We start from the raw sequence: 72089 nt of genomic DNA, 5'->3' as shown, positions 1-72089 counted from the left end.
GTCATGTCCAGCAAAAAGAGCTTGGATGGGCCAACGTGCCATCACAAGTCCATAAATATCCGCGTGTTAACACGCGCCCGGGTGGTCGGTTGGATGCCCTTTGCTCGGGCGGGGGTCAATTTGACCCCTTGAGAGCTCCGGAATCAAGAAGGCTAGAAATACCGAATTCACAGGGTGTGTTGGTCTGTACGTGAGCTCACTTAGAACTTAGTTTGAGGTTCGTAGGTAACGGCCTTCGGGTTAAATAAGGTCAAACAAGGTCAAACTCCAAGTTGGCATCCAAAGTGTTCTCAGAACCTAGACACCTGTTCTAAGCAAAGTATCCCATGCTCATTTAAGGTCAATGACCTTGTTTGACCCTTTGAAGGTCATGAAGACCATAATAATACAAATCTGTTTCGAGTTATGCGTTTGAATAGGCGACAAAGATTACTCTAGGCAGTATGCTCCTAAAAACGAAATGCTGACCTGGGCTATTTTAGGCCATTGCCATTTAAGAAGTTCTTAAAGGATGCCTAACGCGTTTCCTGCTAACAAGAATCGAAATGAGCATTAGAAACTACCTCATACTGCACGCCCCAGAGAAATAAAACAGGTTGGTTTTGGCCTTGGTCTGACTTTCATACCTGACCCTAGGCCAATGCAATTTCGTCATTCCCTTGTTATGTTGCATAAGAAAATATCTCAGAGATGCATGACTTTGTCTAACACCTCATTCTTCCATCAGATTGAACGATTCCCTAGAAATTGACTTCCCTCGATCCGTGGCCTGACTTTGACCTGCCGTAGGTCAGCAGCCTTACAAGGTACATCTAAATTTGTGATACCAAACGATCCGCCATTTAATTGTCTACAGTTATGGAAAATTTGTCGCGGCTATGCCACGCCGTTCGGAACCAGTCTGGAAAAGCTTTTTAGGTGGTCAATTTGACCCCCACCCGAGCGAGCGTTAATAGGCGCGTCGTGTGCACGCAGTACTATGTGGTGCAACGTTCACCCTTGCTTAAAACGCACAACGGTGGTGCAGTTTGTGCAATGTTGTTGAGGTGTGGCGCTCGTGATAAGTAGATGTCGAACCTTATAAAACTCTTGCACATTCAAACCATCCACCTTACACTTAACGCTGTCGTCTATTTTTTGTCTCGATCCTTGGCGTTATCTAGTGATAAATCTGCCATTGTTTTTGCGGGCCGGCTTAACATATAAAGAAGTTTGGATCCTACAAACACGTTAGATACCTACAGGATACTATGCGGTGCAAGATTAACATAAACATATTTCGATGTCTTCAGGTACGAAGCGCACTAGCATTCAAAGGAAATATCCTGTATTTCCTCGGTAAAGTATACCTTTTGGCCTATATTCATGGAGGAGGGGTTCAAAGGAGCATTGGGCGGACCGAGAGAGCGTGATGAGTGTATGACCTCGAAGGTATGTAAAGAGACGGCTTTGGGGTGCCATTGCCTTTACCCTGACGCCTTTGCCGTCACGTTTGCACGGCCCAGACCTGGGACATGCAAACGTCCGGACAAGGTCCTGCAAAACACACTACGATTTGAGAGACTCTGAAGACGAAGATGGTACTGCGGTCAGATTGTTGAAGGGATTGCGCGTCCGGTCAGCACTTGAGCAAGGACTCGTTTTCCGCTGCTGTGGCAGGATCAGGAGATGCGTCATCACTTACCGACAGATCGACGTGTTGAGATGGACAAGTGTGATACAACCACACGGATTTTGAGTCGGATCTGGTGTACCACGGGCCTCTGTGTCGCAGTTGGTTAGCGCGTTCGGCTGTTAACCGAAAGGTTCGTGGTTCGAGCCCACAAGGGGCGACCCATGCTGGTCAATTGTGAGGAACAGACCTGCATGCTGCATTGCTGGCCAACGGAAATATCGTCACCAATCGGTATCGTGATCGCTAACGCTGAAAATCAACATCGCGTGGAATCCCTGACACGCCCGCTGCCATGATATTTTGATTGACACGGTGAGCACCAATAACTGTTTTCGACTGATTTCTACTAAAGGGAGTGCTCCACATTTTTACCGGGCTTTGAACTGAAATAGCCGTCTCGAAGACCTTTCGGTGCAGTTCACAGCCTTGCCCTTCTTAATAGATAAACTTCTCTTTTTCTGAGCTACACAGCCGAGAAAATGAAAACAATATTTTTGGGAGAGTATTTCAAGTTTTACCTGGGACTCATGACGTAATAGTAACGTCATTCAAATCCTTTCGTTCCATAAGGTATGCGGCCATTAAGGCCGAAATAAGAATGTAATGGTAGAGTCGTTCATATCTGGTTCTCGTGAGCACGATTTCCAGACAAAACGGCCGTCAACTGGCTCTCAGTCAATGTTGTGCAAGGTACGATGACGTAATAAAACAACGAAGAATCGAGAAGCACATTTATAAACGGAGAAATTGTGGTGTCTTGAGCAGTCTTCTCTACTAAAATTACATCAATAGCTCTGGGTGAGCTTGTTTCATCATATCTGATGCCTACTTCAATGTTTTAAAATATGAAACATTCCCTTTAACATGCTTTTCCATTTAAATAAAGTCAGTGTCCGACTTTCACCATAGATTTTCGGCACAACTGGACTAAACAGGTTAGGTGCAATGCAATATAAAAACGATGGACATGATGCGGTCAAAGAAAGAAATATGATAATCGGAAAAGTGATTATTATAATATAGGGCCCAACGTTTGAGACTGCATTTCCATTGAAGTAAAATGATCGGCAAAATGCACGTAGTAGTATCGGCTGCACACCTCACAAACTGAAAAACAAAGAGACTAAGCAAAGGGACTAAGCGTCGAGCGGAGACGCAGCTGACAGGCATCAGAGTGCATGGCTTCCATGTGACATGGCAGATATACCTCCGCCATGACTATACGGACCTGCAGGCCGCGACCAAGCTGACTCCTGGTGGCGGCGGCCTGGACCGCGTGGCTCCTGGCGTGCCCCTGGCGGTGATTTAGTGAACCTGGCGTCCGCTGCTGAGCCGCCGCCGACGCCCCCTTCCCGCCGGCTCAGCGGATGCGACGGAGTGGCTGCGTCTCCCTGCCTCGCGCCGCCCGACGGCGCTTATGCCTCTGCTGCCGCCGCTGCAACCGCGTCAGCGGATACTGCCGCACTGCACGGAGATCGTGTCCAGGATAATGTCAAGCACCAAAACCGGTTATCACGCTTCACCAACACATCCCTGCATATCCCGACGAGGCACGCACCCACACCAAACCTCGTGGACCCCATTCTGCATCACTAGTAACATATCGCTGCCCGCGGCATGCTGATGAGGAAAGGCTGGCACTCTAGGTGAAGTGCGCGTTCTTTGCTTATCAAAATGCTGGTTGTTTTACCCTAGTCCTTTCGACCTTCACCATACGCAAGACTGATTTGTATGCTCATGTCCACCTTTTTCCATGTTCGCACTGCACATGTTCATCAACATTACTGCACGAGGCATCATTGCACGATGTTATTTTACGAGCGCTGCGAGACGATCCAAGGCCAGCTGGGGCGGTGGGTGGCAGGCGACGATTCTGCGGACCGCTGGCGTGGGGCTGTGTGTTATTGCCATTTGCCATTGCCAGCCCCGCTGGCGTGGGGCTGGCAATGTTACATTAAAGAGCCCCTACATCATAACCGTAGGTTCGAAACAAATAAAACTGTGTACCAATGCGCTCAAAGTCAAACAAGAAACACGTCTCCTTCATGTGCCATGTCTCTACGCTGCATAGCCTCGTACATGTGTACATGCAAAGCTGAAATAGGTTGATTTTCAGGAAAATTTGACCTAAGACTTCCTATAGTGTGGCCAGTCAACACCAAGAAACTTTCTACCAAGCGCGAGATCTCGTTAATGACAGCTCATTGTTTTTCTGCGAGGTTCTACATTTCTTAATTTGCAAACGGCAAGACATGCCCGCCGCCCTATAAGTTCGCGTTATGAAAATCGGCGAAGCAGGGTAAATGTTAAAGTTTTTGGCTACCATAGTTTGTTATTTTTAATACGCTGGTGTAAAAATATGCATTTCATCTGACAAAACATGAGCTAGTACAGCAGAATGACACATTTCGTTGCCAGCATCCAAACATGAGTGGAAATTCATTCAGCGAGCCAAAATTTCCCTTGGCTTGCTAAGTAGCATGCCAGTCCAAGGTTACCCGTGATCCTTGCCATGTATAATGCATGAGCGTCAATTCAGATCGATTTCTGGTGTTCCAGCCAGCTTCCATGTTGGCTTCCATGGACATGTTGGTAAGAAAAGTGTCTATTCTGTCACCGACGAAATTTTGAACCGTCTAAATTGTCACCTGGAGCCAAATCCTTCAGAAACCGTTGCAACGTAACTCTAAATGCCATAGACCACAAAACAAAGACAAATGTAATGCAATGGAGCATAACCATCAAACATTTTTGTTTCGGGAACTCATTTGCAGTCAAGTATCATTTGCCAGCCATCAAGCACCGAATGATGGTTGAGACTTAACTAACGGATTCATCAGATACAGGCATTATCAACATAACCAGCTTGGAGGCGTGCAGTTTCCTATTCAGATAGAGGGATGGGATTGTACCTCCTAACCACGGGTGTAGTTTCCAATTTTGAAATGTCATTTTAAGGCATTATTTTTCATTCATCATGACTTTTAGGGTTTAGCCCCCCAAACTAATTTCGAGAAACTACACTCTCGCTCCTACCTGTGAAAAGAAAGTGCGTCAAATCTATGGAGAAAGCTGTTTTGAGTGCATTTTGGAGGCACAGTCATTTTGTCTTGCCTCTCACCCTCCATCCCTAAACCGCACGTACTTTGCAAAACGGCATCCTAGTAGCTCCATATGTACCGACAACATGGTTCCACAAGCACCTGGCAATAATATCACCTTTGGATTTGTGATATCATCGCACAATCAGCTGAGCGCGCAAGTGATCTACACTATTTTCGCATAATCTAGACAAGTGCAGAACTTACACTTCCTAACATGGTCCCAACCATTTAGAGCAAAAACCCATACAATATTGGTATCAACACATGCAAACGAAATTTTTGAGCACATGTACCACATTCACCCAGCTTTACATGCAATATGATGAAAATAACAGGCGCTTTATCTCACGCCTGTCCACCGACAAGTACGTAAAGCCAGGGGTCCAACGGGCAATGTGATAGAACTTCAACAGTGGTGCACAGCCTCTTACCTCAAAGAGGCTGCTACTTTCAACAGCAAAAGCCTCGGATGAATCTTTGACATGTATCGCTCCAACGTCTTCTGTTGACCTCTGCAACTACAGCTCACGTATCCAGACAACAATCCTCCTAGATCGGCGGGACTTTTTAACACTAACGTTAACACCTGCATGCTCACGCTGCAAGTGTTAACGAGCACAGACCAATACTAAGCTTTGAGTTTCGTTTAGCTGTGGTAGCTGAGGTGCTGGTAAGACAGGTACGACATGAAAGGTGCTTTAACACACGCCCGGGTGGCCGGCTAGATACCCTTCGCTCGGGCTGGGGGTCAACCTGACCCCCCTGAGATCTCGGAAAACTAAGAAAACTAGAGACACCAAATTTACAGGGTGTATTGACCTATATGTAAACTCACTTAGGTCAAAGTTTTAGCTTCCTAGGTCGTGATCTTCATGTCAAGCAAGGCCAATCAATGTCAAATTCCAGGTTGAACTCCAAAGTGCCCCCAGAACCTAGGCAACTGTTTCTTAGCAAAAGGTCACAAGCCCATTGGAGGTCAGTGACCTTGTTTGACATTTTCAAGGTCATGGTAACCCAATTCATACAAGACTGCTCTGAGTTTTGCATTTGAATAAGCGACAGAGATTACGCTAGGTAGTATGTTCCTAAAACAATATGTCGACCCGGGTCATCCTAGATCAATGACCTATTATGACCTCTAAGAAGTCAATTTAAGATGTATGATACGGTTCCTGCCATCAATGAATTCAAAATGAGCACCGGAAAATACTCCATACAGCATTCCCTATAGCAATAAAACAGGTTGGTTTTGACCTTGGTCTGACCTTCATACCTGACCTTAGGTCAACGTAATTTGCTTATTCAATATTTGTGGTGCCTGAGAAGGCATCTCGGAGACGTATGGCTTCGTCAAGCACTTCGTTGTTGCATCAGATTGAACGATTCCCTTGAAATTGCCTTCGCTGAAATCATGGCCCGATTTTGACCTGCCATAGGTCAACGATCTTACAAGGTACATCTAAATTTGTTATGTCAAGCGATCCGCTATTCAATTTTCTACGGCTATGCAAAATTTGGCGCGGCTACGCCTCGTCGTTCGGAACCCGTTCTGGAAAAACCTTTGGGGGGGGGGCGGAATTTGACTCCTCTCCACCTGAGCGCGTGTTAATGACCGACGAAAATCTCGTCACCAACCGTACCGTGCTCGCTTGTACTTAAAACATAAACTGATTTGAGCCTCTGATGTGAAATTGTCGCAGGGGCAGACCCTCCTGTTGGGGTCATCTTTGTGATGGTAAGGATGACCACAAGCAGACCCACTCAACACACAGTTCCCACACATTCAGTGCAGTTCACAACCCTGCCCTTCTTAAGACATAAATCCCTCTAGCTTCTGAGTAACGCGCCCGTGAGGATGTGCGGACTTATTCGTACAGACTAATTCAAGGTCACTCATACATCTATGGCGTCATGATAGCGTTATTCAAATCTTTCCATTTCATTGGCCATGTGACGATCAAGGCAAAAAAGTGTTCAGTCGTTCACATCGAGCGTTCGTTAGCACGATTTCTGACTATTGTATTAGAGATTAAGACATTATCGAATATTTGAGAAACTGTGTCGCCCCGAGCAATATTTTTCACTTAAAAGCTTACCAACAGTTATCTTTTTCCTCTTCTGCTGTACTAAAGGAGCAATGTGTGCGTACGTGTGTGGCCCCCATCGATTTATTGGAATTACGTGCAGGCTAAACGGTAAGGAATTTTGTAATTATATTTTTATGCGATCAAGGGCTGATGCCCGAATGCGTCTGTGTCACGTCAAAATTCTGCAAATCACAAAAATAAGTGCGTGATGAGAGGAAAAAGGCGAAAAATCCCTCACAGGCTTAACACGGGCAAGGCCAATTTTGCGAAAGCCGGCTGACGGCCCGACAGGCGTTCACTCCCCAAGCCATATTTCGATAACCAAGCGTCGCAGCGACATGGAACGTGCACAGCCAGATAGACTATCAAATGGGCTGTTGGATGGCATCAGATTGGTGGGCCCACGTCACACATCACACTTGAACACCTGGTGAAAACATAAAACGAGGTGTTTTAACCTCTTTTTACGTTTTTGATCACATCTCGACGCCTAGTGCACGTGCAGGCGTGAATTTGGTTTCTCAACATTTTAAGTTAAAACGACTACAGTTGCATTACTCAAGCAACCGAGTTTTAAAACTCGGCGCCAAATACAAGCCTCTACCGTTAAAGCTGTTCATAACCTAGCGTTAACAACTACATCAGCATGTTGGCCGATTCCTTTTGTCTCTTAACCACCCTTTTGCTACTTGCATTTTGACATCTGTCGTTCGTAAATGAACCTAGGTGAATGGACTCCACGACGGGTCTTTGTGCCGCGACAAAACGGTGTTGTTCCCGGCGTCCCGCGGCTTCCTCCTGCGTTGAAGGCCAAAATGGCCATCTGCACACGTGACTTTCAGATCTGTTGATTTCTTCGTGACTCCCCATTAACTGATCGCCAAAAATAGCTTCAAAATAGCCGAAATAGACACATCTACCAAATTGGGTGAATTACAACCAACATGGACATTTCACCACTGCTTAAATTATTACCACCAATAAAGACGTTCTCACCAGCAGTTTCACAAGTCACGAGTGGCAAGGAGTGGCACGAAAAGATGTGCCACGCAAAATGGTACATTCCCACGTATTACGTGGTACGCGCTTAAATGTGGATTTTGCTGTCTTCCACGGATTCACACGTTCTGTGTCAAATCTCGGCATCCAGGACACGCACGCACTCTGGAGCGACACGCCTCGGTAGGGAATGATGGCAGTGAGATGGCAATGGTTGGTCACACGTGTCACGTGTCATGGCGCCCACGTGTTGAAATGTGAATTGGGCTGTTTGGACGATGTTATACTTGTTTGCGACATCGCGGCACCCAGGGCACAAAGCGACTCGAGAGTGTCGTGCTTCGATAAGCAAGCTTACGGGCGATCGCGTGGTGTAAAATATAATGTCGCAAGTACCACGTTCCATGCGCACACTGGCTGTGAGGATCCGCCTCGCGGATTTCGTCGGTTTTTGCGTTTAGCGCCACATTTCCGCACTCAGAGCATGCAGCCATACGGGACTGGTATGCCACGATCAACAATTAAACGGCCAGTCGCGTGTTTCCCCGTGTGCCCACGCACAGGTTACGTGTCACATCCACACGCTCCGGAAAGACTTAATTTCGCATTTTGACAGGTTAAAAAGTTTTGGGACACATCGCAGCACCCAGGGCACGCAGCCATTGGAGAGAGGTATGCATTGATGGGCATTCGAACAGACAATCACGCTGCATGAATTGCCATGCCTCACGCGCTGCGTGTCATGCGTGCACGTGCCAACGAGATAGATTGGCCGTTACCGGCCGTTTCTCACATTTTGCGCGATATCTCGGCAACCAGGGCACCTACAACCGCGATTTAAACTGCAATAAATAGAGATTTAGAATGTCTCCGTTTTTGGTTTGCGCAGGTGAGCAGACGTGCAAACGTGTAACGTTGCACCAATTTCATCCTATCTGATGCTTACTTTAATACTTTAAATGTGGAACATTCCTTTGAGAGTTTATATAAGGAAGGAAGGCCTTCAGCTTGCAATATTTCGGCATTATGAGTTAGGAACAGAGACATCCTTTTATATACTTTCGGAGGGGCCTGAGGCCCCCATTCTGACTTGAGCCCCCCCCCCCCCCCCCCCAATGTCCCTCTGAACCCCTCCATGCATCTGTCAAAAAAGGGGCACTAGGACAAACAAATACAGAATAATTATCTTAACTATTGGTATGCCAAGCAGCAAGTACCTAAATACATCCCCACTAGCATAATTTATGCTTTGTACAACAGCACTAGGCATCTGCAGGGTACGAAAAATACCCTGCAGGTACCCCATGCCTTTGTCATGCTAACTCCTTCACATGCTAAGCCAGGCTGCAAGTGCGTAACATGTTTTTCAAATGATAGCGCCTGGATTGGGATAAAGAGCAATTAACTGCGAGATGTGATATCTTCAGGGTAAGCCTGATCCAAGCTGATGCATATTTTTCCAGACAGTGGCAAGTGTGTTTGTTGTATAATCGTGGCTGTGGTGGCTATACAACACAATGAGCCACAGCAGTAGTCTTCATTGATCCCTCACAAAGGTTTACAACGAGGTTTTCTTTTTGAATTCGTCTGACTAATCTTTTCACAAGGCAGTTCTCATTAATTTGAAAAAAAATGTTATCATTTCTTCCCTAGAAAACGTTTGGAATCCACGAAATATTCAAAAGTTTTAAAACAAGCTTACGTTGACATCGAGGAAGCGAGTTCGAGTGGCCAAGGTGCGGGGAAAAATCAAGTATTGGGGAGGTGAGGTCAGCTTTTTTGGCTGAGCCACCCAACTAATTTTAGAAAGTAACACCCCTGGTTGGGAATCCGCCAAAAATAATCGACATTGAGTTTGCGAAGAGGCACTGATTAAAGGATATTATGAAACAAGCAATAGTCACATAGAGCGACATTTTGAAGGTGTGTTCATGGGTAGATTTCTTCACAAAAATCAATTAACGGCACGTTAATACTTCTTTCACTCTGGAATAAAACATGTAAAATGTGTCAATTCCACTCTACGGAACTTTTCTGTGATGCAAGCAGGTGAAAAATTTGTTGGACTGTACTTTAAACTAACTGCTGCAACCACACTGCATTATCAGTCACCCCACGCTTATGAATACTAAAAAAGCAGTCCTTATACCACAAACGTGGGAAGCGGTGTGCGCACCTTCCCATCCTGAGCCGTGCAAGTGTAGTCGTGAGCGCAGCAGTTCTTTTTCCGTGCGAGCAGATGCCTGGCACACCGAGTGAGGTCTGCCGCTTGTAAAGCACAGTTACGATTAAACACTAAAGAAAGAGAAATTTAAGTACACAAAGGAAGCAATGGCAACAGGTTTCTGCTTTCTGGGACCAATGGAGGGCCAGAAGACCGACATCTGCAACTTGCCCCGAAGAAGATTGATGTCCAGCAAACAGAACAGACATTTCTTTGGACAAGTTTTACTTCATCTATGCTGACATTCAACCACCGGAAATTAAGGGTTTACACACCTGCCTGAAGAGATGACCTCCTCGATGTAAAATTCACACAGGTTGCAAGCGCCGACGCAACCTGCTGAGGTGGCTCGCCAACAGCTCGTATGGATGACGGTGATGATGGTTGCTATGTGGACGGTCCCCTAGCCGGAGATCGTGTCCAGCAAAAAGGATGTGGATGGGACAGGATGCTGCCAGAAGTACATGAAGGCCCACCCGTTAAAGGGAACCGGCCTATGCTTACTCGAACCCCCGAAAGTGCATAAAGTTACGCCTCGGGACGTGGGACACGCAAACAAGCAGACAAGGTGCTGCGTGAAACATCACGATTTGAGAGATTCCAAACAGGAAGACGGTACTGCGGTCAGATTGTTAGAGGGATTGCGCGCCCGGTCAGCGCTTGAGCAAGGACTCGTTGCCGGCTGGCAGGATCAGGAGATGCGCCATCACTTGCCGGAGGATCGACGTGTAGAGATGAACAGGTCCGATACAACCGCACGAAGTTGAGTCGGATTTGGCACACCACGGGCCTCCGTGGCGCAATTGGTTAGCGCGTTCGGCTGTTAACCGAAAGGTTGGTGGTTCGAGCCCACCCGGGGGCGACCAGCGCCGGTCAGTTTTGAAGAACTGACATGCAAATTGCATTGCTGGTCGACGGGAGTATCGCCACCAATCGCTATCGTGATCGCCAGCGCTGAAAATCAACATCGCGCCAAATCTCTGACGCACGCGCCGCCACAGTATTTTGCTTGACACTATCAGGGCCCATAACTCTTTTCGACTGGCTGACCATTCCCATAACTATGCTTGTTCATATAAACGAGGTCAATGCCCGACTTTCATGGCAGATTATCGGCACAGCCGTACTTGAGAGCTCAGCTGCAACGCAACACGAAGACGATGGACATGACGAAGTCAACAGTTATGTAGTAAGCGATTGGAAAAGTGGTATCTGTCGGACGCGATGCACCATTTTAGACTGCATTTCCATTAGAGCCAAATCGTGGGAAGCTGATGGCAGGAGTATCAGCAGCATTCCTCACAAACTTTGAATGATAAAGAGACTAAGCAGAGGGACCGGTCGTCGAGGGGACACGCAGCTGACAGGCCTCGCAGTGCACACACCCCACGTGACGTGCCAGCCATACTTCCGCCACGACCATGCGGATCTGCAGGTTGCGACCAAGCTGCCTGCCGTATAACTCCAGGCGTGTCCCTGGCGGTGACATAGTGAACCTGGAAGTGGTGACATAGTGAACCTCGTGGAAGCCGTTCTGCACCACCACGAACATGTCGCTGCCCGCGGCAAGCTGATCAAGGTAAGGGAGCATTTTAAGTAAAAGGCGTGTTTTTTATGTTAAAACATTCCGAGTTGTTGGCTCGAGCCCTTTTGCCCCCCGCCACACGCAGATCTGATTGGCATGTTCACGGTCACTTTTTTGCATGCGTGCACTGCACATAATGATGATCATCGCTACATGAGGGCACATGCCACACCTTCTTTTGGACCGATTTGCATTGATCGACACATACACGGATAGGTTCGCGAGCTGCGCCGTTTTGTTACACAAAATACATCGCATTGCTTATACAGCGACAGATTGCGTATCGATTGCGTAGATGTAGTAGGCATCCATGCATACAGCAACAGGGGCGAATTTTATAGGGCGAATTTCGCAATAAGGTCTCGTGGATGCAGGGCCGGACGTAAATCATCGTCCAGCTTGCACTATGTTCAAAGATAGTACACCTGCCAGCAACTGGCAGCCCGGATCCATGCGGTTTATTTCACGTCCGTAAGTTAGCAATTCATTTGGCGATCTGTTTCAAACGAGTCCCTATTTCACTGAAGAAATCTTATTTTTATTGAAATCTGATAGCAAATTACAGCAAACCAACACCGAACCTGATGTGCATTGTTGATCACGCGACCTTCAAGGTCAAGTTGAGGTAAAATGTTGGGAACTCCATTTCATCAAAATATCACCGGCTTTTCATATTTCAAGGGGCATAACTTTCTTCAGTGCGTAAATAACGCCCACTATGACACTCTAAGCCCTCGAGGCTGCCCTTAAAGTGGACATTAAGGTGGTAACGCAATATTCCCAAAGGACACGGGCGGACTTAAGGTTTTTAAGCATCACAATCTTCTTCAGCACATAAACTAGCGTTCAGCAAGAAGTGCTCTGCCTTTCAAGGCCACCAAACTCACCACAAGGTCTCAAATGCCTCTCAAAAAGTGCTGACTCTTCAAGGTCAGCATTCTTTCGAAGCTAGGAGACTTTTTGACCTCTCAAGATGACCTCTCTTGAAATGAGACCCTTTTAGCGGACGCCAGCTCATGCTCCAAAGAAAATTCTGAGGCTTAACACGCGCTCGGGCGGGGGTCAAATTGACCCCCGAAGGTTTTTCCAGAATGGTTTCGAACGGCGCGGTGTAGCCGAGTCAAATTTTCCATAGCTATAGGCAATTGAATAGCAGATTGTTTGACATAACAAATTTAGATGTACTTTGTAAGGTTGCTGACCTATGGCGGGTCAAAGTCAGACCATGGTTTCAGGTAGGGCAATTTCTAGGGAATCGTATCATCTGGTAAAACAACGGAGTGTTTGACGAAACCATACATCTTTGAGATGCTTTCTTAGCCAGCAAAAATATTGAATAAGCAAATTACGTTGACCCAAGGTCAGGTATGAGAGTTAGACCAAGGTCAAAACCAGCCCGACTCATTACTCTAGAGCGGCTTGCTGTATGGGATAGTTTTTAGTGCTCATTTCGAATTTATTGATAGTAGGAACCGCATTATACATCTTCAATTGGCTTCTTAGAGGTCAGAACAGGTCATTGACCTAAGATGAACGTCGACGACATTTTGATTTCGGAACATACTGTCTAACGTAATCTTTGTCGCTTATTCAAATTCAAAACCTAGAGCAGTCTTGCATGATTTTGGTCACCATGACCTAGAAAAGGTCAAAAAAGGTCACTGACCTCAAATAGGCTTGTGACATTTTGCTTGGAAACAGTTGCATAGGTTCCGGGGGCACTTCGGAGACTAACCTGAAATATTACCTTGTTTGACTTTGTTTGACCTCAAGGTCATAACATAGGAACCTCAAACTTTGGTCTAAGTGAATTCACGCACAGATCAATACACCCTGCAAATTTGGTGTCCCTAGCTTTCTTAGTTCCCGAAATCTCAGGGGGTGAAATTGACCCCCACCCGAGCGAAGATATCTAGCCGGCCACCCGGGCGCGTGTTAAAATCGGGAGTCGGTCGTATGGAGCAAGACTGTTGGCAACATCGAGCTTGCACGAGGATAGAGGTAGTTTGGAAGCGAAGCCTGCATGACGTGAAGTACACCATATTTGATGACGTCAGTGACACGGAGGCCTCTCAGTTAGCCAGCTGACTGCTACACAACCCATTAGTTTGAATAGTATGTTTTAGTGGCGTGCGGCTTGCGGTTCCCGGTTGGAATGAGAAGAAATCTTCTGTCATTTCGCTATTTGCACAATTTCTGGAATGGACAGCGAGTCGTGAAACAGTTAAGCCTCATCAGAATGTACAATTTTTGCACGCATGATTATATAACACGGGATTATATGTCATGCGGCAGTTGTGGTGTATCGCATTCCATGATCAGGCTTGTCCAGGGCTGGCTTGTCGTTAGAGCCTTAGAATTGCCTATGCTTTTTGTGCCTGGTGGCAGAGTTGAACAGCTCAACTTGCAGAACTTGCCCTGTCTATAGCGTGATTACATGAGCATTTGTATTATTGATTTGTAACAGCTCCCACTCTTATTATCACAGTGATGGTGTAAGGTGTGTACAGTAAAACTGTATGATATGGGCCTCATGATGCCACAGTCAACAGTGTTTTTACTTCAGGGCTTGTATAGTTTTGCCTATATGCATTTGCATATATTTTTACCATTGCTAACACCCGATCGGATAAATAATCAATATGGTGTGCTATCATCAAGTGTGTGTGTGTTCATCAAGCATGTGTGTTATAATCATTATGTGTATCTACGAGCATGCACACATATGCATAATAAAACACTCACAGGTCGAGCATGTTAAATGCTACCAGTCGTTCAAAACAAACTACACAGGAATCCCTCGGACAAGCCGCGATCATGGCAACTGATCCCAGCCCACGGATGTGAAACGCCAAGCAAGCGCGATACGCGATGCGCTACAGACGCCGCATGACGTTTAACCCCTATTTATGTATACCCTACGGAAAAATATAAAATTATGATGAGGTTAACTGTTCCAAGATTCCATCACCCTTCCAGAATAGAGTTTGCATGACAAAACCGCAGACCATTCATTCAGAGTCCAATCGGGAAGCGCCAGCCGCACGCCGCCAAAACATACTCACCATTCAAACTAATGGGTTGTGTAACACTCAGCTGGCTAATTGAGAGGCTTCCGTGCCGTTGACGTCATCAAATATGGTGTACAGAACGATTCAGGCTTTGTGTCCAGACTACCTCTTTTCCCACACAGCTCCATGTTGCCACTTTTAGATAGTGTTAAACGATACGGATGACACTCCCCTGGTATGGAGATCCCGGTCATTTGATCTTGAGTTTCACCTCGAAAGATGACCTTTAGACGTCGGGGACTTCATGACAGACGTCAGCTTGTATGATGAAAAAGATTTTTATGCTCGAAAATCTGAAATCGGCCAGTACAATTGATGTGATATTGAGTGTCCCACCAGTTGGCCTTGAACCTGGCGTTGAAGGTCACGCGACATTGATAAACAACCGTTAGATTTAGTGTTCTCAGGCCGCGATTGACTGCTTGGAGTGCTTTCATTAAAATTGGAGTTCGTCACCAAGCGAATTGTTAAAAAGATAATTAACTTTACCGTCGTGTGCGTTTCAGCGTCTCACGACTAAACAGCAGATGTAGCGAGGGATGCACAGGATCCGCTCCTCACCTCGCCCCAGATTACATATCTCTTCGATGAGTTCTGCCACTGCCATACCTTTGCGACCCGGGGCATGCAGCCAACCGGTCACGGCCCAGCACACCACGCCGAGGCCTTTCGGGGCGGCGTAGGGGAAGACGGGACGGCAATCACTTGCGCTTTAAGTAGGCCTCGTTTTCCGCCAATAGTGGCAAGATTGGGACAGGACAGCCGGCTTGGTTGTGAGCCAGTGTCCGGCGGTGTGACAGGGCCAGGCGTTGTGCCATCACCTCCCGACCATATCACGGGCCTCCGTGGCGTGATGCACTAGCCATTCGGCCATTACGCCATTGTGCAGCAGGTCCTAAACGCATCACTATCTATACAATCAACTTCATACACGACCGTTATAACTGACAAGTCGGCATTGAGAGGGAAGTTCCTGAACATGAAAGCAACAGGAACTCAAATGAATCAAGCCGACATCCGGGAAAAAATCAGGATCTGAGAGGGGGCTAGATCAATTTGACTGCATCACTCCCCCCCCCCCCCCCCCCCCACAATCCTAGCCCATCTCAGAAAGTTCCCTGCGTCCATCCTTGTTCCGCAGCAACATGTGAGGCAACCTAGATATACAGCTTTGAGCCTGTGTGCTCACTGTCCCAGAAGCAAGAACACCGATGGCTATGGTTGCGGGTTCCATCAAATCGAGCGGCGTTGGCGGGTCAACACCGGGCGGCGGACGTTTGACTCACGAGGAAAGCCGTTGTGAAATAACGTCTACGAAATTCTTTCTGAATTAATTCACAAGGTTCAAAAATAAGCCTTGGGCGTCACTTTTGCACGTACAATTTTGAAAATGTCCCCTGAATAGATCAAAAGCGCCAGCAACAAGAAAATGGAGATTTTGTGTTCGCTTGCCTAGTTCCACTACCAAATTCCGGCCCCGGTTCGCAGTGCTGTGAATGGTAATCCATTCCTATTATATATATATATATACATATATATATATATATATATATATATATATATATATATATATAAATTGCTCAGCTGAAACATGCTTTCGACTGCCTTTTAAACATGCCAATTGACATCCTCAAACGTTCAAACATTTTTTATAAGATATGTTTTGTAGCACATAATGCAAGAAGTTGTGCATTATTCCTAGTTATTACGGAATTACGATTTGCAGTGAAATAAGTTGACAATAACGCTATAACGTAGAAAACGGGCACATGCAAACATCTTAAGCTAACGGATAGATACGCAAGAACAACACGAGAAAGGGCCAAAACACGATGTTTGGCCCAGCGAGTACTTCCAACCCGTGGGGCGTCTATCGGGAGGTTGAAGAACTACAAGTGAGTGTTGTCATGCGGACGTTCTACGACGTAATCAAACAGTGACGTAATGAGGACAGTATTTACTTAAAAGAGAATTTGTGTTGTCTAGCGCAGCCTTTCCACTTAGAAGTCAATCAGCAGTCATGTGAGCTCATTTCACCATATCTGATGCTTGCTTCAATATCTTTAAATGCGGAACATTCCCATCAGAGGAAAAGGGACACCGAGAACATATGCCACCTTATCATATTCTCACATGCAGCATCTCTAGGTAAATAAACGTCGACAATTAAACAAATCCAGAATGACAGGCGTCCAAATATTCAGGAAATGGTCTTGCTTATTTAAAACAGGGCTTCCTGTTCCAGAAAACGGCTACTTGACGCATAAATGGGGCTCCTTATCCTGAACAGGCTGCTTCCGATTCACAAATGGGACCTCCAAATCTCGCCAGGGGGTCTCATTATCCCAAAATAGGGCACCCTGATCCGGAACCGCGGTGATCTGATGCCCGCTTTTCAGAAATGCATCCTCCTGAATGTAGAGGGTGTGTCCTAACCGAGAGCAGCCGGCTCATAGTCCATAACCGGGATCACCAGGGCCAGCGAAGGGGCCTCCTGCAGACGACATTGGGCCTCGTCATCTAGAGTATGGGCTACCGTATTCATACCTTATTCCTCATGATCCAGATCCAGATCCAGGGTCTCGGTGAAGAAAATGGTCTTCTGAGCTCGATTAAGTACTCTCTAGCCTTTACGTGAATTCTGGCACACTACGGGTAGTCACCATATCTTAATTTGGGGAAATGCGGCTTCCCAAAAGGAACTAAATGCCAGTTTTGAGCAACCCATCGAGCTGAAACGCTTCTGGTCTAACTACCAATGGCGGATATAGGAAGCGGCATGCTCAAGTGGCTGTTGAAGCAGCAGTTAGCTGGGGCTGGCTGGGCCGGGCGCCCGTGCTGGTGAGAATCGGAGGAGGATGGCCGATGGCCGTGGGACCTATTAGAGGTACGGCAGCCGGATGGCGGGCACCGATGAACCAACCAACATCCGTCAGAAGAATACTCCGAGAAGGGTGAGAGCCCAACGCATCTGGCCTAAGCAAAAGGTCACATACTCATTTAAGGCCAGTGACTTTTTGGAGGTCATGGTGACCAAAATAATGCAAGACTGCTTTGAGTACTGCATTTGGTTAGGCGACAAAGAGTACGCTAGGCAGTACGTTCCTTAAAAAACAAAATGTTGACCTGGTTCATTTTAAGTCAGTAACCTATAGTGACCTTAACACGCGCTCGGGTGGGGAGTCAAATTTACCTCCCGAAGGTTTTTCCAAAATAATTTCCGAACTACTCGACCTACAATCAAAATTTTCACCCTCAAATTTCGATCAAACATATCGATCTACAATCTACTCTCGGGATGTCTTCAATGTTTGTAGAACGCAGATAAAACATTCTGAGAAAGCCCTTGAATTATATCGGCTTAGAAAGAGTCCGCTAAGCCATGGCAAATTAAGGACACCGGTGATTTATTCCATGCGGTCGTTAAACGCCTGATTTCCGCGGTTTATTTACCTTAACACGCACTCAGGTAAGGGGTCAAATTGACTCGCCCCTCGAAGGTTTTTCCAAAATGGTTTCCGAGAGGTGTGGCATAGTCGCGCCAAATGTTGCATAGCTGTAGATAATTGAATAGCGGATCGTTTGACATAAGAAATTCAGATGTAACTTGTAAGGTCGCTGACCTATGACAGGTCAAAGTTAGGCCATGGTTTCGGCAAAGTAAATTTCTAGGGAATCGTTCAATCTGATGCAACAACGGAGTGTTCGACGAAAAAATACACCTATGAGATGCTTTCTTCGACAACACAGATATTGGCTGAGCAAATTACATTGACCTAAAGTCAGGTATGAAAGTCAGCCTAACGTCAAAACCAACCTGTTTTGTTACTCAAGAGCTTGCTGTATGGGATAGTTTCTGGTGCTCATTTGGAGTTTGTTGATAGCGGGAGCCGCATCATACATCTTCCATGGACTGCTTAGAGGCCAGAATAGGTCATTGATCTCAAACAACCCACGACAACATTTTGCCTTTAGAAACATACTGCTTAGCGTAATCTTTGTCGCTTATCCAAATGCAAAAGTTAGGGCTGTCTTGTATGATTTTGGTCACCATGACCTTTAAAAGGTCAAACAAGGTCACTGACCTAAATGTGCATATGACCTTTCGCTTAAAAACTGTTATCTAGGTTCTGGGGGCACTTTGGAGACAAACCTGGAATCTCACCTTGTTTGACCTCCTTTGACCCGGAGGTTATGACCTAGGAACCTCAAACTTTGACCTAAATGATTTTACGAATGATTTTACGTACAGGTCATCAAACCCTGTAAATTTGGTGTCCCTAGCTTTCTTAGTTCCCGAGATCTCAGGGAAGTCGGGGATCAAATTGAATCCTCGCCCGAACGAGGGGTATCCAGCCGGCCATCCGGACGCGTGTTAAAGAAGTCCAATGAAGATGTATAATGCGGCTCCTGTTCTCAATAGCTTTGAAATGAGCACCAGAAACTACACCATACAGCGAGCCCTAGAGTAATAAAACAGGTTGGTTTTGACATTGGTCTTACCCTCATACCTGGCCCTAGGTCAACAGAATTTGTTCAGTCAATTGCTATGTTGCCTAGGAAAGCACCTCGGAGATGTATGGCTTCGTCGAGCACTCGTCTTGGATCTTGGATTTTTTTTGGATCTTGGATTTTTTTCACTTCGTCATTGGATCAGATCGAACGATTCCCAAGAAATTGCATTCGCTGCAACCATGGCCTGACTATGACCTGCCATAGGTCGTTGATCTATAGCAGGTCAACCATAATATGGTTGAAAACCACTTTTCTTTATGATAAGTTCCGGTCACGGAACGGCAATGCGCCCCAATGTTTGCTAGCTACCGTAATTTCTATATAAATTGTACAAATTTGAGAGTGTTATGTGGTTGCGGGCCCGTCACCCTCCCGGTGTTGACCCGCCATCTGCTGCAAAGTTTGGCGGTGTCCATGTGAGGGTTGTTTTGCAATCCTCTCTGTGATTGGTGTCGTGAACTGCCATGACCTAAAATACATGTTCCCTGTTTAACGATTGCCACCGACTTTTTGTCAGGTGACCCAAGAGCAATTAAAATGAACATCTTTGCTGCAGATCAATGAACATTTTCGTTCGGCACATGCAGAAGGGAACCAAAAGCAGTGTTTACGATTTGGAGTACCAAGGTACGAATGCATCGAAAGATCATACAGCTTGCTGGCATTCGCTGCTGACGACTGTATACATCCGAGTCACGGCAAAGGTCATGGACTGACGTGCGTAGCCAGTGAATGTCCGGGTCGGAATGCTCAGCAGTACTGTGTGCGTGGCCAGTGTATGCCCGGGCCGGAATGCTCAGCAGTACTGTGTGCGTAGCCAGTGAATGTCCGGGTCGGAATGCTCAGCAGTACTGTGTGCGTAGCCAGTGAATGTCCGGGTCGGAATGCTCAGCAGTACTGTGTGCGTAGCCAGTGAGTGCCCGGGCCGGAATGCTCAGCAGTACTGTGTGCGTAGCCAGTGAATGTCCGGGTCGGAATGCTCAGCAGTACTGTGTGCGTAGCCAGTGAGTGTCCGGGTCGCAATAATCAGCAGTACTGTGTGCGTAGCCAGTGAATGTCCGGGTCGCAATACTCAGCAGTACTGTGTGCGTAGCCAGTGAATGTCCGGGTCGCAATACTCAGCAGTACTGTGTGCGTGGCCAGTGAGTGCCCGGGCCGGAATGCTCAGCAGTACTGTGTGCGTAGCCAGTGAATGTCCGGGTCGCAATACTCAGCAGTACTGTGTGCGTAGCCAGTGAATGTCCGGGTCGCAATACTCAGCAGTACTGTGTGCGTGGCCAGTGAGTGCCCGGGCCGGAATGCTCAGCAGTACTGTGTGCGTAACCAGTGAATGTCCGGGTCGCAATACTCAGCAGTACTGTGTGCGTGGCCAGTGTATGTCCGGGTCGCAATACTCAGCAGTACTGTGTGCGTAGCCAGTGAATGTCCGGGTCGGAATGCTCAGCAGTGCTGTGTGCGTGGCCAGTGAATGTCCGGGTCGCAATACTCAGCAGTACTGTGTGCGTGGCCAGTGAGTGCCCGGGCCGGAATGCTCAGCAGTACTGTGTGCGTAACCAGTGAATGTCCGGGTCGCAATACTCAGCAGTACTGTGTGCGTGGCCAGTGTATGTCCGGGTCGCAATACTCAGCAGTACTGTGTGCGTAGCCAGTGAATGTCCGGGTCGGAATGCTCAGCAGTGCTGTGTGCGTGGCCAGTGAATGTCCGGGTCGCAATACTCAGCAGTACTGTGTGCGTGGCCAGTGAGTGCCCGGGCCGGAATGCTCAGCAGTACTGTGTGCGTAACCAGTGAATGTCCGGGTCGCAATACTCAGCAGTACTGTGTGCGTGGCCAGTGTATGTCCGGGTCGCAATACTCAGCAGTACTGTGTGCGTGGCCAGTGAATGTCCGGGTCGGAATGCTCAGCAGTACTGTGTGCGTGGCCAGTGAATGTCCGGGTCGCAATACTCAGCAGTACTGTGTGCGTGGCCAGTGAATGTCCGGGTCGCAATACTCAGCAGTACTGTGTGCGTAGCCAGTGAATGTCCAGGTCGCAATACTCAGCAGTGCTGTGTGCGTGGCCAGTGAATGTCCGGGCCGCAATACTCAGCAGTACTGTGTGCGTGGCCCATTCTGAAAGCAGCTTGCCATTACACCGATTCTTCGTATTGTTTGTAGCAATTGAACAAATTGCAAAGCTCCACACGTTTCCTGGAGTGGTTTTGGTCCTTCAGCTGCATATTTAGCCTGTGAGCGCGACCCTGCTTAACTCCTTCCATCAGTTCTTCTCCGAATGTTTGCTCATGCTCCATTGCGATCATGGATGCCGGTGTTTTCACATCTGAATCTGCGACAGCGCATGCCAGTTTTATGATTTCATCTAGCCCATCCAGCAACACCAAATAAACAACCTTAAATAAATAATGTATAGCATATTTATCATCATAAAGATTTTCATATATACACCTTCGCGTGCAATCGCTACAATCGCTCATCATACCGCATAAAACACACGCAACATACAGTGGTGAACACTATCAGAATAATGTTACACATTTCTGCTTTACACCAGTGCCAAAAGACGCGCTTCTTGCCCGATGCCTCCACCTCACAGCAGTGAAGGTCGGGTAAGCGGTGTTGTGTTGTGTGGGGGAGAAAAGGGCCCCGGAAGCTCCACCACTCGTACGCTGATATGACTAGGCAAAACACAGTGCCAAGGCTACAGTCTAGCCCACACAATAGTTAACTTATCGCTGGCAAGGGCACATTCTTTGGTTCATCGTTCACCCTTTCACCGACAATCGAAACCATGATATTTGCAGTATGCAGCACGCGAATAGTTATTCTGCCCAGCCACTAATCGACACCTGGCTGCGACGCAATCCTAGCTGTCGGCTCCAGATTCGCCTCTTTGATTTGACTAGTATGCTTTCTGACAACACCCCGCGGTTAATGGACATCCACTGACACTGTGAAGAGCAGCGTTCTCGCCGAGAACTCTGGCCTGAGGGCGCCTGCTCCGAAAACGTAGCCCTCACCTTCCCCAAACTGCAATGGCGATAATACGACTCCTCTTCGTGGTTGTCGTGGTGGTTGACGTGGTAGTGGTTGTCGAGGTCTTCTTGGTCGTCTTTGTCGTGGTCGTGGGTGTGGTCGGCTTTGTCGTGGTCGTGGGTGTGGTCGGCTTTGTCGTGGTCGTAGGTGTGGTCGGCTTTGTCGTGGTCGTGGGTGTGGTCGGCTTTGTCGTGGTCGTAGGTGTGGTCGGCTTTGTCGTGGTTATGGGTGTGGTCGGCCCTGTCGTGGTCGTGGGTGCGTTAGGCTTTGTCGTGGTCGTGGATGCGGTCGGCTTTGTCGTGGTCGTGGGTGTGGTCGGCTTTGTCGTGGTTATGGGTGTGGTCGGCCCTGTCGCGGTTGTGGGTGCGTTAGGCTTTGTCGTGGTCGTGGGTGAGGTCGGCTTTGTCGTGGTCGTGGGTGTGGTCGCCTTTGTTGTGGCCGTGAGTGTGGTCGCCTTTGTCGTAGTGGTAGCAGTAGTGGCCGTTGAAATGTTCACAGTTGTATCTGTTGAGGTCGTCGCTGGCGTCGTCGTGGCTAGAGACACGTGCGGTCTTGAAGTTAACGGCGAGGTTGTCACTACTGGCGCCGTTGACATTACACCTGTCGCAGATGGGGACCAAGAATGCGTCACGCCTGGAAGGCCTGGACTAAGGGGTGCCGTCGTACCACTTGTGATCATGTTGGAGGGTTTTTCCGGAGTTGGACTCAACACGACCCTCGGGGTCGAGGTGTCTAGTTCTGCCTCTGTCGCAGTGGCTTCGAAAGACTTCGCGGCTGACCGTGTGACCTCGACAGAGGATCCAGTGGACGTGACGGGAGATCGGGGGACGGATGCGGGGGACGACCTGGCCGATGAGGTGGGTGATCCGATGAGAGGGATGAACGATCCTGCGGCTCGCGTGTGTAACTCGGTGGTCACGGTCACGGGGCTCGTAGCCGCCCCGCTGAGCGTGGTAACAGGCTCGGCAGCACCCATCCCAGTCTCACTAGCCGCTGGCAATCCACTCAAGACAGCAGAACTCGTGGGACTTTGGACTCCAGACGTGTCTGACCGTTGGTCCCCAGGAGGTCGCTCGGTCGTCTCCACCGACGGTGGGCCGGGCAGTTCTACTGGTCTGAACTCAGCGCGATCTGCTGGGCTTGTGTTGCTTTCGTGCAGCGAGGGTGTGATAGGCTGCTCCCATCCAGGCGCTGTTTTGGACTGCCCCTCCGAAGACATGTTAAGCCGAGGTCCTGAGCGTCCGACCAATCCATTCATTCCTGTCGAACTTCTGGTCTCCTGCGTCTTCGGCAACGTGCTCGACTCGTCTGTCCCTGTTGAAGTGTTGGTATTGTGCTTCCTCGGAGAACTGCTGATCTCCCTTGCCCCTGACGAACGGCTTGACTCTTCCGTCACTGTCGAGCCGGCGGTCCCCTGCGTCGTCACCGCTCCCTCCGCGCCAGTCGACCCGTCTGCCCCGGCGGGTAGACCGGCCGCTCGCTCGCCGGAAGCTGTAGCACCCGAGGTTCCCTGCAGTGGAGGAGCTTCGGACGTGCTCCGGCGACCGCGGCCGGCGCTCTCGCTGCCTGGAGACGCGTCCCGCCGGCAGTCCAGCTCGTCGCTGTCGTCACCGCAGTCGTCGACGCCGTCGCAAGCCGCCGCCCTATCCACGCAGTTCCCGGTCCTGCCGGCGTGAAGGCGTTGGTCATGGGCAGGCTGGGATCGGGCAGTCACGCTGGCGACTCAGGGTGACAGGGTCTGACCACTGAAGTTACGATAGTGACGTGATGTCTGAAATAAGCGGGACACGACCATGCGCACGGGGCATTGCTATGCGATTTGATTCTGTGCTTTGACATCTTGCAGCGCACAACACGATGCAGGCTCGTCAGTAAAATAATACCGATATAGAAAAACAAGATTTTTTTTCGGTCAAGTACTGCTTTTGTCGCGTCAACTTGCTCCCCGCCCATAAGTATTCCGGGGCACAATTGTTATCATTTCCTTAGCTGACAGTCATGCAAAGGCTACGTGCTACAGAGGACGGTGAGAGACTGCGATTCTACATCAGCGGGCGGACAAGCTCGCTCAACGGTGCAGGGTCCGATGGAAGTGGGCGATGTCGGACCGTCACAGGACGGACGTGACGAGTTATGAGTCGACGGACGTGACGAGTTATGAGTCGACGGGACACATTTATTGGGGAGCCTCTGGCTGACAGCTCTCTCGAAGAGATCTAGAAGGGTCTCGTGCCGGTGGAGGGGCGAAGCGGTGTGGTGGGTCACGCGATATCAGACCCCCTTCGAGCAGCAGTGGCGTGCCAACACAACAGGCGCGTGAAGACTCAGTTCACGGGTGCAGGTGGGGGAGCCATGCCATGCGGGTGGCTCAGGTCAGGCGGCCAGAGGTGCTGTCGGGTGAGGGTCGTGCCTGGCCAGGTCGGCAGTGGGGTGGCGAGGCGTACAGGCCGTGCCGGGGCGCGCGCCGTACCTGCAGACAAACTGATCGGGGCCACATGGCGGCCGGCAGCCGGCGAACTCATCTGACGAGTCCTCACAGTCGGGGAACGCGTCACAGACCAGGCCGCGCGCCAGACACTGGCCGCTCGCGCACCGGAACTGGTCGGGGCACGCTGTGGGGACCGCAAAGCCCACTCGTGTACCCGAGCTCGTTCGAGGCGGCGCGCACGCCCGTCACCCGGTGGGACCGGGACAATGCCAGAGCGAGCTGGCTGTGATAGGGGGAGTGAGACAAGCCACTTGGGCAAAGACGCCCACGTCAGCTGAGGATAGCTCACGCTGGGGCCATCAGGAGAGACGAACGCGAAGAGGAGCGGTCAAAGATAGAGGGAACGTCAGCCCAGGAGCTCGTCAAGACATGGGAGCACCTGGCAGTGGAAACGGGCGGCGATGGTGCTACAGAAATCATCTTTTACAAATGACAAGCGAGCAAAAAGCTTTATGCACTTGGATCCTGATATGTAAAATCGCTCCTCGGGTCCTGCATGAAATTGGGGACGTTCGTTGCTGTGGTACAACGGCAATAAGTACGGCAATTAAAGGATCCCCGCTAGTTAAATCCTCAGTAAACCATATTCCGTCAACTGTTCGTCGCAGAAAAGGATATCAGCCTGATGAAGGATAAGGTATTGTATAGGCTTAAACCAGCCACAGCACATTTCAACAAAATGAACTCGAACATAGCCGGAAACCATTCAATGTGTACACAAACCCAAAGGATGTTGGAAGGCACCCCGTCACCATTTCATACACATGTTGAAAGTATTCCACAGCCGAAGATTCACGGACGCCCTGTACCCGCAGCCACACCATGTACCCACAAGCAACACGCCCTACCCACTGTTGGATCGGGCTTCTGAAGAAAAGAGGTAAGCTCGCGGTCTCCTTTCCATCATCAAAACGCAATACTCTTTTCACCTTCCCCTAGTTGCCAAATGACAAATCGTGGAATCAGAAAAGATGTGATCAAGCAAGAAAGACTGTTTGCGGCCAGTAAGCCACCGACCCATTGAGCAGATGTCAAAAGGAGAGCACGACCAGTCCTACTCCAGGCCCGCGTCCCTCCAAGCCGACACAGAGAGCGGTGAAGAGCGGCGCCCAGTCAGCGGTCGGCACTCACAGGACTCGCATCCGACCTCGTCGAAGCCGTCCCAGCAGTCCGGCACGCCATCGCAGCGCAGCGAGATGGGGAGACAGGACGTCTGGTTCCCGCACTGGAAGTGGTCTGGCCGGTCGCACTCTGGAACAGACACCCCGCTCCTTACACGACCGTCACCGACACGGCAGCAGTCTGGGGTGGTGCGGGAGCAGGACGTCCAGGACGACCGGGTGCGCTGCTCGTTGTGAAGTTGAAGCGCGGCGAGCACTGGGCACGTGCCGGGATCAGTTGGGCTCAGTTTAGGCCGTTACGGAGCCAGCACGGAAGGCATTGGATGGCGGTGACTATTAACATATGGTCGTGCTGCACGTGATACATGCGTCTCTTAGTTAATGTTCTCATAAAATCTGGAGTTGGCTCCATCGGTGCTGAGCCTGTTCAGCCCGAGCCGAATCACACAAACTAATCATAAGAGAGCATGAGGATGTCAGCAGAGCTGGTAAAGTGCATTGCACCTCAAGTGTGAGAATGACTAATAAATGTAAGTACTGGAGGTCACACAGGTACCTTAGAACAATGAACATGACGCAAAAAATGTTGGGGACGGCATGAGACTCACCACAGTCGAACTCGTTCGAGAGGTCCCAGTCGGAACAGTTGGGGACGGCATGAGACTCACCACAGTCGAGCTCGTCCGAGAGGTCCCAGTCGGAGCAGTTGGGGACGGCATGAGACTCACCACAGTCGAGCTCGTCCGAGAGGTTCCAGTCGGAGCAGTTGGGGACGGCATGAAACTCACCACAGTCGAGCTCGTCCGAGAGGTCCCAGTCGGAGCAGTTCGCACGACCATCGCAGCGCATGTGGTTCTTCAGACACGTGCCGTACAGACAGCGGAACTCATCGCTCTGGCACAGGGAATCGTCCAGGCACCTGCAAGAGAGGGCGCACCGTTAGCCCGGCGCGCACGTAAGTGACATCTCATTATTTTACATTCGGCCTAGGAAAATGTTCCGCATGAAAAGGAAAAAAATCGGCATCTGAGTTAGGATGGGATTGCCTGCACATCGCACGACATGCGCGACACGACACGCCAAGAGTGGCATGGTTTGCATTGCCCTTGACCATTGGCTGCCACCGCGGGAGGGGGCCGAGCGCCACAGCAGACGACCGCAGAGGACCGCAGTGCCAGCGGTCTCCATGGCGGCCTCCAATCCTCCACGTACTGATAGGCGCGGTCCGAGATCTGGTGACACCGCTCGACGTCGAGCTTGCAGAGGCCGCCGCAGCCGAGCGGGTCGTCGGCGTCCGCCGGCGTCTGGCACTCGGGCACCGCCTGGCCACTCAGCTGTACACACACCTCACCCTCCACGCAGCGGTCGCAGAAGCCTGCCGGCAGAGGCCAGCGCGTGTCGGACTGCGCCCGCCGCCGCAGAGCCGACCGGCACCGATCGGACCGGACAGGATGGAGAACGCGCCGTTCAGAGAGCACAGCCGGATCGGACCGGACAGGATGGAGCACGCGCAATCATAAGAGCACAGCCGGTTACCGTGCGCAATGACAACATGTTGTATTTGACTGTCGATGACAAGTTTATGCGCATTGGATACCGCTCAACATTGTCCTTGGCAGTGAAGCGCATTGAAGGCTTCGGACGGTTACAACGTCTAAGTCAGCCGTTAGGACTCATGGTGGCTTCCTTTGGTGGTCAGACGGTTTTCTGGAAAAGGTGGCGCTGTAATCGCAAGCCTTTTGACACATAGACACTTCACTCTTCTCCGATGATCCCAGCAATCTCCCCTAAAAAAAAACACTTCATGTACGCGAACCGATGTTTGGGATGATTGATGGGTTCGGAAGTGTTCCGCTTCCATCGCACACGGACGTCACCAGCCAAAGCGCCGCGGTAAGGTGTGTCTGGCAGACAGCGGAACCCAACCTAGCAGACACGTCATTCTGAACAGACCGTGAGCGTGCACCCGCCCGCCTCCACAGGAACGCCTGTACAAGATCACTCAGTGCGCGTCGATTTAACCGGCCACGACCGAACAGTGACACGTACGGTTGGGCTGCGGCGGCGGCGGTGGCGGCGGCTGCTGCGGCGGCGGCGGGGTGGTGGCGGGCTGCGGCGGCGGCGGCGGCGGCGGCTTCTGCGCTGCGCTGTCCGGACACACGCAGTCGCGGTGCTCCATGTCGGCGCCCTGATTGAGCCGCAGGCACGGCCAGATGTTGCCCGGGTCGAGCAGCACGCCCGAGCCGTTGTTCAGCAGGCACTTGCGCTGGCGGGTCTGAGTGTAGTTGACGTTGCAGGGCACGCAGGGTGACCAGTCCTCCCAGGAACCCCAGCGCACGTCGATCGGCAGCGGCGGCGTGGTCGACGGCGGCGGCGGCGGCAGCGTCGTGCGCGACACTGCAGGCCACAAGTGCTCGTCAGCGAGCTGCAGAGGGAAGGGGAGCAAAGGTTGGGCGGTCAGCCGCCCGGCCCTCACCGGCCGGCGGACGACATATTCCGGGACGATCTGTAGCGCTGGCGCGGTGACGTGGGATGAGCTGAATGTCACGAGAAACGGTGTTCAGGGTCGTAATGGGCCCGTTTCTGACGTCATACAACGGAGTGGGCGCTTGCTGAATTCGTGATAGCTGAGACGAACACATGCAGTAGTGAATAATACGGGAAACAATTAAACAATATTGTCCCCAAGAACCTTTGGTGCAATGGTGATTGATTCCTCTTCACCATCAGCATCAGCATTCAAATCCCGCACGTCCAGTTACCCAGGATCAGCCATCGTTCTCCCGGCTGTGACGTTGCAGAGGGCGCGGGAGTATGCACAGTCTGGCAAGTCCCCCCCCCTCCCCCCCACCACACACACACACAAGCACAGCTGGTGGCAGTATCGACCGGGGTTCCTGCTTGTCCGTTGGCAATTAATCCCCCTGCCGACGCGTGATTAGACGGTCGGTGACCTTTGCAGTCCCGATTTCCGCACCCTCCCCCCCCCCCCCCCCCCGTAAAAAGGTACGTCCAAGCATTTGACGCGTGTGCGTTTAAAGCTCGAGGAGTGCATCAGGGACATATTGGGTAAAACCCGTACGCTCTCATTTTGTTGACCAAGCGCACGAAACTGGCTGTTGAGTTAGGGTAATTCCGCTCCCATCACGAAAGAAGTCGGTATCTATGGACTGTATCATCGACACGTCCGTACCCAGCTAACCTGAGGGCCACTGTAATCCACGCAACGCCCTCAGCTCGTCCCGTCCCGCAGGACTCAGCTTTATCGCCCTTGTAGGTGACCTGCCCGTTCCACGACTGTCGCTCTATTGTTCAGCAGCAAGTGACTCTCGTCTTCACCTGACGTACGCCGGGCTTGTGACAGTTGGCAATGACGTCACCATGCCGCGCCTGATCCCCGGTGACACATGCCCATCCAGCGTCTCAAGCGGCACACCGGAGCCACCGCATCAGGCGGGGCCCAGGCATCAGCGGGCCCGCTGTATCGATCTACGAACGTCACGCGGGCACATTCCTGACGTTCGTGACCGGTGTGTGTGTACCGTACCAGCCCTGCACCACTGGGGGCTAGGGTCCGGCTGTGACCTTGACGTGCCGGGGGAGGGCGGGGGCGCAGACCGACCTGTCACACACAGACCGGTCTATGACGCATGCTCTTCTGTCTGGGCACTCTGTTACGGCGAAGGCTGCGCTGTTCGTTCGTTTGCCGCCATGCGCTCAATCCGTGCATGTGTCACCACGTCGGACTCAATGAACCCTACCCGAAGCTTTGACCAGTGACCACACACCAGCTTCCAGGAAAGCACGCTCGCGTGGGGTCGAAGAACCTTGCCCTGTCCCGCCTCTGACGACCTCCGGTGCACCCACAGCGGACCGGAGACGATAAAGCGCACGACTGCGTCTGGACTGAGCTTTTGGCGGGGACCGGATCCGCATGGGACTGATTTCGTTGGTAATTACAGCACTATCTTACACTGGCAGATCTGTTGTTTTCTTGAAATTGCGCCTGAGACTTACGACTAAAAACAGCCGGCTCAAAGCGGCCTGTTTTCGTTGCCGAGTTCCCGGAACTTCGTTGCCATTTCGTGCAGCCGTGTATACCCCGACACGTTCACATCAACACTGGGCTAGTTAAAAATGTTTTCGGAAGATGGTACGATTCTTGGCAGCAGAGTCTGGCTCGATATTCCAGGTAGCACGCGACACATCGTCAAAAAGTAATGTCTGCGGTATTCGTTCGCGGCTACAGGACTGCGAAAACCTGCCGCGTGCAACCGAAGCTTCTTCAGCTCTGTTTGTTCCTGTTCAGAGCCATATTCAGGTACCTCGAGTCCAAGCCTAGTTCGCGAATTCACTTAGCTGGTTTGCAAAAAGCTGAACTAATGACTATGTGACTTGTAAGGTGCTGTTGATTCGTAGTGGTGAGACCACACGCAATCAGGGTGACCGTAGTGCGGTGGTCGCCTTACCAACGATCTAAAGTGTTAAGACCAGTTTTTCTGAACATTCGAGGTGTAGAACACGCAGATGCAGGTCACAGCAAATGCACACAAGTAACACCCATCTGCCCCCCTCCCCCTCCCCCATACTTTCTTGTCAGTCAGCCCACTTCAGCCAGCAGACCCCAAGCCTCTCTACAGACCCCGGCTGCTCTCACCGGAGAACGAGATGTCGTCGAGCTTGACGTTGAAGCGGCCGAGCCACATGCGCCGGTGAGCGTTGCCCATACCCTCGATGAAGGTGGTGCCGATGGTGACGACGCCGTCCGGGCTGGGCCGCTTCAAGCGCACCAGCACTTCCACCTTGGTGACGTTGTCCGTGGGTCCGCCGGACAGCGGCGCGCCAGCCGCCGGCGACGACGGCCGCAACGCCAGCACTGTCGACGCGTTGTAGGCGCTGGACAGGTTGGAGGCGCGGAACAGCGCGTCCAGCTGCGGCAGGAAGCAGCGAGATGAGGGGCGGACCGCACGCACGCTGCGTGGCTGAGCTGGCTGTTGTAGGGCGGGAAGTCGGAAAAAAACGTGACGTTGACGCAGTTTCACTTCAACTAAATAACTTCACTTTGAAAGAGCTAAGAGCTTTGAAAGGAAACCACCCTGTGCGCGAAGAGACCAAAGGAATCTGCGTCAATCTACCCAAGCGTTCGATGGAGGCACCGCTCGCTGCGTCCCCAGACCACTGACCCCCCCCCCATCAGGTGAGATGTGCGCAGCCTCACCTCCTCCTCCAGCTTGCTGGCGAGCCGGCGGTACCCGACCGACGACGGGTCGCTGTAGCTCGCTTTGAACGGTCGGTTGGTGACGGTGAACTCGCCCTGGAACGTCATCATGTCCCCGGCCTCGGCGCCTGCGGCACATGCAGGAGCACAGCGGTGAGCGACCGCACTCGACGGCCGGCAGGCGGGTCCTGGCTGCCAGGTCTGAGGCCCGCGGCTGGTCGGCGCCCTGCTCCGCCTCGCCCCCTGAACCAGGCGAGGTGGCCGCGAGGCGACGCCGCAGTAGCTCTATGCATGCGCCTGCAACCCACGCACGGCGCACACAAACGCTAGCTTTGCTTGGAATTCATTATTGACCCGAGCAGTCGGTCGAAGCGAGCCGCTGAGCTGGCCGCTCGAGGCCACCACTGTTCTTTGCACGACAATGCGCGCCTTAAGCTTTGATTTCTACGTTACACGATCATCAGTATGGAAGTTGCAGACAGTTCAAATTTACATTTTCTGGTCTACAGCGCCTTGCTCCGCAAGCTACCTCAGCCTAACACATCAAAGCAGAGCTCCCATTTTGGACAAGTCGATGCAGAGGAAGTGCACCAGGGAACGGCAGCCACCAAAGCCGGATTACATGTGCACTTGGCGTGAAGGAGTGCAGCGTCAGCTTCGCCTTCACGGAACATGAGCAACTGCGCGCCCTTTTTATAAAATGTATTCAAATGCAACGACCCTGCGGTCGGAGAGCTGGCTCAGAAGTCGCCCGAGTGCGACCGGTGGGTTTCGCTGGCTGCGCTTTGTTGGCGGCGGTTGTCATGACAACGCGTCACGGAGCGTGGTGATGACTCCTGGTTTAGGCCTCACTGCACCGGGACAGGAAGTCGGATAGCCGTCTGCCACCGCCGGTCGCTGCCCTACGAGCCGATCAACTGCCGGGGAGAGCGGGGCTGAGGACGAGCTGTGCCGAGCCTGCTGCTCCCCCCGCCCTCCCTGCCGAGGAGGGCGGGACTGAGGGCGAGCTGTGCCGAGCCTGCTGCTCTCCCCGCACTCCCTGCCGGGGAGGGCGGGGCTGAGGGCGAGCTGTGCCGAGCCTACTGCTCCCCCCCCCGCACTCCCTGCCGGGGAGGGCGGGGCTGAGGGCGAGCTGTGCCGAGCCTGCTGCTCCCCCTCCCCACACTCCCTGCCGGGGAGGGCGGGGCCGAGGATGAGCTGTGCTGAGCCTGCTGCTCCCCCCGCACTCCCTGCCGGGGAGGGCGGGACTGAGGGCGAGCTGTGCCGAGCCTGCTGCTCCCCACCCCGCACTCCCTGCCGGGGAGGCGGGACTGAGGGCGAGCTGTGCCGGGCCTGCTGCCCCCCCCCCCCCCCCGCATTCCCGGCCGGCCGGCCAGCCTGGCTCCTTCCACCGGCCGCTGACGACAGTAAAGCAAGCCTAGAGCGGCGCCAGCTGGTGAGCACGCGGCCTCCAGACCAGCAGAGGGGAGGGCCGCCGCGTGTCACTGACCGGTCCCAGCGCGTCTCGGGGGTCGCGGCAGCTGGTCACAGCACCCCGACCACTGGCACCTGGCCAGCCGACAGCTGTCCGATCAGTCCTGGACCCGGCCAGGCCGCCCCCTCAGAGGGGTGGCCGATGTCGGGTGACGAAAGGGGAGAGGGGCGCCGTAGTATGCGGTTCCAAACACACACTTCCGGCCATCTGATCCAGGTGTCACTTTCCGTGGTGGGGCTTATCCCGCGTGTCGAATGGCTCTTAATAGTCATACCTCAATAGTCTGCTAATGAGCATGGGTAGCTTTAAATGTTCTATTCTCCATCTTATTGGCCGTTTTATTGCCATTCTCATCACAGCCTTGAATGCCGATTGCAGCGAAAAACTCAAATCCTCGCGGGGTAGTCAGTTGTTACGCATCACCTTCAATAATGAAGTCCGATGATAAAATTTGTGCAACTCTCCCTGCGCCTCTATACAATTCTTTAGTCGTTGTGTATTGGCTTTCGCGCAAGTGCTTTGGCATTCTGGTCGGTCTCTTTCAACTCAGACATTACCTCTCCTCCTGTTATCGTTTGAACTCTGAATGCCTTGCACGACTGGCACCGTGGCACAGTGCATGGTAACGGTCCTTCCACGGACCTGATCAGGATTTGGATAGCTACTGACTTTGCTGCTCATAACGGCTCTGGAAAATTTAACCACATTCATGACGTGCGAGCGGCCCGAGGTCGGTTCGAAACGCTGGATTTCTGCAGTACCATTCACTTACCGTCTCCACAAAGCAGCACGTCGGGCTGACGCACCGGGATCCCTCCCAAGCGCGCTTCACCTGAATCGTGTCATGTGTCAGCAGCCCACGGCGTACACCGAGGCGACCGGCTGGGCATGAACCACAGTCACGGCTCCAGAGATGCAGAAGGAAACACGCCCACCGGGCGGTTCAGCAGTCTAAACTGGGCAATATTTTTTAATTATACGAAGGCCGGTATTTCTGTACAACATTTGAAACGCTCTAAAACGCTTTCTAATCGATCTCGGATTTTTTCCCACTCAACTCGTGTCGTGGCGTTCTTGGTGACTGAGCGTGTGGACGCCGACTGTGGACGACTCGCAAAAGTCGTCCTCATCTGGAAACTGATTTATGACGGCGCTCCCTCGTTTCAACCCCACGTATTCGGCTCGACATGCTCGCATTGCAGAGTACCAATCAGAGTGCCAATCACAGTACCAGAGTGCCAGTCAGCCGCATCCGCATGGCCTCGCTCAAGCGACAAAATCGACGGGGGGGGGGGAGGCAGTGCCGTCGGCCCGGTGCCCGTGGCGGCGCGGCTGGCTGGCGCCGGCCGGGCGCGCTGCGGTCGGAGGGAGGCGGCCCGACTAAGGCCGCCGCCAGAGGGGAACGGGCACCTCGCCGGCCGGACCTGTGGCGGCGGTGCCGCTCCGCGATCAGCCAACCGTAGGCGGTGCCGCTCCGCGATCAGCCGACCGTCGGCGGTGCCGCTCCGCGATCAGCCGGTCGTCGGCGGTGCCGCTCCGCAATCAGCCAACCGTCAGTGGTGCCGCTCCGCGATCAACCGGCCGTCGGCGGTACCGCTCCGCGATCAGCCGGTCGTCGGCGGTGCCGCTCCGCGATCAGCCGACCGTCAGCCAAACACAGGATGTGTGCCGCATTAGCGACGGTCCGTGCGCATCGGGCATCTCTCACCGGACGACGGCCGGCACCGCGAGTCACGGCCCAGCATGTCCGAGTCACGGGCGACCGCCGTCGAGTCACGGTCCACCGGCCGACTCGGAAAAAGCCGTGCTGGAGTCACGAGCTTGCCGCGGTCGCGGACGGAGGCGGGGGACGGATAGAGTCGTCTGCATGGTCTGGCCAGACCGCCGACGAGACAGCGGGCGTCAAAGTGTGGAAGCCATTGGAAGTCAGATTCCGTGGGGCATTACCGGCGCCGTAATTCAGAACCCTATGCGAAGTCAAGATGTCACAAGGACAAAGACGAAAAGCTATTGGCTAAGATGCAGGCCTCAGGGCAGAGATCCATCCCAACCAACTCATGACAGCTCAAGTTTTCATAGAAAATGTGATGTCCGCCGCATTGGAGAAGATAGGACGGCATAACAGATGTCAATCTCAGCACGTCAATCCTTGAATATCGCAAGCATTAGGGAAGCCGATAAGCTCTATTTCGGGTCTGTAGTTGTGAGCGATCATTGGTCACTACCAGTTTAATCGGATAGCCGTGACATTTCCGAGATATCCGTGACACCCGCACGGACGTGCAGAAGATTTGGCTCATTCCCACACGGCCAGGGTAACTGGTGAAGGCCTCACGACTCCGTCGCGGTCGTGCCAATAGAAGCGATATCACAGTCACGTCTCACTGAGCCGAGACCGCCAAAACTGCAGGCATTAACAGTCATCAGCTTGACGAACTACGCACCGCCGTGTCCGTCACCCTTTTTCTGATATCCAGTGAGATGACCTCCACGCCGTGGCAGGAGACGACGCCGTCGCCTGGCGCTCTCAGAGCTCAGGAGAGCCGCGCTTCCGCCCGGCCCCGGCCCCGGCCCCAGCCCCGGCCGGCGTCCGGTGCGTCCGGCGGGAGCGTCCGGCTGCCGGCCGGCCGAGCCCCACCGGCACACAGACACACTGGCACAGAGCGTGGCGGACCGACTGTCCCCGTCCGGGCCAGGTGTGTGACAGTGACACGTCGGCCGTCCTCGGCTCGTTACGAGAGGCGCTAATGGCCGCGTGCTGGCAACAGTGTTTGCCGCTCAGCTGCAACGGCAGCCACAGCGGGGTGTTGACAAGCCGGAATAAATCCAGATAAGGAGAGCAACTGATAACGAGGAAACTGCCTGAAAAGTTGAAGGTCAGTGTCGACTGTTGTTGATGTTATTGGCATCATTTAAGTCGTAGGTCAGTGTAGACTGTTGTTCATGTTATTGGCATTGTTAACGTCGTAGGTCAGTGTCGACTGTTGTTAAGTTCCTGTTATCATCATCCATAAGTGTGCTGCCCTACATGAATCATTCAGCGAGCCAGACAGCGAAGAATAGCGTGCAAATGACACAGCCATCAGCGATAGTTATTTGCCAGGTGTTTCAGTTGGTGTTTTTCTGTCACCTCCAGATGTAGTCGTTCCGCAGGACCCTTGGTGACCCTGCGACAGCGCTTTTGATGAGCGCTGTCGCGGGCCGACAGGAGACCGGTGCCTGCTCGGTTGATGGGCGGCGTTGCGACACCTCCGCCTGCCGTTAGTATCGTGATATCTCTCTCCAGTGCCAATGAACGTCACGGAACACAGCGTGTCGGGGAAAGCGTGGGCTCTCTCGGCTGAATGGCGCCGGGCAAACAGGACAGGGCGAATTATCGCACCCAGCCGAGCCCGGCCCGCACCTGCCTCGCGCCGGGGCGTCAGGGGCGGCGGCGGGGGGGGGGACGTACCGGTCTGGTCGTCGGCCGGAACGGCGCCGCCTCGCCGGATGTCCGGCGCCACTGCAACAGTTAGACGAGCCGATCAGGGCAGAGCGACGCGGCGCGGCACGGCACGGCACGCACGGCACGGCACAGCACGGCACGGCACGGCCAGGCATGGCAAGGTGTAGCGGGCAAACCACTCCGCCAACGCTCTATGCGCGGCAAGCAGTTTGCATGGAATGGACGACGCTGTACTGAGTTAGATGGCACACTCGATACAGAACACATCGCAAGGAGAGTTTAAAGTCCTAGACGTGAAGAAACGGCGTTGATTCACTGCTCTGCGTTACCTTTCGATGGCTGCAGCAGGACAAAGCACTTGGGCACTTTGTTCGGATCATTATTTCATTTACAGTATCTGGGATTTTCCTTACCATCATCATATGAATGAGGACGTTATTTACACTGGAACGAACGAGCTTTAAGAACGAACTGGTCATCAAGGTGATTCCACGCCCATTTCGATTAATACCACATGTGCTAATGACCAGCCAACCCGCGCCCTGTTTCCTTCCTTGCTGCGCAGCCCCCCACCCCACGGCTTAGCTCAGCTGATCTCGAGTGCACATGACACCCAGCACCCGGACCGAGTCTCCCCGCAGGTCCCTCTGACCACGGCGTCCGAGCTGGACAGCGGGCAGCCGGTGCGGCCGCGCCGTCACGTCCGTCCGACTCCATCACGGCCCGCGCCGGCACGGGCGCCGGGCGCGTCGCGTGCCCTGTAATCTGGTGTCCGCAGTGGGCGGCCATGCAGAACTGGACGCGTTTTTGTCGGACCGGGAGAGTCGGGCTGACGGCCGAGCGCGGCTTTGTCTCGGGGCAGGACGGCACCGGGCGGCACTGAGCGGCGGTGACGCCTGCCGCAGCCGTCACCCAGCGAGGCACCGCTCCCGGGCGCCCGCTCCATCGCGTTCGTCTTCCTGACGTACTCCCGGATGACTGCCGCAGGAGAGCCGGCTCGCGATGAAAGACCTCCGAGGGGTGGCTTCGGTAAGATTTCCCTCAGTGATCTCTCCACCCGTGTCTGGACCACGTGCCGCTCGCGCGCAGCTTGCCGCATCCGGTTTTACCTTAAGATCGCAAAAGCGGCCGTGCACCAGCCTCAAAACGGCTCCTGACCGCTCTGACAAACGACCGCTCCTGCCCATCACCTGTCGGAAATCGGGCCATGCGCTCGGAAACCAGCCGTCCCCACGGCGGCGTACCGGTCTAACTGGAAGATCCGCGCGGCTTACCGGCTCTGGTATGCCGCACGACATCCAGGGGCGACGCGTCGTCAACTGCTGCCGACATTCAGCGCATCCCCGCTGGCGTGTTACCATGCCAACGCGGCAGAGAATCACGCGGAGTCGCGGCGTAACTCGGGTAAGCACCGATCGCATGCGATTACCGAGTGGAGCGCGAAGCGCATTCCGAGCCGCTCGCCATCCATTATGGGGTCGTTAGCATTCAATAAAGGGCTCGGTTCTGTTTACGAACGCGTTATTCAGCGCGGCGGGCACCGAGCCGCGGACACGGCGGGGGCGGCCGTCGGGCGCGGGCGCGCGTGGTCTATTTCGGTCTGGCGCGGTTTTGACGGGCTCGACGCAGCGTCAGCCGCAGCCCTGTCCCCGTGACGGCCGCGGTGCGGGTTGGAGAGGGGGAGGAGAGGGGGAGGGGGGGGGGGGCACGCGGAGCCACAGCGGCCGGCCACTCTGTCGGGGCACGCACCGCTCCGACACCGCCCCAGTACAGCCGGGCCGGTGGGAGCGGACCGGAGACCTCAGTGGCCGCAAAGCGCTCGGTCGGGGCTTCCTACAGGCAGAGCAACCACCCTGAATCGGTTGTGCTCTACTGCGCCTCCCCCCCCCCTCCCCTGCTGTTGCCATACGTGATTTATAGGCGTCATGCACAATCACGAGATTGAAACACGCCATAATTATGACGATTAAATCAACGATCCATAGCGCCTGGAAAGCTTGCGTTCCCATGTTTCATTGCAGTAATGGCAGCATACAAATAATGGGGCTTTTCGGCCCTTTTAGTCGGTTGTATGCCATTGTAGTTGGCACATCAGACAGCCAAATAAAACATATGCAAATACAATGGTAATTTTGCGAGCCATTCAAGTCACCCGTGACGTTCGACATGCTTGTCTTTCATCTTGAGTTGGAATTGTAGCATGACAAACAGAGAAAAAGTAAAAAACACTTCGGCTTACGAGTGTATTTGTAAAGGTAGGGTTCTTCCGTAAATTGCCGAAAAATGTGGTCAATTGCCAAAAGACTTGATTATTAAATCGATCATCATGATATACCCATGACGAGACAAGTGCCTGGAGTCACTCGAAAGATCTCAGGATCCCATAAACATGCTATCCTATGGGATCCTAGATCCACCGTTGAACTCTAGGCACATGTCCGTCTATAGTTTAATGTGTTGGTCCATTTTGCGCCATGGCCATTTTAATTCCAATGGGTTATAGCGGTACTTTCAAATAGCATGTAGAAAGAACCTTTTAAGAAAACAAAGAACAGTCGACTGCTGTCATGTCAGCGTCGAAGATGTGACAGCCAAAGGATTTTTAAGAACACAAGATTTACATTGCACATCGTGAAGTGAGGGAGACTTGTCCATATATATATATATATATATATATATATATATATATATATATATATGACATTGTGAGACAATAGCGCCATTCCTTTCAAATACTCGGCGATTAATTGGTTCGATTTATTGATCCCCTTACTGACAGTGCACCAGGTTCTGCCCCGTTCAATAGCCTTCAGTTGTTCTACCCAATACTCGGACACAGTTCGCCGCCTCGTTGTTGTGAGTTGCGCTTGCTGAGAACTGGCCCGCTATAGCTAGGTCGTCAAACTGAATGGCCGGTGTTGAGGTATACACCGGCTTCCGAGAACCAGCCGGCTCACTTCCCGCTATCTTTGACGCACACTGCTGGCGTTGCGACACGCGCAAGAAATGATTTGTCCGCAATGTTTCGGCATCCGCGTTATTGAGAATTTCAAGTCTACGTCATCTGTTAAGTGCATTTACGAGGAACATTATAAGATCATCCACATAGACAAGACGGTAAAACTAGCCTTATAATTCGGAAAACAGAATAATGGAGATATGGATGGGTATAACCCATCTCAACCCATCTACATCTCCATCCTTTTGTTTTTTTTCGAGGAATAAGGTTACTGCTACCATCTTTTTCTATGAGGACTTCAAGTCCTTTTATTGGCTAAATGCAAGCGCCATCTTCAAATACAACGTTGCCAATGAGCGTATAATTAAAACCTTGAAAGCTGTTCAAGCCGCCAAGCACGAGTGCTGGTCTCGTCGCGATAGTTGACTACTGTACGCTTATATTCCGAGGCTCTCGGCGGAGCAGTGACGACAGTGTCACTCAGAGGAGGACAGTGTCACTCAGAGGAGGACAGTGTCACTCAGGGGAGGACAGTGTCACTCAGGGGAGGACAGTGTCACTCAGGGGAGGACAGTGTCACTCAGGGGAGGACAGTGTCACGCATGAGATCAGCAGCTGTGTATCTACCCGCTAAATGAGTGGCATCAGCGGTTCGCAACTCAGTGAATTGTGGGCTAACGCTGCCTACATTAGGTGAAGTCACAGCTAACATCTTCAATATGTTGGCGCCTTTAGGTAGCACAAAACGACGAATCAAGTGCTGCCAGGTCTCAAAGGAAGGGTTATATTCACGCACTCATGCAGCTTCAAACATTTGTCCCGGTGGCACTTCTCAACCACGAGCTTGCAAAAACGTCCCGGCGAGGTCTACCCAAGTCACGATTCATGCGCCCGTATATCACGCGTCCGGCCGAGGGATGAAACTCTGCCACAAATGGCGCCGATTTAGCCTGTGAACGCTGCCCACTCATGTGTTGTAACACTGTCGGCCTGTATCCAGGCCAATATAGGCACGCGAATTCCTATAACCAGTTTACACTGCATGAGCCTGACTAGCAACAGCTGTACCTCACCAGTGCCTGCACGGGCTGAAAGCGATCGACGATATCGTGAGTGACTGATCACATTTTTACATGACCGCAGCACGCCGGTCCCAGATAACTCATTACAAACTGCCCCATAAGTTTGGTCGGCACCTGTGCCGCGCCCCCACGAGCCGTCGGTGGCGCCTCCCACGGCCGGACCGCCAGGGCCCAGATCGTATCAGTCCCCGCCGCCGACAGCTTCGGCACCGCCAGAGCCGCACCCAGCACGACCTCGGCCGCAGGGGGCCATCCGCAGCGCCTTCCCACCCTCCCCCGTCACCACCAGACCCCCACCTTTCCCAGGCGCTCGCCCGGCGCCGGTACCCTCCCCACCAGCGACCCGACTGTCCTCGACCGACAGCCGCCGGTCCGGTCCGGTCCGGTCCGGTCCGGTCCGGTCCGGTCCGGTCCGGTCCGGTTCGGTTCGGTTCGGTTCGGTCCGGTCCGGTCCGGTCCAGTGCGGAAGGCACCGGCGCGTGGCGGCGTGCTCGGTCGGCGAGTAGTTCCGCTGCAGTTCCTCGCCGCCAGCGCACACGCGTCCTGCCCGTGCATCACGCGGCGATAAAACGCTGCCAGTAAGGCCGGCGGCGCTGCCGGCGGCGCTACCGGCGGCTGGCGCGGCGGTGGGTAGCCGTGCCACGCGCCGCAGTGCCGCGAGCCGGGGCCGGTGGCGCACGAATGCCGACGAAGGCGCTGTACGGCCCGGTCGCTAGTGCCAAACCGCAGGCGTGGACAACAAAGAAAGTGGCCGAAGTGGGTGCCGACAAAGCGTGCTTTTTCCAGGTGCATTGCGGTTTTCAATAATCTTTTCCCACCATGGCCGTCTTACTGAGTCACCCGTCTGAACGGCCCGCTGACTCACCTACCAGCTAGAGTAACGCAACGCATCACCTGCCCAGCAGAGCTGAACCACGAATCGCCCGCTGAGCGCGGCGCCATGCACTTCGCCGCTCCTGTCACGTGAGGCATCACACACTTCTCATCATGTGACAGACAGAGCACCACACTTCCGCTCACCTGTCAGGTAGAGTACCACGCTGACGGCTCACCTGTCAGGTAGAGTACCACACTGACGGCTCACCTGTCAGGTAGAGTACCACGCTGACGGCTCACCTGTCAGGTAGAGTACCACGCTGACGGCTCACCTGTCAGGTAGAGTACCACGCTGACGGCTCACCGCTCACCTGTCAGGTAGAGTACCACACTGACGGCTCACCTGTCAGATAGAGTACCACGCTGACGGCTCACCGCTCACCTGTCAGGTAGAGTACCACGCTGACGGCTCACCTGTCAGGTAGAGTACCACGCTGACGGCTCACCTGTCAGGTAGAGTACCACGCTGACGGCGCCGATAAGCAGCCCGATGCAGAAGAGCAGCAGGCAGAGCAGCAGGCCGGAGCGGCGCCGGCCCCCGCCCTGGTCCTGCAGCTTCCTCCACACCGCCGCCATCGGACTCTGCTTCAGCCGGAAGGCCACCTCCTTGCCGCAGCCGGCGTGCGGCAGCTTCTCGGCGCCGTGCACGCCGGGGATGTAGTGGGCGCCGAGCGCGGCCGGCGGCAGGTACCGACCCGCGGCCGGGCCGAGCGAGCCGCCGCCGCCCGGCGGCAGGTACCGGCCGTGCATCGTCGACGTGCCCATGGTGGGGATGCCGCTCGAGATGGACGGGATGCCGCGTTTGCCGACCAGCGGCGCCGCCGGCGCCGGCCGCGCCTCGAAGCTGTCGTTGGAGATGTAGCTGGACTCGCAGCTGGCGTCGGCGCTGCCGGTGCCGGCCGATGCGGCCGAGGCGGGCGTGGCGATCGACGAGCGCGGGGTGGCGGCCGGGCCGCGCGCGCCTCGAAACACGTTGCCGTGGTCGAGGCTACGCTCTCGCGGCCGGCCGTGCGTCGGATACTGGTACACGTGCTCGGGTGGTGGCCGCTGGCCCCCGAGGCCCTGCACGTGCAGCGCGGAGGCGCGCAGCGTGCCGCGGCCGGTCGGCACGGCGTCCGAGGGCAGGGGGTACTGGGAGCGGCCGCCAGGGGGCGCCGCCGCGCCGCCCGGCGCCGCCGGGTACGGCGTCTGGGGTTCGGCTCTGCTCAGCGGGGTCGAGGTCAGCTGCGGGTACAGCGTCAGCCGGTCGTCCGACCACTCGGTTGGGTGCACGTACGCCATGTTATCCACCTGTGAACGGAGAGGCGCGTCAGATTGGGATGCGGTCCAAACCCCGCGGAATGCACCGATACGAACCATGTATGAAGCCGTGGCATGCAAGTAAATCAATCCGCCAGCTGACGTCGAGACTACGATCTAAGACCAGGACGTACTAAGCCGGTCGGCTGCGGCGCATCGTTTCTCAGCCAGGGGTCGTGACACTCTGTGCTACGGGCCAGACGCAAGCGAAAACTGGGCTCTGAGACACACGGACACGCGGATCTTGCGCCGCTCAAGACGCCAAATTTCATTCAACTTCGGACGGAAATCCGGCGCCGGCGGGCCGTAGCGGGCCGACGCCTATCGCGTGACCTGGTGCAGGTGCAGGGCCGGCCGCTCAGTGCGGTTGGCGGGGCGGCCGGGCCGCGCGCGACGCTCGGTCGTGTCAGACCAGGCCGCCGGGCTGCCAGATAAGGCCGGCGCCCATTGTCCGCAGCGCGGGCGGCGTCAAGATGTTGTCACCGCCGGCGCCGCAGCGGAAGGGTCGGCCCAGGTCGCCGCTCCCGCCCGTTAGACGTCCGGCGCTTTCCTGGCGAGCGGAAATATTCGCGGCGCAGGTGGCCATGCGCTGCGCCGCACGTATGCACGTGGCGACCCTCGAAGGGAGTGAACTTGCGTGGGCGGCCGTGAGCCAAGACACAGGGAAGGCCGCCGTTTTTCATGACGACTGGCGTCACGGAAAGAGCTGGCTTCAAAGCTGGTTTGGGCCTTTGCCGCTCTGTGTGACGTCACCACGCGCCTGCGAGAGACCGCGTGACACACGCCGCCCGCCTCGCAGTCTTCCAACGGCGGCGATATAGGAAGGGGGGGGGGGGCGGGGTCCCCGGCACACCCACACCCGGCACACTGACGCCAGGACTGTCTCGAGCAATCGTTCCGATCTAGTGCAGAGACGTCATGTTCCAGGCTGTTCACACGGCTGCAGGTCGCACGGCGGCTGCAGGGTTTCCTTCGTTGAGATGCTATCGCTGCCGCCGTTTTTTGGCTTTCCGGCGCGGCTGAGATAGACAAGGTTACAGCGGAGCCCAAACACGAGACTCGGTTAGATTGCGCCGCTTTGCTGGCGACTGCAAACGGCCCAGACGACGTTTGCGGTGCTTTTGCGGCTGTTAAGTTCTGATTCCAGGCAAAAGTCGAAGGTGGAGAGATGTTTGGCATCCAGGACAGAGACCTTGGAAATGTGACAATGGTTCTCTGTTCCTATGCAATCTCAGTACCCCAGGAAGCCTAGAAAAGCGGCATCCGAATGACTTAGGCTTCAGCCTTGAAGTCTGGATGACTGGGACTCCACCAGCCAATGCGCGACGTAAGCCCAAATCGAAGAGAATCTCGCGGCAGCACCGATCGACAAAGCATCGACCGCGTGGGTCCCACTAAGCCTGTGACGCTGCCACGGCCATTAACACGTGACTTCTGCAGCGTCCGTGTGATAGGGTCGGCTCTGTGAATCGACCGCCCCCGGCGGTGGCCGTGACCCCAGGGGCGGTGCGTCGCCCCCCCTTCTCCTCGCACCGTGTGACATACCGGATACGGGCGTCTCCTGCTGGCGGCAGCCGCCCGCCGGCCCGCCGCACCCTCTCTATTTATGGCGCTTCAATCCACCCCTCTGACGCCAGGGCCGGACCGGCTCCACCCTCGTGCGCAGCTGGGGCTCGTCTGGCAAAGCAGCCTTTCTTCGGAGGTATTTCCAGCCTTCAATCCGTCCGCCACAGCCGGTCAGCTTCATTAGGGAGGTGCGTGGGACAGGAGCCGCCAGGGGACGGCAGCGGAACCCGTCCCTTAAACGCTTCATGAACATTATCTCCAGTGTGCTCAACGTGATCTTTACTCCGAGGAATACATGACAAAATGCTAAGCATGATAATGCACATGGTGCGATTCAGATAAATGTTTGGGTAGTAATACATCTTAATATAGGTAACTGGCTGGTGATGTATGATTATGCAGTGTCCAGGAATGCAAGACGTCGGTCATTCGTTGCACTCGATGTCCCCCAGGCCGTGACGGTCGTCTGGCCGGCTCCCGAGCGGATACCGGGCCCATTCGCCGGTCGCGTGGCAGCCACGAGTTGAGGATGATTTGATTGTGGTCGATTGGATGTAACGGCCGTGACGACTTCCTTTTCAGATAAAGTCACAAGCGAAAAACCGCAAGACGCAGTTTTCGAAAGTAGAAAGCGGCAGCGCCCTCTGTTCCTGCTGGCCTTTCCCATTTCAAGGTGCTTTATGGGGAGCCGCTACACAGCTGGAACCAGCGCCATGGACCAGCACGCCGGGAAGCGCGCTGACGTGTGACTGCCACAAAAACAACACTACATACCAAACGGTAAGCAGCCCAGCATTCGCAAATGGCTTCGATCGTTGTATGTGGCCCTGGGACTTACATCATATATTCGACCACGTGCGTGGGCCGTGGCCCGGACGGAGCCAGTCTGAAGTGCAGTACATGGCAGCTTAACATGAGCGCAGGCGCACGAGTCGTGCCTCCGGCCGTCGCCGGCGCTCCACTGGAGCGTGTCCGTCGCCGGCCCAGACCGGGCCGGCGCCGCCTGCTCCGCGGCCGCCGTCTGTCGCCCGTCCGGCACGGCATGGCACGGCACGGCACGGCACGTCAACGCACTCGCGGGCCAGCTTTTTGTGTCGCGCCTGTCGCGAGCGCGCCGCACCGGCTCCAAACTGGGCCAGCTCGCCCGCGGCGCGGCCGCCGCCGGCGCGCCATTACCGGCGCGGCCGCGCCAGTTTCGCCGCGGCCGCGCCGATCGCCGCCCGTGAACGGGCCGGCCCAGTTCTCAGGGTAACGCCGCCGCCCGGCGGTCGGCCTCACTCTGGCAGCCAGACGCCCGCAGAGAGTTGGGCTGCCGATAATGGCGTGTCCATGAGACGAGAAACTGGGCGACGCTCGTGATTAATGAACGAGTTGGAAGAAGGAACGCGTAGCGCAAAACCGGCGCGGTGAGACAGAACCGACCCGCGGATATCGCTGAGCTGTTGCTGGATCATGACAGCCTCGGAGGAGACCAATGCTCACATGGCACAGCATAGTGTGTCCCATTACACTGAGCCCGCAAGTTCAGACCAGGATCAATCCTTCCCTCCACGCATCCGAGTTGGATCGTGTGGCGCTGACGGCTGCAGGGGGCGCCCCGCCGCACGTCCGGTCCGGCGTGCCGCGTCCTCCGCCGGCACGTCCGGACGCGAAGGACCGTGACTCAGCAGGGTCGACCTTGCGGGGACGCCCCACGGCCGAGCGCGCCACGTACGCCGCGCCGCCGCGTGCGGTGCGCCGGCGCCGCCGCGCGACACTCACACTGCCGGATTGTGCGTTCCGGCCCGGCACTACGCACCGGGGCAACCCGCGACCGGAAGCCGGCAACTTCCGGCTGGGCGGTGGTGCGGCGGGGCGGCGGCCACGGCGTGCACAGCCAGCACGCCGCGGCCGCTCACCGTTACCCCGCCCGCGCCGCCGCCGTCGCCGCCGCACAGCCTCGCGTGTCCGCCCTCACGGCGGCGCGCGGCCACGGCGTCGGTTCCGCTCCCACGGGCACGGGCGACGCCGCCGTGCAACGCCGTGACGTCAGGGGCCGGCCGTGTGACGTCACTCAGAGGACGCCGGTCGGGGTCGCCAGGGGTCAGGAATGTACGGCGGAGGTCGGCCTGCTCAGCAACAAGGTCGCGTCGTAACCTGACCAGCTGGAGAGCGGAGCGGACCGGGCTGGCTGGGCGATGTACCCTCATCGTGGACAGGTGCAAATGTTTATGGAAATCAGCACCTTCGAAAGCAGCAAGACCATTTAGGTCAACATGAATTTGCCACAGACGCTGCGACACGTTATCTGCAGTAGCAATTAAACGCCGGGGTGTGCACAGGATTTCTTAATGACACCGGGAGACGTCTCAACTTTTTCACTCGAAAACATATGGCGCGCAGCGGTGTCCGAAATTTCTTTCATGGAACATAACATCATCGCCTGTTCGTGCCACTTATGAGTGCAAATCTTTTCTGTTTGCTGTCGACATTTAATCACATGAATATCAATGCTCGTGAAAACTTGATAAGGGGACGAGAATGTTCTCGCTTTGCTTTCCCCGCCCCCCTAATTCAATAAGCCAATCGACGCACACCGCCAACCGGCCCACGCCTTAAGATATTGGTCACTTGTAAACGAGGGTATGCATGGAGAAGTACGTGATTTTCAAGCACGACCATAAAATTTATCAGCTGACATGTGGGATGGCCTTTGAACATCGTGTGTGATTACTGACGGAAAATCCACAACGGTTTTACCTGTGGGACGTGGGCATCGCGAAACGATGACTGGGAGGAAGGAATCCTTCAACGAAAACCACACCGCAAACCACGCAACGACATTACAGACTACAACCCAAGCACGGTTGTGAGCCAGCGTAAGAAACCATCGTCAATTGCGCTTGCGGTGAAACCCCCTCCATTCGGCTCTGCTTAACCAGTGACCGAACTCAGAAAACACTGCCTGTTGCCTCCCTTGAGCGGCGCCGTACTACACGCCCGGCTGCAGCCGGCCATTACGACAGTCCCGTCACGGACGTTCGCGTCGGGGCGCTGCCCGCTGGGTAATGGCTGAACGGACTGCAACAAACAGCACGCGGTGCAACACCACCGCCGGCAGCAGTCAGGCCGCGCACACCGCCGCGCCGTCCGCGCCGCGGCGGCGGGTATCTGCTACACCGCCCTGCGGGCATCTGATCTGCTACACCGCCCGGCGGGCATCTGATATGCTTCATCGCCCGCCGCCGGTCGATCGGCGTATAGCTGCTACACCGCCCTGCGGGCATCTGAGTTGCTACACCACCCGCCGCTGGTCGATCGGCGTATAGCTGCTACACCGCCCGCCGCTGGTCGGCCGACGGGTATCTGCTACACCGCCCGTCGGTCGGCCGACGGGCATCTGCACCGCCCGCCGCCGGTCGACTGGCCGGCTGGGCTGCAGGCGTGAGCTGGTAGGCGTTCGGGGTAAACGGCTGCTGTATTGTCTGGTCATACAATGCTGTAGCGTAGCCGCAGACCATCCGAAACCCGAGAGGTGTTCATAGAAGCGCCCCTCAGGGCGTGAATCAGGGTAACGTTTTGCTAACGGCCACGCTCATGTCGTACTCGCCTCCAACGAGTCCTCTCAAGACGTGCCAGCTCACTCATCCCACCAGTGCGATCTGCTGGGACCAATCAGTTCATTGTCTACCGTCGGGACTCCACCCCCCCCCCTTACCGTGTGCTTCCGAGAGAATTTCTCAGAGCAGCTACGGCTTGGCCTCCCAGCTTGGAAACCTCCTCCAGCAGAGGCCTGCTTCCGCCCTCCGAAGAGTACCACAGCACACGGCGCGTCCGTGCGGGACACACGCAGTCCAGCCCCCTCCCCAGCCGGACTGGGCTGAGCCCACTTACCATGTAGCGCTCCATGCATGCTGGCTCTCAGCACCTCTGGTCCGGAGCCGGAAGTCTCTGCGGCCGGGAGGCGCCGGCAGCGGTCGCTCGCTCGCGCGTGTCTCAGCTGGCAGCGCCGCGGCGCGCACCCCTGTCTCGGCCGGCTCGCGCGGCTGACTGGGCCGCCCGGCTTCCGGCGCCGGCTCCGGCCCGGCCCGCCCGGCCGCCGGAAGCTGCGGGGGAGGGCGGCGGAGGCGCCGGCAGCCGCTCCCCGCCCGGCCTTTTTGCGACCGCGCCGTCCCTCAATTCAATGCTGGTGTGACCGCGCTGGGCAAAACTGAGCAGGTGCCATAGGGGAGGACTCGACGCCGTTTGGCGGTCAGCGCCGCAGGGCCAGCCGTACGGCGCCGCTATCGAGGCACCACTCGCCAACAGAGGTCATCTGCCCGCTCCTCTCGCCTCGGGGATTGCTCGTGTATTCCGCGGGACGTTTATCATTATTCCATTTGGCGGGCGCAATCAAATGGTGATCGCAGATTTCTAACATAACGTTTGTATTTCCTATAATGTTCGATCCCTTGCTCAGCACGTGTTTTTTTTTTTTTGGTCTCGTATGTGCGAGTCGGCTGCAGTTTTGCCTGAACATCTAGCTGGGCACACGCTTAGGAACAAAATTCCGTACAATGATTTGAAGCGGCTCATAACGCTGAACGACGAGAGATGACGACGGGCAATCTGTTAACGATCATTGGGCAATTGATGCAAGTGTATCATGCCTCCAGGCTAGCTCCAACTTTGGTGCTGGGCTTTGAGTAACAAATATTCTTAAAGTAGATATTTTTATCATATTTTCACTGAATGTAACATTGTCGTTGTAACGGCCTTGCTAGCCAAATCTGCATGTGTTATCGCCAGTTTGGCCTTAGCGGCATTGCACACTTACGCAACGTAGAGTCCGGTTAACTACGTACCGTCGGTTTCGCAAACACGTGATATTATTGGCCATGCTGTTAAGAGCGGCAAAGAACCGAGATACGTGTTTCCTGACTCGTAGAAGGAAGGCTGCCAGCAGTCGGCTCCGGGAAAACACAACCGTCCTGAATTATGGCACTTGCATTGTCTGTTACGAATCACTTGTCTAAATGCCTAGACGGATGATAATCAGCGGTCACGAAAAATTATGAAATAGAGAAATCATGAATGCGTGGACTAGATAGTAACAAAGCCCCTGGTTTTCGTAATGCGCAACAAGGCGTGCAAATTAGATCGCACAACACAACGATTTATTCATCATTTATGATCAATGCACAATCAGCATGATTTCACAAGGCACACCTTTGTAAGGAGAATGAATGGCTGGGAATATAACGCGCTCCAAATGCCACGTCTTTTCCGGTACTGAGCTGCCTTCAATTTCATCCATTGAGGGAGGTCTCATGACCAGAAACTAAGAAACTCAAAGCAATAAAAAAGTGGCAGGCTATTTTTGTTCTGCTTCCACTTCCAAAGCCATCACACTGAGTTAATGTACTGTATGCATAGTTTCGGGGATAAGGACAGTTGACATTTGTGGTACCCTTTCCTCCTTCGTCCCACCTCCGCCATGTGCCCGGCATAACTCTACATTCCCCTCTGCCTTATCCCTCAAAACCTCCGCACCTGGTTCCGCTGTCACCGCGCTCGCCGCCGCAACATCGTGATTTGTCATCAGAAAATCACTGAAGAGGCGCGCCCAATTACAGCCGGCCGATAATTGCAGCTCTTCCCTTCCGGCGGTGGGAGGAAGACGGCGGCATTTAACTCGGCCTTCGCCTCGTCCGCCGGGACAGGTGGCGGCGGCGGCGGCCGGTCGGGCCGGCGAGCCGACGCGCACCTGGCCGCGGCTGCTGGCTGCTGATTGGTTGAGCGGCCGTCCCGGATGGCCTATCACGGGTGGTGAGCCGAGACGGGTCGGCGGCGGCGCGGGTCGCTCTTCCGCCGGCGTGAGAGACGTGTTCGGTCACGGCAGACCGCCCTGACTGTTCTGCCGCGACTGCCCTGGCACTGGGACCGGTAGACTGGTCTCGGGCGGAGGTGGAAACACTGATCGGGCCCGGGGTCCGAAGACTGCTCTGAGATTGGGGACAGAAACTGGTGTGAGACTGATGGCGACAGACTGGTCTCGAACCGAGACCGAGAGACTGGTCTGAGACTGAGACCGACCAGACTGGTCTGAGACTGGGACTGAGAGACTGGTCAGGGACTGAGATCGAGAGACTGGTCTGGAGCTGAGGTCGAGAGACTGACCTGGGACTGGAGTCGACTGACAGGCATGAACCTGAGTCAAGAGACTGCACTGGGACTAAGACCGTCAGACTGATCTGGGACTGAGGCTGATAAACTGCTTTGGGACTGTGGCCGCAAACTTCTCGGGACTGGAACGAACGACTGATCGGGGATTGGAGCAGACAAATTGCTTTAGGATTGGGACCGACAAACTGCTCCGGGTCTGAGGATCAGATTTCTATGAAATTGCGACGCTGGGGCCGAATAACTCCAGGTCTGCAGTTGAAGGGCATTGCCGAAAGTGAAGAACTGGTTTAACAATGTTGTGTAAAATCGAAAACCGTTGTGAAATTAATACACAGCTTTGGACTTGGGAGACGGCCTTGGAATTCTTACAGTCTCTGCCCATGTCAAAGAAGGATGTGACCGAGAGCCGTCCTGTGCCCTGGAGACTATTCTGCAAACAGAATGAGACGTTGCTCGCGCCTGGTGAAGGATAACATGCCCTCGGTCGGCCAAAGAAGACTAAAATGGTGAAACTGACCGGATACTGGGCCGGAAGACTAAACTGCGGGTAAAGTCTGAGTGCTCCGTGACTCAGAGGTCGATCTGCCCTGTGCTCTGCAGACTGGAGCACCCACCCAACCCGGCAGACTGAGTCAAGTCACCCACTGATCCCCGGTAGACCGGACAGACCACCCACTCATCCCCGGCAGACTAAGTCAGACCACCCACTGATTCGCGGCAGACCGGAACGGACCACTCACTCATCCCGGCAGACTGAGTCAGACCACCCACTGATCCCCGACAGACTGAGGCAGACCACCCACTGATCCCCGACAGACTGAGGCAGACCACCCACTCATCCCGGCAAAGTGAGCCAGACCACCCACTCATCCCGGCAGACTGAGTCAGACCACCCACTGATTCCCGGCAGACCGGGACAGACCACCCACTCATCCCCGGCAGACCGGGACAGACCACCCTCTCATCCCGGCAGACTGACTCAGACCACTCACTCATCCCCGACAGACTGAGGCAGACCACCCACTTGGTCACGGCAGAAGGAGGCGGACAGCGGCGACGGGGGAAGCGGACGGCGTCTAGCGGCTCCGTCGGACCGCGGCGGGCCTGGCTGGGCCGCCACCATCCGTGGCCACCGTGACCGAGTGCCGTGAGCTGAGTGTGCGGACTGTGCAGTCGGTCGGCCGGGCTGCCAGTCCCCGCTCGCCAGGCTTCTGAATGGGGTCTGAGAAGAAACGCTGTCTGCACCTCTACTGGTACTTAAAAGCCAGCACACAAGATAAACAGAAGCTTCATTTTAGTCCCTTAGTGAAACAATACCAGGAGGGAAGTTTCGATGATGTTTATAGTGGGAGATTAGTGGCAGTCAGCGTACATCGTGCGTACTAAGGAGCCTCGCATGTTCCGTCAGCGTCTTTAAAAGCCCCGTCGTGACGGCCCGCGGAAAAGGGGATCAGTCAGAAGAACGGCTGTATCGCGGCCAGCTCGCCCCGCCCCACATCCCACCTGACAGCCACGAGAGGTCGCAGAGGGTCGCAGTGGGCACCACGCCCTGCCGCACGGGGGTCCTGCTGGCGTTTGTGTAGGCGAGGCAGCAGCAGCGGCTTGAAGTCTCGCCTAACCAGTGATGTGACGTGTCGAACCTTGCGAAGTAGTGAAGGTCTCGAGGATCCAGAGCACCGAACGAAGCAGGCGATGGGGCGAATGATGGGAAATATCTGAATTTCCTCAGGGACGTTTTCACGCATTTATGATACACGCCAATAGGGCTGATTTAGGATCCTAGCTGATTTAAGATCCAAAGGAGTGTTCCACATTTGTGTTGGGTTTTGAACTGAGGTATCCATTTTGAGGATCATTCAGCGTGGTTCACAGCCATGACATTTTAGACTTCAAACCGCGCTGTTTCTGAGCTTGACGTCCGCGAACTTGCGCAGGCTATTTTGTGCAGCCAATTTCAGTGTCACCCAAACATGTATGATACCATAGAAGCGTCACGCGAATACCGCCACCTCATTGGCCATGTAGTGCTCAAGGTCAAGAAATTGTGACCATCGAATTAGTCGTGTCTGGCGTACATTAGCACAATTTGTGGCATCAGTGGCGTAAGTTGGCCATTGTGTGTGATTGGGACCTTACGACGCACTCAGCTGCTGAGGCTATATGGCGTCGCCCGCCTCTCATCCTGGCAGGAAGGGTGGGCACCGCGGGGAATCGAACCCCGTACCTCTGGTTTCTCAGACGCGCAGTAGCCAACGCAGACGCGCTAACCACTACACTACCGGCACCCCTTAAGTAAGCCGGCCATTAACTAATTTAATGCACTGAGTGCAAGTTTTGAACACAAACCACGTTTTATGCTAAATGATACAGAAATTTGTTGGTACGAGTTGCGGCGGAAATAAAGACTGGAAATCGGATAACTTAAGAACAGCGCCATAACCGAGTATGCGAGCAGGAGTAAACCATATAAAATCACGCACAAATGCACAAGAACGCCACAAGAAAGGACCGAATCACGAGCACATGACGAAATTTGGGTTCAGCAAACACGTACCTGAAAACATCCCCACCTTCCAAAAATTTAGAGCACGACAAATGAGTCAGCCCGTCCGCTACAGTGACAATACCGACACGGCCAGGCTGGAAGCGTCTCTGACGTCATAACGACGTTCCATTACCCAATCAAGCGAAGACGTATTAAGAATCATATTTACTAAATGGTAAGCTGCGTTGCCTGTGGTCTTCTTTTACGCTTCGAATAAACAACTTATTGCAAGTGATGTTATTTTATTGTATCAATTGCTTGTCGCGATATCTTCAAATGTGGAGCATACTCTTAGAGTGAGTTAACAGCAAAATGTTATCTTATGTAGGCGCTCACCGAGCAGTTGGTTTACGTGCAAACATCCTACCAGCGACCATGGCAGTGTGTCGTTCTGTTTGCCAAGCCGGATATAGTACCAGACTCATGCTCCTTCCGTGTTTTGTTTGCGAGGCAACGCGCTGATTGCCGCAGAGCTCCTGACCGAGCTTAGCAGAACCTAACGTCGACGGCTGACAGGCGTGTGGCCGAGCTCAGCAGGACCTAACGTCGACGGCTGACAGGCGTGTGGCCGAGCTCAGCGGGGCCTAACGTCGACGGCTGACAGGCGTGTGGCCGAGCTCAGCAGGGCCTAACGTCGACGGCTGACGGACGTGTGGTCGAGCTCAGCAGGGCTTAACGTCCACGGCTGACGGACGTGTGGTCGAGCTCAGCAGGGCCTAACGTCGACGGCTGGCGGATGTCTGGCTGAGCTGCTCGTCAGGTTCCAAGACGCACTCGCATTAATTTGGCTTTAAAACGATGGTCGAATAATCAGCTGAGCTGGTACTATTACTGGGGTCGTTTGGAAATGGGGCGCACGCAACAGCCTAAGCTTGGTGACGACCATCATCACAAAACCAACGTTACAGGGGAACAGGAACGTGTGCAGGATGTCTGCGCAGGCGCAACACAATTTCTGAAGGAAACGTCACACACCCTATCCACCACGAGAAGGCATGGAAAGGGGCTAAAATTTCCTGAAAGCATACAAAATAGAGTCAAAGATTCTGCAAGGGGATGCACTACGTTCTCCCATTCCCTTGAACACACCCATGTAGAGCAATGGAGCAGCATTAAACACGCTCATCACCCTTGAACGATACGTATGCCGTATCGTCAAATCGTTGGCTAAGTAAAAACATCTAGACTTCACTAACCGTTTAATCCATGACATAATTCCAGATTACATCGGTACAGTGCGGCTTTCAGTTTTTGTCTTGACTGATGCCTGGTGGTGCGTCCAAAAACATGTCAGCAGCAGACAGTGAAATCGGAATGGATGAAAGCTTTCGTTGGGGGGCTGGCTATTGGCTAATGCAATTTTAGGCCCAATGCAGTGATTGGGCATGCGCCGTCACCAGATCTTGACATCGTTGGGAATGTCGTGCACGCCGGTGAACAAACCGAAACACCTGTACAGAGTTGTGTCTTTTTCTTTGCGAACGCAGCCAGTGGGGCACCGTACCAGCGTCGGCGGTGGTAATGGCGTCCTTCCGTCGCGAAAAGCTGCCGGCGCCGGCCGCGCACCGAAAGTCTCTCACGGTGTGGCCGGAGAAACCGGACCAGCGTCAGCCAACCGCAAGATGTGGGCAACTGAGCCTTTCCGTGTCGAGACGCAGGAGCCCAGCGCAGGGACGCGCCGTGGCGCAACCAAAGCTCCAGTGACCGCCAGCCAGTCAGCCAGCCAAGCGGCTCGAGGCGCTGCTGGAAAATGCGGCTCGCCTCCGCGACGAGACACTTTTAGTGGCTGTTTAAAGGAAGCATCCCACTTTTTGTGCATTTCTTTTATTGTCACGTCAGACACGTACGATTTAATAAGAAAAGCTAGTTTTCTCAAAATAGTCCTGAACAACACATAAATTTTATTTGAAGTAGCTGACCCTGCGGGAGAATCTCATTCGACTCCCTGCTTCCCATTATGAAAGCAGTTCATTCCATTTGCCTTGCTTTTTCCAACGAGTGTTCCCTGTAATGTTTGGAACACACTAATGCGCCAAAGTGTTGTGTGATAAATGCTACGAAATCTCAAAACACTGCTTAGACAAAGGTATATGCGATCATGAAACTACAATCTCGCGAATTCGAAGAGACGTTGTCCTCTGGCTTTGATGTCTTCCCTGTGGTGCTCACCACAGTGACTCTTTTCCAGGCGCACTTTGACTTCGGAACCATGAGTATCACATGATCCATGTGACGCACTGGTTCCAGCTTTAACCAAACAACTTCTCGGTAACCGGTCCTCGCCCGCTGAACAAATCACAAACGCTTTTTATTCGGACAAGCAGAGGTACGCACGGTCGTTGTCATGACAACGGTGGTTGCGAATGTGGGGAAGAAGCCTAGTGCTGCAACAAAGCGTTGACAGCGTAATTTGGACTCGAAAACGATTAAAATTGACATTCTTAATATGTCTTGCCGGTGCTGCAGTGGCGCCACCTAATGCTATTGTTAGAGGAAGCTACTCTTGAAGTTTCATTGGAGCATGTTTTTGAAATATGCCCCAAAGTTAGGTCATTCCCTTCAATATTATCAAAAAGGACGTCACGGGCTGTCTCTATTCAGTTATGTCGACATATCATGCCTTGATACTGTCGGCTGTATCAGAAGATAACTTATAAATTCGTCACCTCTGCAAGCCAATGTCTAAAACAACAGCTTGGGTGCCTACAAACGGGCCGGCATCATCTATGTGTTGTCACCTTCGATGTGTACGATGTGGTCGGGCCCACGCGGGATGTCCTGTCTGGTTGTCTCAACTCATGCAGTGTAGTCCGACCGTCTGGCACGCGCCAACCACAGTCATGCCTCAGGTCAAAGCCGGCTACCATGCTACCGCCCGCCAATGCCGCGCACGGTTCACCTGTTTGGGCAATTGACTAATAATGCCCACCTCCGATTCATCAGCTGTACGTGACAGCTGCGCGTGACACAGCCATCAGGTATCCGGCACTGCCGGCCTGCCAGCCGCACCGTGGCGGATTTACCGGCAATGCCATCTGCTTGGGGCTGCCAATGTCGACCTTGGCGGGGGCGATGTACGCCCACGTGGTGAGTTTGCTGAATTTGTGTTCATATATTAACGGACTTATGCTATATGGATGACAAAATGCGAGGCACGGCGCGAGCCACCCATGTGAATACATGTCACGAGCCCTACGTAAGGCACACTAATGCGCAGCCAACTAACTGCAGTGGAAGGTGCCGGCGATTTAAGTCGAGCGACGATTTGCAAATAGAAACCGTTTTTAACACACGATCGCGCTCAGCCGAGCGCCTGACCAGTGTGTACATGCTGATATCTATAGATAATTTACCCGAAAAATGACCTGGTTGAACTGAACACTAGAAACGAAGGCTGAGTAATGTAGCTGTGGTCAAACGCTGCCTTACCAACACGGCTAGGCTGGTTGCTGACTTTAAGTTTTCAGCGGTCTTAAATGTTACCGTCCTCTCGGAAATGGTTGGTAACAACGTCTCGTGTTTCCCGAATCCGTGGTACGTGCCATGATTAACCACTATGCGCACAGTCACTCTCGAATTGCTAGAACCACTATAATGTTGAGTGCCGATGATGTTTGTGACAGTGAGCACCAGTTTTGGCGACCTTGTAGGCAGAAGAACATGACTTTTGGTCATTATTGCATATTATCATCGTAGGCATCATTGCAAGCATACAGAGCTGTTAGCAAACTAAAGAGATTCATTTAGACCAGTACCAAAATTTCTGAATATTCAATTGGGTGCTAAGAGCATGGGAGCAGTTGTAATGTCTCCAGTATTTCAGAAATTGGCTCGTTCGATATCGGTACCAATAGAGACAAGACAATACCTTGCAGATTGGCGCGGCTGTTCAGCAGAAACTCAGCCGGCTGTTAAGAAGGGCCCCCGCCGCTCTTTCACAAATGCGCGACGTGCATAGAAGGCGCCAGCGCTGTGTACACGATTATGCCGCGGAAATCAGGAAGTACACCACGCATGCGACGTACACTAAAAACACAGTTACACTGCTTAATCTCCCATTCGTCGCCCATCGTGCATTTTTCTTTATTTCAAAGCAGTAAGGCGCCCATGAATCGTTGGCGTGAGACGCACGATCTCCGCCGCCCACTGCAAAGCATGGCTCACCGCGCGTGACGCTCGGGGAGCTGAACCGAACGGCCTACCGTTAGCGGAGACCAGAGCACCCCACAATCACGCCCGGCTTGGAAACGCCAGCCCGCTCCGAGCTCTCGTGCTCAGAGCACCCCACAGTCACGCCCGGCTTAGAAACGCCAGCCCGTGCCGAGCTCTCGTGCTCAGAGCACTCCACAGTCACGCCCGGCTTAGAAACGCCAGCCCGTGCCGAGCTCTGGTGCCCAGAGCACTCCACAATCACGCCCGGCTTAGAAACGCCAGCCCGTGCCGAGCTCTGGTGCCCAGAGCACCCCACAGTCACGCCCGGCTTGGAAACGCCAGCCCGTGCCGAGCTCTGGTGCCCAGAGCACTCCACAATCACGCCCGGCTTAGAAACGCCAGCCCGTGCCGAGCTCTCGTGCCCAGCCGGCCCTATTAATGCGCCGATTGGACACGGTACACACCGCGCCCAGGCGGCTGCTGGCTACACATCCGGCGTCCCCCCCCCCTCTCTTCGGCGGGGGGGAGGGGGGAACGCTCGGGCGGCGCGGGGTCGCACTTCCGGCGGGCGCAGGTGCACCGCCGGCGCGCGCCCGGCGCGGCCCGCCAGCCGGCCGTCTCAGTAGGCTGAACTAATCGCACGAGGCGCCAGGCGCGCGTGCCACGCGGGCAGCTCGGGCAGCGGGTCCCGAGCTGGGCGGGCCCAAGTGTCGGCGCCGGGCGGGGGCCGGGCTGGAGAAGGCTCGGGCAGCGCTAGGCCAGGCCAGACTGACGAGACTCTGGGCAGAGGCAGGATAGGGTCAGTTTGTGGTAGGGCTGGACAGCGGTGGACGGGGCCAGCTATCCTGAGCATGGACACGGCGAGGTCAGCAGAGGATGGAAAGGTCTCGAGACTGGAAGACGTGCCGGAGACACTGACGTCAAAAAAGCGACGAGAGGGCTTTACACTGATAACGTGCTAAGTTAGTAGTCGTGTGAGGGACTGGAAAGGACAGAAGCAGGATCCGGACGTGGGCGTACAGGACCAAGCCTGGAACAAAAAGGTTCCTCAAAAGGCAGGCCGGAGCAGGAAGGACGTGGCAGAACAGTGCTAATGATACCCGGAGATGAAATCCGTTCGTCTAGAGTGTACGACCGACAGCACTGCTGTCGCGTACATGGCCAACACTCCGCCCTGCCCGTCGAGGTTCGCGTGCGGCCGCGGAGAGATTGTGAGCTGATATCAAGCAGTATGGAAGTCTTCTCATTAACGTTGAAAATTAAACATTCCAGGAAAAGTACGTGTTCACACCACCCTGGTCGATCAAACCCTGTGATTCGGCGTGCAAGTCAGCGTGCCGTTTGCTATTGCTAACCTCCAACACTGGTAGGCAGGGTGACAGCTGGCCAGAGCTTTAGTCGCGACAATTTTTAATCTCACGTGTCGGTTTGGCTGCAACATCCCCGTAAAAGCAATGCACGCATTCGGCATGAATGTCAGCCAAAGCTCTCGGCGTGGATGATATATGACCGATGTTAGCATCGGCCGACGTTTAACAGTAAATGCCAACATCCCTTATTACCAGAGTGCGGACCCGCTAGGCTAATCCATACCAAGCGGTGCAAACGAGACGCCACGCCCCGGCGTCGGTTCGTGCGTACACAGCGTCGGTTCTCGGGAGAGGCATTACCGAGGGCCGGACTGTGGCTTGGACCACGTCGCACTCGATAAATCAATACGTACGCGCGTGCGGCGGGCGGCGGCGGGGCGGGGCGAGCCTGTCGTCGTATCCCATAAGAAATGTATGACTGTTTGTGCCGAGGGCCACAGAGCCGCCGATTGGCAGCCTGAAATGTAGCCGTTTCACGGACACGTGGCGGGGCTGAGGGCACCCGATCGACGTGGGTGGCTTTGCGAGGGCAGAAAGATCGTGGGGCTCTTTGGAACAGTCTATAGTGGTATTCTCCAAGCTGAGATGTCCACGCATCATTCTAGATGCAGCATGGTGATTGCGAAGGCATTAACCCATGTTTTTAAGCACACGTCCTTCATCGTTAGCAATCACCTCGGAATGACGTCTGGTGTCGCTGGGCGAGAGTTGGCCGTGCCCTTCTGCCCGGAGCGGTGGAGAATGTGGCGTGGCGCCGGGGCCCCCGCGCCGCGAGCAGTCCAGTTGCAGGGGTTATCGGAACGGGTGAGAACAGAACACGTGAACCGTGCCAGGGCTACTTTGCGGGATGCACAAGGCCCTGCACCGTAGGAGACAGGCGGGACGTACACACGCATCCAGGAACAGCGAACGGGACTGTGCCCACTAACCAGCAACTGCGGATGGAAAGCCTGGACCCCAGCGTGTCAAGCGTTTTCCACGCGCGTGTGCCTTTTAGCGGTCCCGATTTCCACACAGCGAGAAACGGAGTGAAATGCTCGTGGGAAACTTACGGTCCGTGGTGGGACAAGTCTGCCAAGCCTGGCGCTGCGCACGCGGTCTGACAGTGCGGGCACGGCACTGCACCAAGGGGGCTCCGGGCAGGCCGGGCAGGGCACGACACCAAGGGGCTCTGGGCAGCCCGGGCAGGGCACTACATCAAGAGGGCTGGGGCCAGACCGGCCCCGGCCAATGGGCACTGCAGATAAGCCATGACCGCGCATGGATTCGAACAAGTGGGTCCTCAAAAAAGTGTGTTAGGAACACGGCGAATATTTGAGCAGCCCATTCAAGTTATGCTTGTTTGCGGTTTGCAAGCCAAACATCCAGATCGTATGTTTCAGCCTCCCATGTAACCAAGTCAACTACGGCCGTGACGAGCCTATAGAGAGACACCTGTGCAAGCATCCTCGACACGGCAGGGCTTCTCTCGTGCTGGGTAGCCTACCACCGAGCCACGTACGCTTGGTCGTCTATGACCGTGAGACATTCCAGCTAGGGGTCTGCGAGTATACCGGCATGTCCAAGAAATTTAGGGGGATTGGAAGCAGCCGGAACAACGCCACTTTATCGGTATTGCTAGAGCACAAATTTAACGCCTATTCTTTAAGGCTCGCACCGAGTTCCTGTAACCACGAGTTCCTCAGTTCCCATCGATTTCAATTTCCCGTAGTACCTGCTAGGTTAGTGTGCAAACGTGACTCAATCTATGCGAATGACAACAGCATAATAATCGGGGGTGGGGGGAATGGCGTATTGCCCTGCTCCCATTTTTCGTCAAACTTGACAATAGCGCCTTTAAAATGCAGGGAACGAGCTAATTTTAAAAACGGCGTTCTCACCGTTCCACGTTCCGGGCATACTTCACCCAACGGTCTCGCTTGAAAGTTAAACACTGCCTCCGATTTTCAGTTGAAAGCAAATATGCTCCCCGGACTAGCCAGCCGGCGTGAGTGACAGAAACGATGATTAAAGATCTGTCACTATGCTTCTCACCCGGTACTCTTTTCTCCAGCCCTTACTGGCTGTCAATGCATTTGGAATGCCGCACTGAAACCAAGTTTTTGTATCCATGGTAACGGGGCGTGCCGCCGCTGCGAGCCGTGGCGCTCGGCCGCTCTGGACGGCTGTGGACCCACCTCTCCGGTCAGCCGGTGCTGGGAGTCGGCCAGTCTCCAGTCAAGCGGGCCGACGCCGCTGCTCATGGTGGACGATAGGTCACTCTCCTCCTGCGCCGCCCCGCTGCCCAGCCTGCTCTGCCAGCGGCGCGACCGCTCCAGCTCACGCGTCGACCGCTGGCGAGACCTGGCTCGAGACGCGTCGTAAGTGCCCGGCGCGAAGTGGCGGCTCTGCACGGGCACGTGCTGAGGGCGCAGCTCGAACGCGTGCTCGTAATCGCCGCCGCCGCCGCCGCCGAAGCCCAGGAAGGGGATACGCCGGTCGGCCATGGTGGCGTCTGGGCCGATGTGTGCCGCGCGTGGCGGTCGTCCGGCGCTCGTGCGCTCACTGCGGCGGCGCGGCTGACGACCGAGTGGCGCGCGCCGACGGCCCACCTGCGGCGCATGAGCGCACTGGCGCGGCCTGCCACGTGCCGGCCTCCCCTCCTCTTCCCGGCCCAGCCGACGAGGCGGCGGCAGGGTCAGAGCGTCACCTGCCGCTGCTGGGGGAAGGGGAGGGGAAGGGGGGGGGGAGCCGGCTGAGACGTGTGACGGACGGGCGGCCCGCAGAAAACTGCGCTACGTGACCGCTCGGACCACGGCACGGCACAACCGTGAGGTGAGACGTAGACGGAGTTAGTGGGATGGGCAAATTACAGAGCAATTTATGTAACGTCTAGTTAGTTAACAACATTATCGAACCTTGTGAAATCGGTAAAACTGCCGCAACACCTGACGTGCAAAAAAAACGCGTTGGAGCAAACCATGAGCTGATTTTACCCAGGGCGTTGACTGAGCATGAGCTGACTTTACCCAGGGTGTTGACTGAGCATGAGCTGACTTTGCCCAGGGAGTTGACAAGTGTTGGGAGGACGGTGAAAGGAAGTCTTATTTTTAGAGGCTGCCACAGAGAAAATCTACCCTAGTTGTGTAGGCATAGCGATCACTATATGTACAGGATGAAAGAACTATCCTGATTTCACTTAACCATAGCAAAGAAGTGACAACTCACGCTGCCAAATACTGATGCAAAATATTTATCAAGCCATGGATATTTGCGCCATACATTACTCATACCTTGTCACCTCTCAGGGAACTATCAATAACAGGTGCCCCATTTGACCCAGTTTGTGTGTGAGGCCGTGATTTTACTCGCCACCTGGTACTTCCGCATACCGAGGTACCGGTAATTGTTTACTGTGTCCTTGGAACCATTTGCACCTTTTGAAGATGGGCCCTTAAGCCACTGGAGCTCATGGTGCACCACGCTATCACCATCGGCCAGTACAGTGGGTCTCCCTAAACGGTGCCTGACAGCCTAGCCTTCTAAGCCCCCAAATCAGACAGCTTCGGGATCTTACCTCAATCATTGAAATCCCCCATTCAGGCGGAAAGAAGCCTCGTCATTAAATCACTTTAGAAATGCAGGATTAATTTCAGCCTTCGTGTTCAGCAAGATGGCTAATGTCGCTCACTGCTGTATCCGTGCTTACCAGATTCTGGTTGATGACCGCTTCCCGGGGAAATGATTTTACGTCATTTTTCAGGATATGCCGCAAGGTTCAGTGATCGGCGCTGACATCGCGCACGATCTTTGGGACGTATTTTGCGGGGTCTTCGGTGATACCCTTAACCCATGAGATGCCATCTGCCGTTCTTTTGTATTCCATCCACCCATTTCGTCCATTAGTTGGGTTTAGCACAGACCCGTCTCTCAGGAGCTTCCTCTGCAGGGACTAAATCGCTTTCCCACGAGAAGCGTACCGGACTTTGAAGTGGACTATGGACCTGCTTGTGCCCTACGACGATGGATCTTGTTAGCCAATACATATGCCAAACTGTTACCCTCCGCTCCGCGTTGAGCATTACCACGGCGCCAAGTAAACATGGAACAAGCTAACTGAGACCCAAAAGCATTAGCTATCAAACGACACGAAAAGGCACGTGCTTGTCGACTCCTGAACTCCGCCATACACATATAAAAGCAGTCATGTTTTTTCTTTCCACCCAGTCAGTAACGTGACAATAGCCAGTCACCTGAGTCACCCATCAGATATACAACATTCGTACTTATTCAATTTCAGTTTAATACCAATAAAACTGCAAACAGTCCTATTTCACTTCTGGTATATCGTCGACCATATGTCTGCTGGCGGTTAGCCAATCAATTTGAGTGGCCAATGAATTTACCACATTTGGTTCCAGCTTAAAACTGCTACGAAGAAAACTGTTAACGACAAAACTTTCTTGTGACGAGGCCTGAAGACAAAACTCATCGCTGCACCACTTCTCCGTGTCAAAACTACCGCTGGGAAAACTTTTTTAGGGCAGAATGTCACAAAAACTACAGACAAAACTTATGTACCACAAAACGTTTAAACCCAAACTGCAAAGTGAAAAACTCTCACGGGAAAAGATTTTGTGACACAGCTCACACGCGATGAAACGCTTCCGGAAAATTCCTACGTGACAAACATTCCACAGGCAACAGTTGAACGCAACACAACTTCTACACGAAAGGACAGCTACAGTCAAACTGTTCACATGGCATTATTTCTATGGCAAACACTTTCGCGGACAAAACTCATCCACGAAAATGCTCTCAGTAACAAAAGTTTTACGTAAATTATCTATGTACAAGACTTCCACATCAAGGCACGACACAAGTCCTGGTTTGAGGCTTAGTCTGTTCAAAAAGTTTCCGATCTCTCAGAAGGGGCGGAGGCCAATGCTCCCTCCGAATGCATTAGAAACAAAATGCAGCCCAGGGACCCTCAAAGATTATCTGGCAACCCCGCTGTGACGTCACGGCGGGGCGCCCGGACAAGCCACAGCACTGTAACCACAGCACTGTAAGCCCTTAGAAAAGGTTTTTCAGAGGCGGCCTTTTAACAGATTGAGAAAGCACAGACGGCTGAAACGCTTTCAGCGTTAGGCAACACGTATGGTCTTTCGGACGCCAGGTGTGCTTTTGAAGCTCAGTGCCTTGACTTTGAATTGCAAGTCATTTTGCACAGGTGTTGCAGCGCTGACCTAGGTGGCGCCACTGGTACCAACGTCTGGTTTATAGATGATGCTAGTGCTGTTCTTGGGTTATAACCAATTTTCTAAATGCTTGCATCTTGCTCCCCCAGGCGTTCTGCGTTTTGGAATGTAAGCTGTGCTTGCTGGGTTCGAGATACCGTAACATCATGCATGCAAATGCCTTTCCTTTATTTTGTTCCGTCACCGAGTCATATTTTCGGCTCAATTGCCCGCCATCCTAGTCTAAACGTCACATGATGCTCGGTAACGGCATTGGCTACTTTCATGCGTGAGCCTACTAAGTTTGATGCTGAATTGAAAATTTGACAGTTGTCTTATCGCGATTAACACTTAAACCTTCTTAAACTGGCTGAATATTGACCGCGCGACGACATAAGACATTTCGAACTCACCATCAGCATTGTGTGAGCAGGCTGGTGGAAGAACAACTCGTCCCCGAAAAACGACAATTCTGCCCATGTGTGAGATGCAGGTCATATACGGGAGGATTTCAACTCCAAGCAAACTAATAATTTCAGTACATATGTTTGGATGTACCGAATGTAAAACGCGTGTAAATTAGAAATGCAACGCAGGCATACAACACGATATCAGATAATGATATATTTACAAAGTGCCGAAGGCGGAGGAAGCAGCAGTAATAACAATAGTGTCGTAGCAGTGGACAAGCAAGGTATCATGCCATCCGCATCGAGACACACCGAGATGTGCCAGAGTCTTTGCGCCTAGGCCAACTGATAGAAACACGATGTACTCGGGAAGGCATCACCTGCCTTCTACACATCAGAACCAAGCGCCCCAGAAACGTGCTCACCAGGTCCAGGAAGCATGCCGGGAGAGGGAGACTGATCAGCCCTCCCCCTCCCCGCTATCCAACCAGCGGAACTTTGAGGGGCTAGTTCGGTCGGCCTGAAACTGCTACTGCTAGTCAAATAGGCAAACATTAATAACTCAGTATCGGCACCTATCTTAAGGCACTTTGAACCGCACCTAGCAAAATTTTAGAACCCACTGTAGCTCCTCAGATGAAATTCATTATTTCACATGGTGATCAAATGTCGTTTCTTGCGACAGACATGAAACGAATGCGATAATCTTCACTCATATGAACCCGCAACCAGTCATGCAATCGCCGAAATTTGCGCCGAGTTTTTTATGATAGCATGAGTATGCATAATTTCATTTCGGTAGCATTTTACCTTGATTTACCCCATTAGAATCATGGCCTGGCAGCGCGCCGAGAACTTGGGCGCTCTGGTGCATGCCTGACCCAGCTTCAACCAAGTTTTGGGACGCCTGTCAATATAGCAGCATTTATATGTCAAGCAGTGATATATGATATAGCAGCAGTTTTATATCAAGTTGTACATCAATATTTAGAACTCTCACCTAAAAATTGGTAGGCTAATAAGGTTAAGCCTGCGCGTTCTAAAGCTTGAAAGGGTGAGGTGGGCATTTAAGATTGCCTGAAACATTCCGTGTTGAATCTTAAGGTTAATCAGAGCGGACCATTTCGATGGAGTTCAAACTGTGTACTCGTTGACCAGCACCCAAGCTTTTTAAAATGCCACGTTTGGGCATATACCTCCCGAAGCTTTTCGTATTTTGAGATACATGGGCCAAGTTTTTATTAGCCTGTCAATTTTTGGCTAAATTGTGGCGGCCCGGAATATCGACCAACGGTTTGATAAAGATGTGCTGCTAGCTTGACATGTGTAGTTTTGTGTCAAAAAGTATTGACTGGTGTCAAGATTCCGCCAACGTCTTGTTTACCCATTGCCATTTGAAACTACTTATTTGGCATTATTACCCGCACTTGAAATTGACCAGTTCCTTTGATCAGACCAATTTACTTTTGACCAGACCAGACAAATCGATCGGACCAATTGCACGTTGAAATTGATCACTTCTCAGAGGCCAGATTCTATGGACACATTTTTTTAGTCAAACACGGGTGATCAATGCACTAGGTGACTTAGAAACTTGGGCACGATTGCGCAACATGCCGGAAAGATGTCCTCAAAAAACCTTGGAGAGGGGAAGGGCACCTCGACGTAATCCTCCACCTCATCGACCCTCGTATCAGGGAGGCGCTGACGCCGCCACTGGGTTTCCTTTTGCGTTGTTCACGTCGGGCTTGCGCGCAGGGTCCTTCGCGAGATGGAGAAGTTGAAACTTCAAATTGCGTTCAGAACTCACAGTCAATAAAGTTTTTAGAACGAACACTGGCCCTCAAGGTCTTGAGCAGGCATTTCATGTCGGCAGGCACAAAACCATGCCGCGCTGCGCGTCTTGCCTTGATTTCATTGAGAAATAATAATGAGGCAGTGTCCACCGCATTCTTGTTTCACGTTGTACAGCGACACGGTTCTACGCAGGAAATCTTTCGCGATGTGAAGAAGTTAAAATTGGTACATTTACGCTTTAACGCGCGCCCGGGTGGCCCCCGGCATATTCCTTGTTCGGGTGGGGGGGGGGGTGGTGGGGGGGGGGGGGGGGGAGGGGGTGTAAGGGCCAATTTGATCCCCCTGAGATCTCGGGAACTAAGAAAACTAGAGACACCAAATTCGCAGAATATGTTGACCTGTGCATGCTCCCAATTAGGTCAAAGCTTGAGGTTTCTAGGCCTTGACCTTCGGGTCAAATAACGTCAAGCAAGGTCAAACACCAGGATGATCCCCAAGGTGCCTCTAGAACCTAGATAACCGTTTCTAAGCCAAAGGTCACATGTTCATTTCAGGTCAGTGACCTTGTTTGACCTTTTGAAGGTCATGGTGACCAAAATCATACGGGACTGCTCTGAGCTTTGCATTTGAATAAGCGTCAAAGATTACGCTAGGCAGTATGTTTCTTAAAACAAAATGTTGACCTGGGTCATTTCAGGCCAGTGACCCATTCTGACCTCTGAGAGGTCAATGGAATATGTATAACATGGTTCATACTGTAAATAAATTCGAAATGAGCACTAGAGACTATCCCATACAGGAGGCCCAAGAGTAAAAAAATAGGCTGGTTTTGACCTTGGTCTGACTTTCATAGCTGACCTTAGGCCAATGTCATGTGCTCATTCAATATTTGCGTTGCCTAAGAAAGCATCTCAGAGACAATGGCTTCGTCTAACACTTCGTTGCTGCATCAGATTGAACGGTTCCCTAGAAATTGACTTCGCTGAGACCATGACCTGACTTTGACCTGCCATAGGTCAGCGACCTTAAAAAGTACATCTGAATATTTGATACCAAACTATTCACTAGGAAATCATTTATAGCCAGACAAAATTGGGCGTGGCTACACCGCGCTTTTCGGAAACCATTTGGGAAAAACCTTCGAAGGGGCAGCAAGTTAACCCCCAACCGAGCGCGTGTTAAACTTGATTCCGCAAACTTATTCCATGCTGTAAGAAAGCACTACTGCACAATCACAAACACTAAAAACACAAACATTACTGATATGTTTGGCATACAACAAAAATATGTACTACATTGCTCGGGTTTGCCTTCGTTATATATCTAAATAGTGAAAGCCCATCAAGATCTTCCTAAACACAACAAGCTCTTGGGTTTTGTTACACCAATTTTTCATAGGAGGCCTTATTATCGAGGAAAGTTGCACTAGCCCAGAAATCTAGCCGATAGAACGCCGTATCCAGAGGAAATCTAGTCCCCCACGAGTGCGTCACTGGTTGCCAGGTTCACATAACCTGTAGATCCAGTAACCAGTCATTCAGCTGATGAAAGCAGAGTGAAAGTACAGTTGTTTTAAAATCTTGCAATTGGCAGATAATCTTTGACAGGCCTATCCCATACCGACTTTTGTCAGCATTCTCCATTCTTACGGGCTATGCTGCAAATACTGTCATTGGTGAATTGAAAAGAAATACAGGAGGAAGAGGGATAACGCCAATTTGTCCAAAATCGTGGAGCATTTCTACCGTTCCTATGCTTTATACAAACATCTCTGGGAATTGGAAAGCACGCGGCAATCCGAGACAAACATCCGCAGCAGCGGGCTGGGGGGGGGGGGGGGGACTGCAAGAAAGCGCAAAATTTCACCCTTGACCACACCTTCTCTTTAAAACTGCAGGTTTACCTTCATCAAAATGCAGCCGCCTATGCGACAGCTGCCTTTTGAGAATCTTGACGGACGCTCACAACAACGAATATCGACAGCTGCAGTTTTATAATGCTAATGAGATGTGCCGTTGGCGGGGTTTCTGGAGCCATAAGTGAGACATATATTGACAATCCCAACAATATTTATCTTCTTACGGTCTTCTAACAGCATAAATATTTACGCGTAACATAATTTCAGATGGCTGAACACGGATGCGTCTAACATGAAGGTATAGCTTCCAACAGTTTCACATCGTGAGAAAACAGTAAATCCCTGCCGGCCTTCAGCAAGTTTATAGCTTAACCTTAATTGTGTGGAGCTAGGTTCCCATTTCCCAACTTTCTGAAGATCATTATACCAGGAGTCTCTCACAGTTTTCTAAACAAATGTTTTGACGGAACTCCGGCTCGGTCGATTCCCTTTCCACCGGCCTGTCTAATTCTTGGAAAATGTTTCAGCGACGTGACAAACAAGCTCGCGTGCTATGGCTGGTAGCACTGCCATCCAGTAGGACAACACTAAAAAACTGAAGTGCCCCGTCGCGTCGCGGCGTATGTCATGTATCGCGGGGTCTCGGGGCCCTGCCGGCGTCAAAGATTCGAACTGGCCAGCACACCGCTTCATAACCCGGCGGTACTCACCGAACCCTTCAGATGACTGACCGAACAGCGAGGTCTGGGACCGGTTCTGAAAGGAACTCTGAACGACTCCGCCAAGCCATACTGTAATCCATGGCCTCTAAGCGCAAAAAAGCAACATCCGTATCGCCATCAGATCAGCAATGACACCCAGACCATACCCATCAGACAAGTTCCTCCTTTCTTCGTGGCAATTGCTTATTGCATCCTGCAAGAGAGTTTTAGGGTCGAGTTTTTCATGCACTGGCGGGGGAGCCGAGCTCGGGGAAGAGTTTGTGGCAATGAAGTTGTTAATACTCAGTTTAAGCTGGGGCATGGTACGTTAGATCGACCAGAAACAAATCATTTGAGGCCCGATTTTTCTGTTTTCGCGAAACTTGGCGGATCACGCACCTATTTCTGACCCAGATGAAATGTGAGACTAGCGATAGATGTAATTCAGTATTCACACTTTGCAATGACCCAATGGTGTCAAATCTCAAGAACGTTGTGTTTACCTAACAAGACTTCAAAAGTCATTGCGTGCGCTTTCACATGCGCAATAAATCGGTTACATGACATTGATATAACAGTTGGCCTGCCAAAGCTAAGTGCCATTTTTCGATGTAACCATTTTGCGCTTGCATATTCTTGCTAAATTCTCACAATCCGTACGTGAAGGCGTCTGCAATGTGACCATAGAAGGATGGGCGAGTGAAACAAATTGAAACGAGAGTTTATTTGTCTATTTAGGACATATGTATTCCACAGGCAAAACCCAATTACGGAAGCAGTCCAGTTTAAAAAACCAATAAATGTACGATACACACAAACAAAAAGCCTAACCAAACACACATACAGATGCACATTACACACAGCTGCACATGCACCTTGCACACTCAAACTCAGTGGTCATCAAGAGAAAGTTCCATGTGTACCGACGAACCCAAACAAATATAATCTGAACGATTTTGTTGGATGAAAAAAGTCAGCTGAGGGAAAATGCTACGATTGCAGACAGCGGGCAGTCGTGCGACAAATCCATTTTTAACCGTGTTGACCCTTGCAAATGGCTCGCGGAAAAGGCCGGTGTGCCGAGTTGTCACATACATTATCTTACATGTTTGGTACTCCAGACAATCACGGTTATGACCCACGGATTCAATACCTTAAAGTACCAAGCTCCAGTAGGTAACCCAGTCTTCAACTTTGTCGCAGATTGTGTCGAGATATTTTGTTGGCGTGATCATTGAGATTAGCTCACAACAGTCACATTCACTTGTGTCCAGTTCATACCTCTTTCGCTTCACGAATGCACATGACAGGCCAGTTTGTGCCCACCTATACGGAAATGTCCAATGTGTCGGTTAAGGTCGTCCAAACTTCCATATTATAATGCTCTTTACTAGGAGTAATCACCATCTTGAGTAACCACGACGCTTAAAGGCCAAAGCCTTTGCATTGTCTTTTGGACACAAACATTTGGTCTCGATTGCTATGTCTGCAAAATATGTAACCCGATGATGCATTACGGCACTACTCTGTAATTGGATCAAAAACATCAATAGGCAGCCTTTCCGAAGAGACTTAATTAGGGACGAACTTCATCAAAATAGGACGCTTTCGAAAGGGACAGCACGCAACGTATTGGCGGCTTTGTTTTGGACTTCATCTATGTACCATACAACTTCTAAAATTCCGAAAACAAAAAACAGGTCGTTTTTTTCGTACGCTTTTCTTTACTGAAGCGAACTGCCCTACGCTTAAGCGCGGTCCGCACAGCTGGGCGCGAAATTATTTAGAGTCGGCACCTTTAAAGCTCGACAAGTTGCACACATCCGGCGAATAGTGCCGAAAGCGAGGCCAGGATGTCCCACACGCCTAGTCACCATCGCGGTTACGGTGGCAATGCCGACACCCCAACGGAACCGAGGATAGTTATGCCATAACAAAAATGACATGACGAAAACGGACCATAGATGACAGAAGAAATGTTAGGGAATGATTCACATTGACATGATTATGCCGACACCCATTAAATTAGATGGCGTGAAAAATACAGATGACCCCCGCCGCTAACAGCATGCGATGATATGCCACCAGAGCGCATAGTTGAAGTTGAATTCAAAGAAGCTCGTGGCAAATGACTTAATGTATTCGCAACGTTTAATGAAAATGCATTTAATCGACGTTGAATGTTTTCCTTATCAGCATTCCACGCACAATGGCATGTTTGGTGGCGTGGCCAGCCTTTAACGCCACCACACCGGCCTCTTTGCGCTGCGCAGCGTTGCGATGTGACGCAAAGCGGAACGAAGACGAAAAACAGCGTACCGTTGACATTTCTGAGATTCAACATAGCGCCCAACGCCGCAGTCGAAGCGAGAGACGGGACCGAGTGCCGCCTCCTGGCAGATGCAAATTTGTATTACACCCTTGCCCGTCAGCTGGACTCGATGAGGCTTATCGCAGGCGATTTATTTATATCAAGACGCGCGTGTTTTGGTAGCTATGCTCCTTTTCAGCTCAGTTTCGTTTTGAATCGCATCGCGATACAACGGCGCATAACGTGACCAGTGCTGGCTGCCACAAACTCCCAAAATCCCATGTACCCAAAACTTCAGTTCGGCAAGGTTAATCATAACATAAATAGATTCAAGTATGCCGTGTGAAAGCTAATAAAAATTGTAGCCACAAGGTGTTCACAGAACGATATTCAGATGGTGTTGGTGTTAACACGCGACCGGATGAGGGTCAATTTGACTGAATACACTTCTCTGAATGCATCTCGTTCGGGTGGGGGGCAATTTGACCCCTTGAGACCTCAACAACTAAGGCGGCCAGAGCCACCAAATTCACAGGGTAGGCTGATCTGTACGCAGATTTACTTTTGCCAAAATTTGAGGTTCCTTTGCCATGACCCTGAGATCAAGTAAGGTAGAAAATGTCAAGCCACCTTACTGGTGTCTCGAGTCACCCAAGAACTCCTCATACAACCGCCGTGAATATAAATATAAATATATATATATATATATATATATATATATATATATATATATATATAATATATGTATGATATATATAGATATATATATTATATGTTATATATATGTATATATATACTACATATATGTCTATATAATACATATAAATATATATATAAATATAAATATATATATATATATATATATATATATATACCTGTTCTAAGCAGATATTCAACTAGGTCAGTGACCTTTTTTGACTTTTATAATGCCAAGGTGACTAAACACCTACGATATTGCTCCCATTTTGCCATTCGAAAAGGCGTCAGGGATTACGCTAAACGGCATGCTCTTGAAAACAAAATGTTGACCTTGGCCATTTTAGGTCAGTGACTTACTCTTGCCTTTAACACGCGCCCGGGTGGCCGGCTAGATATCCTTCGCCCGGGTGGAGGACGGGGGTCAATTTGACCCCTGGAGATCTCGGGAACTAAGAGAGCTAAGGACACGAAATTCACAAGCTATGTTGACCTGTACGTGAACTCACTTAGGTCAAAGTTGAGGTTCCTAGGTCATGACCTCCGGGTCAAACATGTCACATATGGTCAACTTCCAGGTTGGTCTTCAAAGTGCCTCCAGAACCTAGCTAACTGTTTCTAAGCAAATGTTCACATTCTCAGTTAAGGTCATTGACCTTTTTGACATCTTTCAGGTCATGGTGACCAAAATCACACAAGACTACTCTGAGGTTTGCGTTTGAATAAGCAAGAAAGATGACGCTAGGCAGTATGTTAAAAAAAAACAAACAAAATGTTAAGCTGGGTCATTTTAGGTCAATGACCTATCATTACCTCTAAGATGTCCATGGAAGATGTATTATACGGTTTCTGCTATCAATAAATTCGAAATGAGTACCAGAAAACATCCCATACTGCAAGCCCTGGAGTAATAAAACAGATTGGTTTTGACCGTGGTCTGACCTCCATACCTGACCTTGGGACAACGTAATTTGCTCATTCAATATTCGTGTTGCCTAAGAAAACATCTCAGAGATGTATGGCTTCGTCTAACACTTCGTCGCTGCATCAGATTGAACGATTCCCT

General features: G+C 52.9%; 1 protein-coding gene and 1 non-coding gene across 2 annotated transcripts; one reads left to right on the top strand and one right to left on the bottom strand.

The window, feature by feature from the left end:
* Positions 1-10877: 10877 nt before the first annotated feature.
* On the top strand, positions 10878-10951 carry TRNAN-GUU (transfer RNA asparagine (anticodon GUU)). Its single transcript has one exon. It is a non-coding gene; the product is annotated as a tRNA-Asn (tRNA).
* Positions 10952-23868: 12917 nt separating this feature from the next.
* On the bottom strand, positions 23869-60591 carry LOC119108835 (uncharacterized). The gene is made up of 12 exons (XM_037232378.1): positions 60209-60591; positions 42066-42245; positions 41402-41585; positions 36045-36095; positions 31120-31247; positions 30559-30832; positions 28063-28298; positions 27951-27984; positions 27114-27276; positions 26690-26820; positions 25912-26031; positions 23869-23956 (listed from the first exon to the last, which is right to left on the bottom strand). Coding segments are annotated over exons 1-12 (1812 nt in total). The 5' UTR covers positions 60518-60591; the 3' UTR covers positions 23869-23954.
* Positions 60592-72089: the final 11498 nt, after the last annotated feature.

Source organism: Pollicipes pollicipes, unplaced genomic scaffold (genome assembly GCF_011947565.3).
Source record: "Pollicipes pollicipes isolate AB1234 unplaced genomic scaffold, Ppol_2.1 Scaffold_678;HRSCAF=775_pilon_pilon_pilon, whole genome shotgun sequence".
In the NCBI taxonomy this organism is placed as follows: domain Eukaryota; kingdom Metazoa; phylum Arthropoda; class Thecostraca; order Pollicipedomorpha; family Pollicipedidae; genus Pollicipes; species Pollicipes pollicipes.
Note: the sequence above shows the minus strand (reverse complement) of the source record. Positions and strands in the feature narration are given on the sequence as shown.

Excerpts from the sequence above, each read along its gene's own strand:
- LOC119108835 (XM_037232378.1), bottom strand. The coding sequence starts at position 60,517 with ATGGCCGACCGGCGTATCCCCTTCCTGGGCTTCGGCGGCGGCGGCGGC. Across the intron at positions 27,985-28,062 it reads ACATGGAGCACCGCGACTGC|CAGCCGCCGCCACCGCCGCC; the intron begins GTGTGTCCGGAC and ends CCGCCGCCGCAG. Across the intron at positions 27,277-27,950 it reads GCCGCCGCCGCAGCCCAACC|GCTTCTGCGACCGCTGCGTG; the intron begins GTACGTGTCACT and ends CTCTGCCGGCAG.